The sequence below is a fragment of the Lissotriton vulgaris genome, chromosome 1_1 (genome assembly GCF_964263255.1).
Source record: "Lissotriton vulgaris chromosome 1_1, aLisVul1.2, whole genome shotgun sequence".
Taxonomy (NCBI): domain Eukaryota; kingdom Metazoa; phylum Chordata; class Amphibia; order Caudata; family Salamandridae; genus Lissotriton; species Lissotriton vulgaris.
Window position 1 is genome coordinate 166,803,538 of NC_141685.1, and position 72,089 is coordinate 166,875,626.

The 72,089-nt window shown below is 46.7% G+C and overlaps 1 long non-coding RNA gene and 1 pseudogene across 1 annotated transcript; both read left to right on the forward strand.

Moving 5' to 3' along the window:
• The first annotated feature begins 5,231 nt into the window (after positions 1–5,231).
• On the forward strand, positions 5,232–44,108 carry LOC147738006 (uncharacterized). The gene is made up of 3 exons (XR_015306198.1): positions 5,232–5,283; positions 13,149–13,217; positions 44,010–44,108. It is a non-coding gene; the product is annotated as an uncharacterized LOC147738006 (long non-coding RNA).
• Positions 44,109–45,246: 1,138 nt separating this feature from the next.
• On the forward strand, positions 45,247–47,162 carry LOC147738007 (uncharacterized; annotated as a pseudogene).
• Positions 47,163–72,089: the final 24,927 nt, after the last annotated feature.

Here is a 72,089-nt window from a genome sequence, read left to right on the forward strand (position 1 = left end):
TCAAGATTCTCGAGGCAGTGCAAATGGAATAGTTAATGAACCAGAAACCGGAACAGAAACTGAGGAAGCTGGAGAAGGAATAAAAGACTTTGATGCACAAGACAACCCACTGAGAGATGGTCCGTTTGTGCACGCCCGTCCCTTCTTAATGCCCACTTAGCCAACAAAAAGTTGGTTGTCCACCCGGAACTGTTGTGCACGGTTCAGGTAAAAAGAAAGTGCACGCTTTGGGTCCAGACGGTGGAGTCTCTCTTCCTCTTTCGAAGGATGCGGAGGTGGAAAGAAGGTGGGCAAGGTAATGGTCTGTGCGATATGAAAGGCAGTAACCACCTTGGGTAGAAAAGAAGGACGAGTCCTCAGAACAACTTTGTCCAGATGGATGGAGAGGAAAGGAGGCTTAGAGGAAAGAGCCTGGAGCACACTCACTCTTCTGGCAGAGGTGATGCCAACCAGGAAAGCAGTTTTGAGAGTCAGAAGACGAAGAGGACAGTTGTGGAGTGGCTCAAACGGAGCACACATCAGATAGGTTAATACTAGATTCAAGTCCCACTGGGGCATTACGAAAGGAACAGGAGAAAGCATGTTAGTAATGCCTTTCAAAGAACCTACTTACAACGGGGGACTTAAAGAGAGAAGGCTGATCAGGAAGTCTCAAGAAGGCTGAAAAAGCTGAAAGATATCCCTTGATGGTGCCCAGAGTAGAGCCCTGCTGGGTCAGGGAAGAAAAAAAAGGAGAACCTCAGAAAGAAGGGCGGAAAGGGGATCCACAGCCTTTGCTGTTGACCATGCCACAAATTTGTTCCACCTGCAGGCGTATACCGTTTTTGTGGCGAGACGCCTGGCTGCCAGAATGACATCACAGACTTCAGGAGGCAAGTCAAATGGCATCAACTGCCGCTGCTCAATCTCCACGATGGAGGTGGAGGCTGGACAGGTTCGGATAGAGGACCATCCCCTGCTGCTGCGACAGAAGGTCTGTAGCAACCCCCTTCCCTGCCTAGCCTTTCCTCACGACCAACGCATAAACACACAACACACACACAACCACACACACACACAACCACACACACAGCCATACACACACAACCAATCCTACAACCTCACACAACCACAACCACACACACAACCACACACACACAACCACACCCACAACCACACACACAACCACACCCACAACCTTACACAACCACAACCACACACAACCACACCCACAACCTTACACAACCGCAACCACACACACAACCACACACACAACTACACACACAAACACACACCCACAACCCTAAAAATCTTTTTTTCCTCACCAATTAAAAATGTCAGTGTGCTTTTAGGTCTCGCTGAGTCAGCGCGCATGCACTGCTTGGAGAGACTTTAGTAAGTGAGTTTTGAAAATGCTACAGACTGGCTACAGCCTTGCGTTCACGCGGGCATGCACACGCTGCAGCCGCCATCTGTCTCCTCAGTCACGGGTCATTAAGTTGCTTGTTCCTTTCTTTCATGGCTCAGTAAACCTTACAGCACACTCCTCCACCACCTCCCACGCTGCCCTCCTCCTCTGTTCAAACCCCCTTCCCTGCCTAGCCTTTCGTCACAACCAACACATAAACACACAACACACACACCAACATACCCACACACACAGCCACACAAACACACAACCACACACACCCACAACCACACCCACAACCACACACAACCCCACACACACACTCACACACCCAACCACACTCACACACATAACCACACTCACACACAAACAACCATACCCATAACCACACCCACACACACAACCATACCCACACACAACCACACCCATAACCACACACACAACCATACCCACACACAAGCACACCCACAACCTTACACAACGACAACCACACACACACAACCACACATACACACACACACAACCACACAACCACACCCACAACCACACCCACAGCCTTACACAACCACATATAACCACACACACACAACCACACTCACACACACACAACCACACCCCCAACCACACAACCACACACACAACCACACAAACAACCACACACACAACCACATCCACACACAACCGCACACACAACCTTACACAATCACAACCACATACAACCACACCCACAACCACACACCCACAACCACACACACACACAAACACACACACAACCACACACAATCACACACACACACAACCACACCCACACACAACCACACACACAACCACACACACAACTACACCCACAACCACACCCACACAACAAATACACACACACCACACACAACCACACACAACCACATCCACACACAACCACACTCAACCACACACACCCACACATAACCACACATACAACCACACACAACCACACCCACACACACAACCACAAATACACACACAACCACACACACACACAACCACAAACAACACACAACCACAACCACACCCAACCACAGGGGTGCTGTAGAGTGGTGCTGTAGTGTGGTGCTGTAGATTGGTGCTGTAGAATTGCTGTAGAGTGGTGCTGCACAGTGGTGTTGTACAGTGGTACTGTACAGTGGTGCTGCAGAGGGGTGCTACAGAGTGGTGGTTTATATTGGAGTTGTTTAGGGGTACTGTTGAGTGGTGCTGCAGAGTGGTGCTGCAGTGTGGTGCTGTACAGTGGTGCTGCAGAGTGGTGGTTTAGATTGGTGCTGTAAAGGGGTGCTGCAGAGTGGTGCTGCAGAGTGGTGCTATACAGTGATGCTGCAGAGTGGTTGTCGTGCAGGCCTCATCCAGACCCGCTAGTGCAAGGTGTTCACCCTTCTCTGCACGAAGTCTTCAGACCAAATTGAAAGAAGTTGGCACAGAAACTGGAAATAGAAAACGTAACATTTATTACACCTCATGAGTTGGTGCTACGGTTCAAACAATACCCTTCGGCATTGCAAGAAGTAGCACTACGAGTTAAGAACGTGTTGTTTATTTATACCCACTCAGGGGCTCAAAAGAAGGTGGTACAAAGCACAAGAGCACATTTTATGTACATATAAGGTAATAACGAAAGGCACAATCGATCAGTGGGAGGAGCTAACAGTCTTGAGGGTTCGGCTAACACATTCCAATCTAAAGCTAATCACTACCAGATGTGAACCCTAATGGTCAGCGGCAAAAACAAGGGGATGCTAACACTGATAATTTCAATTATACCTCCCTCCATTAACACGTTTCTTTCCTATCCATAAACGGTCACGGTAACAACTGACCGGCCGTTTTGTTTTGTCTCCTGGGCAAGGAGAACCCAAATGATGTGAAAGAGGGCGGTACAGTGTGGCTTCTGATGGGAATTTTTCCCTATGCCCTTGAGTCTCAACTCGGTCATTACACCTAGTCCGCACTGTCTGTTCCCACTTTTTTGATATCTGTATGGTGTCGGGGTTGGTGCCCACAGTGAATGACATAATTGTTTTGACCTCTAGGTACCCTTTGTGTGTTCAGATATATGGTTTTGGGCATGTACCTAGTGTTAGTCATTAAACTCGCAGTTGGACCCTTCAATAAATGTGTTTGGTCTATGATGCTAATAATAGCCTGTTGCTGGGCAGATTCAAGTGCCATGGACAAGAAGGTAAGACAGAGCACATGGTCGCCACGAGGTAGCATGTGGCAGTCAAAATGGCTGCCATGAATACAAAATGGAGTCCGTTAAATGTCAAGATAACGGCTAGAACTAAGATGTCTTTCGCTAAGGCTGAATCTAATCGCTGTTAAATTACAACAGAGTGGTTTAGATTGGTACTGTAAAGGGGTACTGTAGAGTGGTGATGCAGAGTGGTGCTGTACAGTGGTGCTGCAGAGTGCTGCTGTACAGTGGTGCTGCAGAGTGGTGCTGCAGAGTGGTGCTGCAGTGTGGTGCTGTACAGTGGTGCTGCAGAGTGGTGGTTTAGATTGGTACTGTAAAGGGGTACTGTAGAGTGGTGATGCAGAGTGGTGCTGTACAGTGGTGCTGCAGAGTGCTGCTGTACAGTGGTGCTGCAGAGTGCTGCTGTACAGTGGTGCTGCAGAGTGCTGCTGTACAGTGGTGCTGCAGAGTGCTGCTGTACAGTGGTGCTGCAGAGTGCTGCTGTACAGTGGTGCTGCAGAGTGCTGCTGTACAGCGAGTGAGGAGCGTGAAGGTGATCCTCTTGTTGACCGGGAGCCAGTGCAGGTTTCTCAGGTGGGCGGTGATGTGGCTGTTGCGAGGGAGTCCGATGTTGAGGCGTGCAGAGGCGTTTTGTCGGCATTGGAGTCTCTTCTGGAGTGTGGCCATGGTTCCTGCGTAGTGGGCGTTGCCATAGTCCAGCTTGCTGCTGACTATTGCTTGGGTGACCGTCCTTCTGGTTTTGGTAGGGATCCATCTGTAGATCTTTCAGAGCATACCAAGGGTGTTGAAGCAGGAAGAGGAAACAGCATTAACTTGCTGGGCCATAGAGAGCGCGGAGTCCACAATGAACCCCAGGTTGCATGTGATGTTGGTGGGTATCAGGGCAGCTCCCAGCATAGCCGGCCACCAGGAGTCATCCCATGCGGAGGGGGTGGATATGAGGATGAGGACCTCTGTCTTGTCCAAATTCAGTTTCAGCTGGCTAGTCTTCATCCAGTCTGCAACAGCCTTCATTCCCTTTTGGAGGTCGGATTGGCGGTGGTCAGGTCCTTGGTGAGGGAGAGGATCCGCTGGGTATAGTCGGCGTACGAGATGATGTTGAGGTGGTGTGCTCGGATGATGTTGGCGAGCGGTGCCATGTAGATATTGAAAAGGGTAGGGCTGAGGGATGATCCTTGGGGTACGCCGCAGGTGATCGTGGTGGCTTTGGATCGGAAAGGGGGAGGCGGACTCTCTGGGTTCTTCCGGTGAGGAAAGAGGTGATAAAAGTAAATAGCAGTATAAGCACATTGAACAAAATAAATAGTTCCACCATCTTTCTAAAACAAAGTACATATGCCAGCATATAAAAACTGTATCAGGCGTTTCCCTACGATGCTTTCCTGTGTGTGTGTGTGTGTGTGCGTGCGTGTATGTGTGTGTGTGTCTCTGTCCCCCATTCCCTGGAGGGAGAGTTTGTAGCTCCCCATTGTAGAAGAGTCGGTCAAGAAGGAGCTCACTGCATTGAATAATTTCTTGGTGTGCACTTTTTATTAGTATTACAGGAAATCACAATGTTTGATTGTCTCTGTTATATTCTTCTTTCCCACAGGGTCTTCCACTTCAGTCCCTTAGGTGAGCCTTAAGTAAGCCTCGGCCGCCGTCATCCCTTGGACCGAAGGAAAAGGCTCAGGTAAGTGTTTTTGCTTTATGGTTTAGTCAAGAGAGGATGTGAGGGATAAATAATAGCTATGCATAAGTGTGAAGGGAGAGGGTAGAGGTTGGAGTAACCAAAAGAAAAATAGTAGCGAATGATTTCTGCTTTTGTCTTTCTTTTCCGTCTCACTTATTTCCTTTACCCTGGGTCCCTTTCACCCCTCTGCCTCTCCGCCCGTCCCTCTCTGACTCACCCCTTTTCCAAAAGCCCCGTAGACTCCCAGGCTCCTGGAAGAGCAAAGTCTCTCCGGGGCCATGGCGTGCTGACGAGTCAAATTTCGAGATGGCATTGACTGCTCAGAAGTATATACAAAAACGAATGGAACCATCCGGTTTCAGAACTGTGACAATGGGGAGGACCAGTTACTGCTGGAAGGTTTTATGACTCCTAGTTGTAACATGCTCTCTATTGCGGCAGGAACCGCGTCCCGCCTAACGCCTGGTATTCTGTAGGGGCGTTGTTTTATTACTTTATTTGGTGGGGTAACAATGGCATGCTCGACTATTGTTGATTTTCCCAGGAGGTCGGAAAAGATGGAGGAGAAGGACTCTAAGAGGGCCTGAAGAGACACTTTTTGTTCCTCTGTTAGATGTTCGTTTATGGGCAATTGAGTCACTGTTGAATGAATGGGTTTTGAGTCAGACAACACGTAATGGGTGTCTTTGGGGAGGGGTCCCAACCATTTCTTTAGTAGATTTATGTGGTATATCTAGGTTTTGGTTGAGGAAAGGCGTAATTGGTAAGTAGTGAGGACTATCCTATCAACAACTTCATGGTCCCTTCCATTCTGCCCTTGTTTGGCGAATAGAGGTAGGTTGGAGTAGGAGCACCTAGTCATGGACTTGTAACTGCTGTCACCTCTTTCCTTTATTGCAAGACATCTGCTAGCTTCTTTGAGCTTTTTCTAGGTTGTCGTGAGCCAAATCTCACAGTTTCTGTATGCTGTTTCTTAGGCTTTGGGTGTATTCTAGAAGGTGTTGTGTGTCTTCTTGTTTCTCTTGTTCCCACGCTTCTCTTGTCATTTCTAGCAAGGTTTGTGGCTGTCTCCCGTAAAGATATTCAAAGGGAGAACAACCCAAGATTCTCTAAACCAGGCTTCTAATACCAAAGAGGGCGAGGGGCAACAACATGTCCCATTCTTTCCCTTCGGTGGTTAGCATTTTCTTCATGGTTTGCTCTAAGGTGGCATTATATCGCTCGCACAGACCATCTGTCTGAGGGTGATAGGACGATGTTCTTATTTGGGTAATATTCAAGGTTTTACAAACTTGTTTCATTAAACGAGAAGCAAAGGGGGTTCCCTGGTTTGTCAAAATCTCTGTGGGAAATCCTACCCTCGAAAACAGTTCTAGTAACTTTTCACAAATTTTTTTTCGTGCTTGGTGTTCAGAGGGGAAATGATTCTGGGTATCGAGTTGCGTAATCGAAAATAACCAGTATACAGATACATAATTTTTCCGATTTTGGGAGAGGACCCAGTAAATCCATACTTATCCTCTCAAAGGGGTTATCGATGATTGCTAGAGGTTGTAAGGGAACGGCAGGGGTTTTTTGGGGGCCTTCTTCTGACATATTTCACACACCCTGCAGTATTTATCTACATTGGCGAATATCCCTGGCCAATAAAAATATCTCAACACAGTCTGGATTATTTTTTCAGGCCCACTGTGACCTGCTAGAATGTGTGACTGGGCAAAAAATATTTGATCGCAAAATCTCTGGAGAACCACTAACTGTGGGGGATCATCTTTTTTTCCTATCCTGTATATTAAATTGTTTTTGAGGATGAATGAGGGGAATGAGGACGGCATCACTGGGTTCTGCGCTTGTTGCCAGGCATTCTGGCTGGTGGGATCTTTGAAATGGGCATACTGAAATGACCAGTCCGAAAGCCAAGGGGCTTGTGTGAGCAGAGTACAAGGGGGTGTAGAAGTCTCCCTCAGTGTGCTTTTGAGCAACAAGATGAATTCTGGATAGTCTGTGTCCAAAATTAGTTGTTCGGATAGGTTGTCCAATACACCTACCCAGTAGAGTACTGTCATTGGGTAACTTGATGGGGATTTCGCCTATTGGATAGGTTCTGATGTCTCCATGAACGCAGCAGAGGAGTGTCTTTTTCTCCTGGCCAGTGCTTAATTTGTGCCGGTGCTTTCAGGTGCTAAGCACAAGCACCTATTTCTCAGGGCCGGGTCTATAGAATTGAGAGTCATGGGTATGCTCCAAAGCCTGAGGAGTGTTGCAGGTGCCGACTTTTTTATGGTGAAGCTTTGTTCATTGTTCGAGGCTCGATCTGAGTTGGTCAGCTGCAGAGCAAGTAATGAAGCGGTGAGGGGGGCTGTGGTTGGAGGCAGCTTCAAGGCTCTGCAGGGACAGGGAGGCCTCAGTGCAGATGGATCAGGCAGGGCTCGGCACAAATCGACTTCCGGGCCACTCCTGTCAACGTGAAAGCTGGTTGCTTCTCCCCATCCAATCCCCCGTGTCTGGCCGCGAAAGAATCCTCCGGAAAAGAGGAGGAATAGTTGAGTTCGATGAGAGGACGTGGAGCAAGCAGAGGAAGTGGCAGAGGGAACCGTTGAGAATCCCCTAAAAACTTCTGGCAAGAGAGCACTGGGTAAAAGGTCAGATCAGTTGGAGGTGAGAGATTTAAGACAAGTAATGTTAGTACCAGAAGTGGATACACCCTAAGAACAAACAAATATCTGATGATCAGTCTTCCTTGTAAAATAGGGTCCATGTTAAATACATTTTCAGTTTTCTCCAAGGTGAAACATTGAAACCTCTTTGCTTACAAAAGTGCAGATTGCTGCTGGGTTATTATGGTAGGAATATAAACAACTGTAATTAGCAGAAAGTCAAATGCCATATTTTCTGTACGCATTAGGAAAAATGTTGCAAAGAGTCAGGGATAGAAAGAGTGCTGGGAGCTAGGGGGGTGTGTTTTCTTGAGCAAAAGGTAAAAAAGTCCTCTTGCCAGATCCTAACTAATATAGAAGTAGTCTCTTCCAAGAGCCTGGTGTTCCCCCGAAAGATCTGTTTCTGAATTTTATAAAAAGAAAAAGGCGCACACAGACCAGTCCAAGCCCAGCGTTTCTAACTGCCACCCTCAGCTAGTCATGCCAGTCATTCTCCGAAGAGGCAGTTTGCCCTTAGGCCCAATGTGGTGCGCGCTCTGTCAGAGATGGTGCTTGGCGCTGGCGGAGGCAAACGTGTGTGCCGAGGACTCCAGTCTGCCTTTCACAATCGCTTATACTCTGTGCACACGGGGGCTCTGCAGGACCCGGGCTTCACAGGACAGTGCAATGAGTGCACTGCCAGTCATTCATGCTGCAATGACAAGCATTATTAACACGCCACCATGGCCACCACAGGAATGTGCATCCCACAGAGAGCAGCGTTACACTCTGGAACAAGCTCCACACAGGCACAGCCCACCCTCTCAATCACACTCTCACCTCCTAGGTCCAGTGACTCCTCAGCGAGGAGCTGGTACAGAGTTATGATTCTGTTGTGGTGACACGGAGGGATGTATGTGTCTCAGTTGTATCAAAGGACCTAACAGAGTGTTTATTTAGGATTTTACTTGCAGGGGCTGATCTTAGGACTACTTTCTTGGTTTGGAATTAACCAGGAACGTTGTTTCCATTGATGCAGCAGGTGCAGTAGCACTGAGCCTCATTCAGCTGGCCTACTGCTGTTGTTTACAATCCAAACAGCAGCTAGGAGTGGGTGTGGGTAGGGGCATTTTCTGCTTTGCAATAGGGTCCATGACACACTGGCTACGCTATTGGAACAAAATGTTCTAAAATCACATCTTGGCTTCCCATTCCAAAAAGATAGTACCCTGATCACGCTACTCAACCTCTGTGTCCCACTTCTGTTTGCCATGGCCAGGAGTCATACACTTTGCTCTCCCGCTTTACCTTTTTGCACCGACATTTGCACTTCTGCCTGATATGCAAAAACAGCTATTTACTGAATGATGTGTGAACATTGAAGTTTGCAATGGTTAACAGGTTCAAAAGATATTGATTACACTGTGGGCAATATATAGACATGTTAGAGGAAAACTCTATTGCATCAGTAACAAACTGCGTAATTTGGACACAAGAACAGAAGATTGACCAATCTTGGCAAGAGAAAAAAAGTTAATCTCACAGACGTTGATTTTTTTGAAACCTTACCAGCTATGTTCCTTTAAAAAATTCACAATTCATTGGCAAAAGAAAGTGAAAAGGACGGAGTACAGTTTGTGCGTATTAGGCAAAAACTAAGTTAACATTCTGGCCATTTCAATAAATAAACACTTAAGCTTGACTTCACACCTGGCTTGACACACAAAATCATAATCACTAGCTTTTTGTAATCATTAAGACCGCAACTCGGCACTTAAAAAAAATATATCTTTAAGAAACTGAGTATAGAAGTTAATATTTCATCAATAAAAGCATTGGTACCATATCTTGGCTTTAATATTTGCTAAGTGTTGGCGTGTTTCAAGAAAGATACACAGCAGGTTTTGTGTTTACATCCTGGCAGCCACGCCAGCCTCCATCACCGCTGAAGACTCCTTGGCAATAGGTTGGCGGTCACTTACCCATCAAACAATCTTCCCACACAACTCAACCTTCGGTTATACACAGAACCAGGCACACTGCAGCCTCGTTCCCATATATTAATATTATGTTATGTTTTATTTATTTATTTATTTAAGCTTATATCGCGCACAGCTACCCACAATGGGTTTCCCGGCGCTAGGGATAGACTGTAGAAGAAAGGAGGAAGTTTCACCTAGCTTGAGCCACAGCAGACTATTGGGCACATTGAGTAAAAAGCAAAGTCTTCAAAGCCTTACGGAAGCGAAGCAAATTGGTCTCTAATTTTAGAGCCAGTGGGAGGGAGTTCCAATATTTGGGGCCCAGAGTAGAAAAGGAACGACCTCCCATTTTTGTCAGCTTCCATCTTGGCATGGTGAACTTTCCCATGTCCGATGACCTTAGTGGACGTAGGGGTCTATAGGGTGTTATCAACCCTTGGAGGTAGGCTGGGGCACTGCCCTGCTTAACCTTGAACATGTAGCAAAGTGCCTTAAATTTAATACGTTCAGGGATGCTCAACCAATGAAGGTCACGTAAGGCGGCCTTGGCTGAAGTGCGTCTGGGGATGTTTTTTAACAGGCGCGCAGCCGCATTTTGCACTACCTGCAACACCTGTAAGGTGGCTTTATCTGCGCCCAAGTAAAGAATGTTACCATAGTCCAGGCGTGATGTTACAAGCGCCTGGACTACGGTTCTGCGGGAGGAGAGTGGAAGCATCCACAGGATCTTATGAAGCCACCGCAGCGTTGAAAAGCAGATGGCCGCAACCTTAGTGGCCTGTTGTCTCATGGTTAACCTGTCGTCTATAATGACACCCAGGTTACGAACTGCGGTGGATGGTATTGGCGCATTACCCAGTTCGATGGGCCAATGGTGGGGACCCCAGAGATGTTTATTCCGACCCAGGATGACCACCTCAGTCTTCTCCCCATTCAGTTTGAGACAGTTTCTCCGCATCCAGTCGGCCACAAGAGTGAGGCCTGACTTGAGTGCGGAGATGTTGTTCTTGTCTCTCCCTGATAGGGAGAAGACAATCTGGGTGTCATCTGCGTAGGTAAACAGGGTTAGCCCAGCCTGTTCAACAATAGATGCCAAGGGTTTAACGTAAATATTAAATAATAAAGGACTAAGGATTGAACCTTGGGGAACGCCGCGGGTAGATGGACAGATGGTGGAAGCTGCTTTAGGAGAGAACACTTGAAAACTTCGGTCATTGAGGAAAGACACCAGCCAGGCCAAGGCCTGGCCAGCCACACCTAGAGATTTCAGAGAGTCAATTTGCATGTATTGATTTGCATAGTGCATTAATCACTCAAGAGGGTATCCAGGCGCTTGGACAGGTGTGTAGGTGTGAGGCCCCCCAAGGTGCTTAAGTGAAGAGCCAAGGTTTCAGCTTCTTGCGGAACTCAAGAGGTGAGGAGGCGGCTCAGATGTGTTGAGGCTTATGGGTGTGGGTGGAGCTAATAAATGAAGTGGGTTGGGCCACTGAGGAAAGGGCGGGGATGGGGGGTGAGTGTGGCCTCCTAAAAAAATGTGAGCACCTGCACCTAATATTTCACAAATTAAGCACTGCTCCGGGAAGATCTGAAAGTCTTTCACCAGTGTGCTCTGTACGACGGACTGCCTATAACCCGAATCCAGTAAGACTATCACATTTTTTCCATTGAGTGTAAGACTTACGTTGAAGCCAGAACCCATTTCTTCTGTATATAGGATGGTTTTGGGTATACAACTGACAGCCATCAGTTCTTCCGTTGACTTTTTTTGAGGAAAGGTCCTGGCTATATACCCACACTCCGCACACTGGTAGCATTTGGGTCCCTGGAACGGAGCGTCATCCCCTCTAGAGGGCTTGCCTTTCAGAGGCTCCTGTGGTGGCCTGACGGTTTTCTTCTCATTTTGCATGCATCCTGTGGCATACCGTGAGGACCTATCAGGTTAAAAAGCTAGTGTCTTTGGTTGGGCCCGAGCAAAGGACGTTGCCATCTCCACAGCTTGATCTACAGAGAGAGGTGGCTGTAGTGAAGTAGTGTGGCTCACTGATTAGAGGCGGCAGACCCGAGAGCAGAGGATGGCCCGGGACCAGGGTTCGATTCCCGGCGCGGCAGGTTTCTGGACCAGGGTCAGCGGACTCGATAATTCTCTCGCCTCAGTGCCCACTCTGATCAGCGTTCACACTCGGCAACTCTGGGCATTAGCTTGCCTCATCTTCACTAACGGCCCCACCAGACCGCCGGGGATGCCTGGTCTCACCCTGGAGATACCCATTAAGGGACCATCTCTCAGGGAAGCCAGGAAGGGTTTTGCAGCGGTCGAAGCGCCTTGGGACCCTCCGGGTAAGTAGTGCGCTATATAAATGCCTATACATATACATATATATACATACATACATATACCTCTGGGTGGGTGTTGGTAAGGCCTCAAGAAACTGCTCCAGATAAATGACCACCAATATTTGTTCCTTGCTGGTCTCTTGGAGTCTTACCCATTTATCCGCAGCCGCCTTTAACTTTAAAAATATTGTCTTTGGGGTACCTCCAGGGTTACCTCGTTCCTTTCTGAATCTTGACCGATATGCTTCGGGATCCATTCCCAAATGGTCCAATATGACAGCCTTAATGTCCTCGTAAGGAGTGTTTCCTGTGGGGTTAGCCACTTGGTACACAGCCTGGGCCTCCCCTGTCAATAGCAGTGCTAAAAAGAAAGGCCACTTTCCCTCCACAGCTTGGGCAGCCCTTTTGAAATTCGTAAGGAAGGCATCCGGGTCCTCTCCCGGTTGATATTTCTGGAGGGATATGTTGGGGTGCCCTGCATGTACCCATTGGTGGCTCTGTTGACTTGTGGTTTAGGGTGTTTGACCGTCAGCAACCTTATGTATGCATTCAACCTGCTGGGTGAGTGAAGCCTTGAACATTTCCCTGTCCACTTGGCCGTCGTCATCTGTCTCTCTGGCCCATTACAATTTTTCTTGACCGCAAATTAGTTATGTTATGTTATGTTATGTGGTTTTTATTTGGCGCACAGATGCTCCAGCTAAGGAGCGTCCTGGCGCCCTACAGTTGTAGTATTAGGCTTTCCATTATCTCGGACTAATGGAATTATGCCCACATTCTACAACAAGTATTTAGAAGAGTCGGTCAAGAGGGAGCTCACTGCATTGAATAATTTCTTGGTATGCACTTTTTATTAGTATTACAGGAAATCACAATGATTGATTGTCGCTTTTATATTCTTCTTTCCCACAAGGTCTTTCACTTCAGTCCCTTAGGTGTACCTCGGCCGCCGTAGTCCCTCGGACAGAAGAAAAAGGCTCAGGTAAGTGTTTTTGCTTTATGGTTTAGTCAAGGGAGGATGTGAAGGATAAATAATAGCTATGCATAATGTGAAGGGAGGGGGTAGAGGTTGGAGTAACAAAAAAGAAAAAGAGTAGCCAATGATTTCTGCTCTTGTCTTTCTTTTCCGTCTCACTTATTTCTTTTTCTCTGGGTCCATTTCACCCCTCCGCCTCTCCTCCTGTCCCTCTCTGACTCAGCCCCTTTCCAAAAGCCCCATAGATGCCCACGCACCTGGAAGAGCCATGTCACTCCAGGGCCGTGGCGTAGTGACTAAGCGTCCTTCATTGATGTCTGGTCTCCTTCTTCTTCGGCTTGTCCTCCTCCGCCGGGTTCGGGTGTTCTGTTTGCGGACAAGCTGTAACCTTCCCTAGGCTCCGGTTCTCTCTCTCGGAAGGCTGTTAGGTCTTCTCTGTCTGGTTTCTCCACCTTGCACTCCCTTGCTGCGTGTAGCTGAACCAACTACTGACCAACCTGACACGCTCTCCGCCACGCCTTCTTGAATCGTGAATCGTCTGAAGTCTGTCCTCATCTCTGGCTTAAAGGGGCCTCCTGCCAATTACCCTCTCTCCAGTTCATGCTGGCAGCAAAACAGCCAACTGGTAGCAGGGTACTGTGAATATAGGAGGGGAGAAATATATGAAGGTATGGCATGGCACTCCTTATCCTCTAACCCATCGTCTACTACAGGGCCTTCCTGACACCCGTCTTGCTCACAGGTTGGACATCCCTCCTCGTAGAGTGATTGGCAAGCAGCTGAGTTGAGGTTTTAGCAGGAAGTGACCTTGCAATGACAGCAAGTGCTCCTCTACCCCAACCTAGAAATGTTGTTTATTGATAGCAAAAAGCATTCTTGTTCCCAGGCCAAGACCTTAGTCAGGCCTCCCTTGTTCATGATCTATTGATAGCTGCTTCGCCTCATGGACGAATAACAAACCGTCTCATCTGTACAATGTATGTTCAGACCTTAGTTGGTCAAGGTGTAGTGATAGTGTTCTTACGAAGTGGAATTCGTAAGCAAAGTAGTTTCATGGAAACCAATCCTTCACTTTCACAGATGCAAATGCGTCAAAAGTAATCATGTGAAAGAAAAGGCAACTTTGGTGAACGTGTCCATGTTAAAATGGCAGCGTTTCTCCCTGGGCCTAACTGAGCCATGTGACAAACCGTCACAAGTAAGATTTTGAGAAGGAATAATACAATAGCAGTTTAGAGCCAGTGAATAGATATTAGTTAAGCTGAAGAGATTTAGTAGTGAGGTTCAGCTGAGAAATTTATCCAAAAAGGTGTTTATCATTCATGCCCATGAAGAGGTCAGATGTTGTGCAAGATGGATTGGCTGATTTGAGAATTGCAATGGGTTCTCTAGGTGAAAAAAAAGAATTAAAGTGAGAGTGTTCAGCAAAGAGATAAAAGAGAGATGAGGGGCAGTAAGTGAAGTAGCGGGGTGTTCCCCAAATTGGTGATCTTAGAGGAAAGTATGAAGTAAGGTCAGTGGTAGAGAGTGTGGAGTGAATGATGAGTGGGCTTAGTGGGGAGTTTAAGTTAGATGAAGGATGTGGGTGAGACTGTAGTCATTAGATGATATATTGAAAGTATGTGCACTTGATATTAGCAGCAGCTAGAGACTGTGTGTTTAGTGCATTTATGTTAGTGGCAAGATTTTCTTGTTTAATTTGTTGGGCGGTCAGTAGAATGAATATAGAATTTTATAGTGGTCTGGCGTAGGCCATATTCATTTGCTGCATGTGCAGTAGCCGGCCAACACATGATTCTGTTTTCACTCTGGCATGAGCAGGTTGTCAGCTCATCTGGTTCTGTTTACTGATTATGTCAAATGCAGATCTAAATCACTTTTTGATTGGTCCATCCCATGTGGTAGATCCTATTTTTTAATCCTCTCTTTTCTCCAGTGAGTTTGGTCAGTAACATACCAATCCCGGTACAGGAGAGAATCCATTTAAGGCTCTATGCGCCGGCCATAAATCTCTGAAGGGAAACGGTCCACCCCTCATCAAGGCCCTGGTTAGACCATACAAGGCCTCCAGAAGACTTCGCTCTGACGAGCTCCACCTGGCAGAGGTTCCTAGAATAATGAGGGCCAGATCAGGTGGCTGCCTCTCCTCACTCAAGGCCTCCAGAAGACTTCGCTCTGACGAGCGCCACCTGGCAGAGCTTCCTAGAATAATGAGGGCCAGATCGGGTGGCTGCCTCTCCTCACACAAGGCCTCCAGAAGACTTCGCTCTGACGAGCTCCACCTGGCAGAGGTTCCTAGAATAATGAGGGCCAGATCAGGTGGCTGCCTCTCTTCACTCAAGGCCTCCAGAAGACTTCGCTCTGACGAGCTCCACCTGGCAGAGCTTCCTAGAATAATGAGGGCCAGATCAGATGGCTGCCTCTCCTCACTCAAGGCCTCCAGAAGACTTCGCTCTGACGAGCTCCACCTGGCAGAGCTTCCTATAATAATGAGGGCCAGATCAGGTGGCTGCCTCTCCTCACTCAAGGCCTCCAGAAGACTTCGCTCTGACGAGCTCCACCTGGCAGAGCTTCCTAGAATAATGAGGGCCAGATCAGATGGCTGCCTCTCCTCACTCAAGGCCTCCAGAATACTTTGCTCTGACGAGCTCCACCTGGCAGAGCTTCCTAGAATAATGAGGGCCAGATCAGGTGGCTGCCTCTCCTCACTCAAGGCCTCCAGAAGACTTCGCTCTGACGAGCGCCACCTGGCAGAGCTTCCTAGAATAAAGAGGGCCAGATCGGGTGGCTGCCTCTCCTCACACAAGGCCTCCAGAAGACTTCGCTCTGACGAGCTCCACCTGGCAAAGGTTCCTAGAATAATGAGGGCCAGATCAGGTGGCTGCCTCTCCTCACTCAAGGCCTCCAGAAGACTTCGCTCTGACGAGCTCCACCTGGCAGAGCTTCCTAGAATAATGAGGGCCAGATCAGGTGGCGGCCTCTCCTCACTCAAGGCCTCCAGAAGACTTCGCTCTGACGAGCTCCACCTGGCAGAGCTTCCTAGAATAATGAGGGCCTGATCAGGTGGCTGCCTCTCCTCACTCAAGGCCTCCAGAAGACTTCGCTCTGACGAGCTCCTCCTGGCAGAGCTTCCTAGAATAATGAGGGCCAGATCAGGTGGCTGCCTCTCCTCACTCAAGGCCTCCAGAAGACTTCGCTCTGACGAGCTCCACCTGGCAGAGCTTCCTAGAATAATGAGGGCCAGATCAGGTGGCTGCCTCTCCTCACTCAAGGCCTCCAGAAGACTTCGCTCTGACGAGCCCCACCTGGCAGAGGTTCCTAGAATAATGAGGGCCAGATCAGGTGGTTGCCTCTCCTCATTCAAGGCCTCCAGAAGACTTCTCTCTGACGAGCGCCACCTGGCAGAGGTTCCTAGAATAATGAGGGCAAGCTCAGGTGGCTGCCTCTCCTCACTCAAGGCCTCCAGAAGACTTCGCTCCCACGAGCTCCACCTGGCAGAGGTTCCTAGAATAATGAGGGCCAGATCAGGTGGTTGCCTCTCCTCACTCAAGGCCTCCAGAAGACTTCGCTCTGACGAGCTCCACCTGGCAGTGGTTCCTAGAATAATGAGGGCCAGATCAGGTGGCTGCCTCTCCTCACTCAAGGCCTCCAGAAGACTTCGCTCTGACGAGCTCCACCTGGCAGAGGTTCCTAGAATAATGAGGGCCAGATCAGGTGGTTGCCTCTCCTCATTCAAGGCCTCCAGAAGACTTCTCTCTGACGAGCGCCACCTGGCAGAGGTTCCTAGAATAATGAGGGCCAGCTCAGGTGGTTGCCTCTCCTCACTCAAGGCCTCCAGAAGACTTCGCTCCCACGAGCTCCACCTGGCAGAGGTTCCTAGAATAATGCGGGCCAGATCAGGTGGTTGCCTCTCCTCACTCAAGGCCTCCAGAAGACTTCGCTCTGACGAGCGCCACCTGGCAGAGGTTCCTAGAATAATGAGGGCCAGATCAGGTGGCTGCCTCTCCTCACTCAAGGCCTCCAGAACACTTCGCTTTGACGAGCGCCACCTGGCAGAGGTTCCTAGAATAATGAGGGCCAGATCAGGTGGTTGCCTCTCCTCACTCAAGGCCTCCAGAAGACTTCGCTCTGACGAGCGCCACCTGGCAGAGGTTCCTAGAATAATGAGGGCCAGATCAGGTGGTTGCCTCTTCTCATACAATTCGGCCAAGCTATGGAATTCTCTACCACTCTCTCTCCGGAAAGCATCGAACCTAAGCATGGGCGAATTTTGCGAATCTCGCGTTCGCGAATTTTGCGGATTTGCGAACTCGCAATCCGCAAAATCCGCGAATTCTCGCGAATTTGCGGATTTTTTTTTTTGTGTTCGCGCGGGTTTCTGCCAGTTCGTGAGGGTTTTGTACAATTTCGCAAAACGCGAACTTACCTGTCGGGTCGCAAGTTTCGCGAACTTGTTGTTTCTACGTGTCCAGCCTGTTTGGGACACTCTTCTTCATCACTGCCACTCTCTGTCACCACTGCCACTCTCTGACTACTCATGCCACCCTCTGGCCCACCCATGCCACCCTCTGTTTCATCACAGCACCCTCTGGTTGTCCAGTCAGTGTACATTATTGTGGCAACGCAAGCACACCTTCCCTGCCTCAAGTGACCTGAATTAATTTGGGGCTGATTAATGTGTCACAGAATATTTTTTTAGCTGGCACCTGCTTCCTTAGTGCTTCCTGATTAGTGATCTTTTGCACTTGCTAAGTGCTTTCATTGTTGCAAAATTAGTTACAACACCTGCCCTGCCCCAACTGACAATAATGAATTAGGGGCTGATTAATGGATTTGAACTTCCAGCCTGGCTCCTGCTTGTCTCCCTTAGCTGTAATTCAGGACCTTTGTGGCATATGTGTAACTATTCTGAGGTTCAGAGCAGGGTCACATAATAGTTGCAACTGGCAACTGAACTCTGGAGGGGCCCCTCAGGAAGCACTACAGGAAATGGCTACTAATGATGAGCCTGAACTTTTGAACCTGGTAAGTAGTTTCAGTTTTGCTAAGATCGTATTTCTGCAATTTTGCGCTTATTCGCGGGGCGCGAAGTTGTACTGGGAAGCCGCGAACTTACGCGAACAGTGCGAGCAAGCCATAAAATCCGCTGCTCGCGGATTTTGCGGGAGATTCGCGAATCTCGCGGATTGCGAATTTACAGAAAATCCGCAAAATCCGCGAGCGAAACGGATTTTCCGCCCATGCTTAATCGAACCACCTGACTTTCCGGAAACAGCTGAAGACCTGGCTCTTCCCAGTAAGGGTCCCCCCCCCTTTTTTAGTCCTACCTCTGGGTAGCTATGCGCTATATAAAAGCCTTTTTCATTTGATTTCATTTCAATCCTGCCCCCTGCCCGTACAGTTTCTTTGTTACCTCCACTCGCTGTTCGTACCATGAGTTTCAAACGAGATCTGTGTAACTTTGCAGCTCGTATAACATTTTGCCGACCAGTGGTAACTATCAGCTACTCAGAGCTAGCCTTAAAATAGACGCTTCCAATGCTGAGCAAGGGCCTTATTTAGAGTTTGGAGGACAGGGGACTCCTTCCTAATGTGGTGGGTGTCCCACCTCCCATATTTGAAGGGCAATTAACGTTAATGCATTGGTAATATCGCAGATTGGACATCTGCCGTGTTTATGATGGTGTCTGCCAAACTCTGAATAAGGCCCTAGCGCTCCATATTCGTTTCTATTTGGATTAACCACTTGGCTGCTAAGGCAATATTTTTCTTTTCATTGAATTTCCATTGAAATCAATGAAAAGAGCATGACGAGTTACCCTTGTCATTAGCGGCGAAGAGGTTAAGAATACGTTCTAGTCCTTCATCTCTCTTCATTCCAGATAATATCGGAGTTAATCCTACAACTTTTCCTTGATATAATTGTTTAAAACTGCCGCGTCCAAGGAGACTTGATTAAAGCTTGGCCTCCAGAAGAGCTCTACACAATACAGCTCTACATGTTCATAGGAGACATTTCAAGGTTGCCTGGAGAGGGCTGCAGTGCATTTATTGTCTGTTTGAAAAAAGCTTCTCTTTTTTGGAACTTAAAAAAATACTTTATTTGATTTGGTTTAAATCATACAAAGAGCAGGTTAACCGCTACAAACACATGAGCACTTTAAAATTCATATATAAATACTGGTTAATTAGTAAACTTTCCATTTTAAACTTTTTGATCCATAAAATAAAAGAAGCAAAGGTACAATTAGTGCCTTTTAGTCTTATAAAGTTGTTCTGGCTTAATGAATTGAATTCTATTTCTTTGAAAAAAGTCTATACATTTACTGTGTCCAGTGCTATGTCTTTCTTTTCTAGCGCTTTTGCAGCTAGCGTTAAGAGCTTTAATGATTTGCATGCCAATTGCACTATTGACCCACCTAAACATTTTATTACTGCTAATCTGCATGTCCTTATCTGTTCTTTTATCAATAGCGGCCGCAGCAATCTTTTCCGTTCAGATAACAATGCTGGACAAATGCAGAGTAGATGGAGCACAGATTCGTCGCCTTGTCCGCAAAGGCGACAGTCCATTGAGGTCCATGTGCGTTTCCATTTGGAAGTTAAATCTTTAGTTGGATACACTCTCAGTCTCAGTAGGATTAATTGATGTTTCATTAGGATTACAAAATGTTCCGAAAGGTATGGTTGGGGCTTTAGCTTTTTGTATGTCGGCAAAACCGTCCATGCATTCGTTTTCGTGGCAGCACGGCTTTATCCTGATCTTGGGACATTTGGTTAACTGTTTTGTTTACCAATTGTTTGAACTCCGAGTAGGACGGTATGGTCTGCCATGCTTCCTCTAATTTTAAAGCCTCAATCGATTTTCTTAAGTACAAATAAACCGACTTAGTCAGTTTTGATTGCTTTTCGACCTCCAGCCAGCAGTAGTGTGCCAGGGAGTCATCCTCTGCTGCACGCATTCTCCGGTAGTATTTGACCAGCGCTCCTTGTCTTGTCATGGTCTGATTTTTTAGCCCAAACTCTAGTCTTATCCGGTCTTGTGAGATATGGCACGGGATGTTGAATAGTTTTTTGAAGAGGCTAATTTGGGCGATGTTCAAGGATGTTGCGTCCTTTGCATTTAATAGTTCGGAACCATATGTGATTGCAGGTAGAAATTTTGATGCCACGACTTTTAATAAGTGAGTGGTGGAGCTGACACTGAGTTTTCTTTGCAGGGTTTTAAATGCAAACAGTAGTTGTTTAGCTTTAGTTTTCCGATGTTCTTGGTGTTGCTTGTAGTTAAGATGGTTATCCAAAGTCAGTCCTAAGTACTTGTATGTCTCCTCGCGGTCCAAACTATTGCTGTTAATCGTCCAGATGAATTTTGGTATTTTTTACTGAGGACTAGAAAAACACACAACCTTTGTTTTTTTTAAAAATGTATCTGAAGTTGGTTTAAGTCTGTGTATTCTGCCAGTTTGTTTATTAGTCGTTGTAGGCCTCGAGGCGTTTGGGAGAGCAACACAATGTCGTCTGCATATTGCAAGCTTACTGTTCTCACGTTCCCCAGTTTTGGAGGATCGCCCAGTGTTGTACGTAGGTGGTTTTCTAGGTCGGCTGTGAATATATTAAATAAACAGGGGGCCAAGACACAATCCTGTCCGTCTCCCAATTTAACTTGAACCCATGTGTTCGAGTAAAGGTCTATGATTGCGTTCAATAGGTTTCTTGGTGCTCCCCAGGATTCCATTTTTGCCCACAATGCTTGTCTAGGGACCTTATCGAAGGCCGCCTTGAGGTCAACGAAACAGGTGTAGAGTACTTTGGAGTTTTCGATGGATTGATTAGCCAGCAGTGTTACGGCGGAAATGTTTGCTAAAGTGCCCATTCCGGCACGAAAGCCTGTCTGTGTGTTGGGAATCAGTTTGATGTTATCCACCCAGTCTTCTAGATCCTTGAGCAGGTTTGCAGCGTAGATTTTTGCCTCAATGTCTATGAGGACTATTACCCTATAGTTTGAGGGGTTTGCACGAGCCCCTGATTTGAATATTGGGTGCAATATACTTCCTCGCCAGGAATCAGGGATGGTGTGGGATTCCAATATGTTATCAAACAGTATGGCTAGGTATTTGGACCAGAATTGTGGATCTTTTTTGAATAGGGCGTTTGGCAGCCCGTTTGGTCCTGGCACCCCATCTGATCTCTGCTTTTTTAAGATGTTCATTACTTGTTTATGTGAGGTCTGGATATCGACGACTGGTTGGTCAGACCCTGATATTTCCGATTCAGTTTGCTGCAATTTTCCTTCCTTTTTATTTTGTGAGTTGCTATGGTTTAACCGGTGCGAGTTGCTGGTCGTTTGGTTTTGTGCCTGCGAGGTTCGTTTCAATGTTTCTGGCATCCTCTGCTCTTTTGTTGTAGTATCACTGTTGGTATTATAGTATGTTTGTATCGCCTTCCCTGTTTCGTTTTCAAATATAACTCTGGAAGCTGTCGGTGAATTGTAAGTAGCTTCTATGTGAGTTCGCCATGCGTGCTCTGTTATATCGGTGTTGAAATGCCGATTTTTTCCATTAGATAAAACGTTAATCCGGGCCCAGAATTGCTTGGAGTTTTTTTGTCGACTTACATAGAGCATTTTTGTCCAGAGCTGCTCGTTATATTTACGTTTAGCACCCCGAATCTCTTTTTTTAGGTTGCTTTTCATTTGTTTGATTATTATCAAGGCCTCCCGAGAAGGTTGTTGGCCTTGGGTTCGCAGTTGTCTCAATGCTTTATTTAGTTTTTGTTTTTGTGTCCTTAGTGCTATGGTGTACCATTCTGACACGGTGATCCGGGCCACTTGTTGGTTTTTGGAGTTATGTATGAACTTACTGTGCAGGCTGTTAATTAGAGACTCTCAAGCCTCTATCCCCAATGCTTTTGCTCCTGTAGTAGTCAGAAAGTCTGTGCAGGACTCCATGATTTTATCTACATTGTTTTCATTCCATGATAGCCGTTTTAAATTATACAATTGAGTAAAATGCGTTGGTGCGCTTGATGGAAGAGACTTTTCCCTAAAGTTGGTTAATGTGAATGATTGGGGATAGTGATCACTTTCTGTTCTTTCTATTATATTAAAGTTTGTAATGCTGGGGAATAGATCTGGGTCTGCTAGAGTGTAGTCAATGGTTGCACCTGATTTTCCCGTCACTCTTGTGAATGCTGCCGGGCTATCTTGCAGGCCTCGACCGTTTAAAGTGTATAATGCTTGTTTGTTTAGCAGTGCACACATTTCTTGCCCAATGTGTCGCGTCTTGTTACTCCTGACAGTTATTCCATTCGGTAGATTTTTCTCTTGAGCTTGCATCAAGTTCATGTTGAAGTCACCGGACAATATTATGTTGGTGTGAGGGTGTGTTGTTTTTAGAGTTTTGATGATGGCGGCCAATTGTTGCATGTGTCTTCCCTTGTGCCTATGGGCTGGGTTAATGTAGATGTTCATTATTATCAATGTGCAAGCAATATTAACTTTGAATTTGATGCATTGCATCCAGCTTGAGTCTAAATCTTCCCATCGGATTTCTGTGGCAATATATATTGATAAACCACCCTTTGCTCTTCCGTGTGTTGACTCCTTTTTGGCTGGGTTTAAATGTTCTTTATAGCCTATGATCGGCGTATGTATTGTCTGCCAGGTTTCTTGCAGCAGCAGTATATCGTACTGTAAAATAAATTCGGCAAAATCTATTTCCCCTATTTTAGATGCCAAACCATTCACGTTCCAGGAACAAATGTTGATGTGTTTGATTTAGTTTGGGATTTTGTTCATGCAGCTCCTTGTTGTGAACTTAATGATCTCCGATGTTGATTGACCTCTTGTTGAATTTTGTCTGGGTGTGAGATTGTAATTGTGATTTGTCTTTTGAATTTGACATCATCCTTTATTTGTTCGTATGTCTCAGGGCCTTTTGCTCCTTTTAGGATACCCTCTATGCGGTGGGGGGGTTGTAGGGGGCTTGGGTAACGGAGAGGTTCCACCTCTTTTAGTTCTATGCCCCCTTTGTGCAAATACCTCCTTGTGCCTCAGGATCTGTTCAACGACAGAGTAATTTTCCCAGGTGGCTATTGTTTTTTCAACTCCTGTTTGTCTAGTTATAGATTTGAATTCTATTCTTAATAAATCGCTGGATGTTATGTGGCTTAGAGCTGGCAAGGTTTTGAGTAGCTTTATAATTGTACTTCGGTTTAGAATGTCGTGGGGTCCTCTCGATTTATAATGTGGAATCATTTCTATCTGACTTTGGGGCGTGGGCAATTGTTTTTTGTTATAATCGGTCAGTCCCTAATGTTAATTCTATTGAGTCTTGTCGATGTATTTTGCTGGGCTCGAGTAATTTAATTTGGTCTTGTTGTATCTTTCCAATATGCTCTATTGTGCTTTGCGATTTTGCTTTGTTTTGCGTTTCATTATTATAATTTCTTATCTGCCTTTCAGGTTCCCCGCTTGTTGCTGTATCCTGCTCCATTATTACTTTTTCCTTTGTAATTTGGTTCTTAGATGTTTGCGTTAGGACTGGCTTTACCAGTTCTTCGTTTTTTTCTTTGTCATTTTTCTCTTCGGCCGACGACCTAAATATGTCATAGATTTTGTTAGTTGACAATTTTCAGTTTTTTGTTTTGTTTTTGCCGTCATGGTTTATTGTGACTACGGATTCTTTTAATGCCGAATTTTTATCGTTCATCATGCTGGGTGGCTTGCTGCAGTTTTCGTTATTTTCCTCTGGCCTTTTCTGGGTTGGTGTGGGCGAGGTCTGTGGTGTGACTTTGTTTATTTTGCTTTTCCTTGCTTTCCTCAGGCGTTTGCGTTCCCGTTTTGAAAGGGGTTTTGCCAAAATTCCTTGCTCCTTGCTTTGTGACTGTTCGTTGGGTGGTAATTTTTGATTCTTGTATGGTTTTGAGCTTTCTAATTGGGGGTGTTCCTCTGTTCGTTCCCAATCTTTCTCTGTGATTGGCAAATTGTTTCCCTCATTTGGTGGTTTGATGTTGATGGTATGGGTGTCCTTTTTAGTTACTTCTAACTCCTTAAGCTCTCCTTCCGTTGAGGTTGTGTGATTTAATTGTGTGTCCCTTACTACCTCCAGCAGCTCCGACATTATCGTCGGGACGGTTGCAAGCTTGTCGATTATCTGGTGGCAATTGCACGTATAATAAGTAAAGTCCCTTGCTTGTTGAACCTTGGTTATCATGGCATTTAAGTCATGTAGTTTTTGATCTATTCCGTGCACATATAGTGCTAGTGCGTTTAATAGCTCAACTTGGGTGTCCAGCTTATCGGCATGATAAGTTGCTGCTGATCCTATCGTCTTCATGGTTCCGAGTAGCTGGTCCCAGAAAGGTTCTGTTGATGAACTTTCTTGATATTTCTTGAAGTGTTGTCCTTCTTGTGTCTTGATACTTTGTCCTGATGCGGGTGATTTTTGGGGTTCTGGGGTATTAGCTGGGGTGGCTGGTTCAGTTTCATGAGGTGGTCTGAACTGTGTGAGTGGTACATGAGGTTGTGAATCTACAGGTTTGTTTGGTCTTGCGTGCAGGCTGTCGAGGCTGTCATAACTGTCCCGCTCAAGCTCCAGGTTACCGTCCTGGCTCCGGTCTTCACTAGCCTGCCAAGCGGTTTGTTGAGCTGTTTGAGTTGTTTGAGGCCATTGGTTTTGCTGCTGCTTTAGTTGATTTATTTGTGCTTGGCTTGTCCGGTGTTTGGGTGTGGATGCCGAAAAAAGCTTCTCAATTATTTTCAAAACTGCTGGCCTGTCCAGAAGTGAATTGATGTATAACAGACTTACAGGAGTTTAGCAACTTCCCGGTGTGTTCATTTTGCATCAAGGTTCTGTAAATTCATCCTTTGATTCCCACGCTTTTGTTTGACTAAAGCATAATTTTGGATGATGAGGTCTGATGTTTGGGTGAAGGAGTTTGCCAACTGATGTTTTACTGCAAGAAAATCCTTTTTGATAACTCATTTTATTGATTTTGGAAAACAGGAATTACGACACAGCACTGATATGCATTTTTTAGTTTGATACATTGATGAACTATTATCACCAGTTATGCACAGGCATACGTTGTTACCCATACCCATCCACATTTCCGCTTACGAGCTCAGTTCAGCAGATGCCCATGCGCACTATGGTCCAAAGGAGGAGTCACCTATCTCGTGACTTCCCAAGACTTTTCCAGGACAACAACATCCGGGCCCAACACCAGATGGCGATCTATGCACAGTGTGTGACTCTGCAGCTCTACATGCCAAGAACAGATGCATTCTGCTAAGTAGCATTTTCCATTCCACCTGGCCCAACCACTTGCCCCAGATCCTTCGGTGCTTTTCCGGACATCCCATGGCCTCGTATGGTGGTCTTTCCTGTGCTGTGCACCAGTCTACGACTTTGACTAAACTCTGTGGAGTGGGATTTTTCCAGGCTGCTGCCATATCCCGTTTGGCCACCATGATGGCAGTACCCAGGAGAAGCTTGCCTGCCCTGGGTCCGTCTAGCGCGCTCATAACCCTCAGGAGTAGATTCAGGGGCTTTTGTGGCACCTCCCAGCCCAGGATGCCCGTAAGCTCAGATTCCAATGCTTCCCAGTACGGGGTAAGATGCGGACATGTCCACACATATGGTAAAAATCAGCCAGTTCCAACCCACAAAGTGTAATGCAGGGGTGGTTGTTAGGCCTGCCCGATGCAGACAACCGGGGTGAGATATGCGCCATGAAGGTAGTACCGTTGGATCAGGTGATGCTTGGCCGAAGTAGTAATGGTTTTAGGAGCCATCAAGGCATCCCGCCAGTCCTCGTCTACCAGCGAACCTAACCAGGCCTCCCACTGGTGTCTGAGCAAGTCAAGTGTTGTTGGACTGTTATTGGTTAGGGAGCAATATATGCTTGATACCCCCCTTTCCCTAGATTCCCATCATAATCTGCGCTTCCATTGGGCTGAATTCGGGAAGTGATGTGCCTAGCAAGAAAGGATATCGGATGTTTGAATCCTCGTGCAAAGACTGGACCATGGTACCTACTTATCCTTATTTTGACCTGTGGTTTGTTACATTTTCTTATTCACTTTATCTGAAACATCCACATCTAGTAGCCATTTAATTCAAAAGTGAGTGAAGCCCCATAATGCATCCGTTTTACTTCCGTCACAACCATCCGTTCCTGGTGTAATACTGAACCGTCTTGGGGCAGGCAGAAATAAACGGTCCCACATAAGCAGAGGTGGGTCATGTAGGTAGACTAGAGCGTTCAAACGCGTTGGGCTTCATAGAAAGACTGCTGAGATGTTTTATTTCAAGGTCAAGGTTGGAAATCGAATTCAGGAGCCATAAAGCGCCTCTCACTTGTTGCCACAGCCTTACACAGCAACAGTAGTTGCCCATGTTGTAAGAAATGTTGGATACTATTACATCTCAGGTAGACTGAAAACTCTTATGAGTAGCAACCTTCAAAAAAACTTTGAAGGAGCTCCTGGCACATGTTGTCTTGAATTGTAAAACTCACTAGGTCGTACAGGAGAAATCCGGAGCAGCGTGGCCCAGGGTACTGCTTAAGGGACGTCTGCCCAGTTAATCTTGTGACCTCTAAGTCACTCAAAGGTTCAGCACTGTAGATGTTAAAGAGAATGTGTACTATCAACTTTCCGGTAAGTGACCTATTGAGCATGCTTCATTCCTATGAACAATGTACATGTGCTCTCTGATAGTGTACCCTGGGTGGAGCCTGGGGTCTGTATGATGGCGAGGATGAGGTGTTTCAGGTTTTCTCCGATAGTGTGCCCTGGGTGGAGTCTGGGGTCTGTATGATGGCGAGGATGAGGTGTTTTTGGTGCTCTCCGATAGTGTACCCTGGGTGGAGCCTGGGGTCTGTATGATGGCTAGGTTGAGGTTTTTTTCTTGGGGTCCGTGGACAGTCGGAGGTTACAAGACAGCATCCAAGGGCCACTATACTCCGGCACTCTGATTCAGATAGCCATGGCACTCCCGTTTTCGGACTTGCTTCTGAGGGTACAATGCAGTAGAAGCACTCATTAGCTGCAATGTGCAATCAGTGGTTAAGTTTATAAAAAGAAAACCGTGCATTTCAAAATAAGATGAACATTGTAAATCAAAGGTGCCTGCGGGGCAAAAATTACAGACCAGACACATTTATTGCGCTCTTTTTTTAGGTGCTAGATTGTTGGCTACTGTGAGGCATTTCACCAATTGTTCCTTAACGCTGAGTCCTATAACTAATGTCAATGTCAATCGACTGGGAGATGCGTCTGGTTAACTGAATAAAGTCCAGAAGGCCTTGGGTCCTTGTTGTTAAAAGGTAAGGATGTTCAATGGGATATAGCCATGGATTGTGGTATGCAGGCTGTATTCTATGTACTGCCTTGGTATGCAGAGTATAAAGCTAACAATGCTAAAACTAGTCCCCATCCTGGAATAAAAGAAGACACACCTAAAAATAGCTTATCCTAAAAACCCACCTTCCAAAGACAAGATACCAAACAAAAGGAACAGCTGAGCTGCTGCAGGCGATGTCCCTAGTGTCTGATTACCGGTGTTTGTTAAGGTTTACAGGAGTCCAGAGGTTACATAGCAAACCTTGTCTATGCATGCCGTGTATTTTTCATTCATTATTGTCGTATTTATGTAATCCACTCATCGCGTGCCAGAAGGGAGATGTGTGTGGCTGCAGTTGTTTATATAGCCCAGACTAGATCTGGTCTGTGTCTCCTGCTCCACAGCTTGTACCCGTAAAAGTGCATCAATGTCTCCTTCCCTTGGAAGCAAATCCACTTGTGTTCCAGTTTAAGCATATTTATTCTCATAGAATCACTTTCAAAACCCACTGTTCCGCAAGTAAATTCAAATTCAGCCCGCCCCAATTCATTTTGGGGGTTCTCCCTTCATCAGGGTATGCACGTGAGGAATCTATGTTGTATGTTGTTTGCGGAAAATAGTGACATAAGAATTAACTTGCAATGCAATCTAATCCTACATATACATAAATGAATAGTTTACTACATGTCCTGGTAGAGCCGAACCGCTTGTCTGCATTTGTGTTATACCAGGGTCTTCACCTTTTCAATAGTGAGAGCTACTTCTGATCGAAGAGAATCATCCTGATCGACTGGCTTAGCTAAGGGTAGATAAATGCCAAGCAACTTCATTTCGCCCCTAAGACGCCCAGTCCTGCTGCAGTGAGCACATAGCATTTGTAGAATTGGGTTAGGAAAGGTTTACCTGTAGGGCCCTAAGCCTTTGTAGCACGGTCAGGTTTACCTGCGGGACCCCAAGTATTTATAGTACTGGTAGGAACGGTGTATCTGTGGGTTCCCCAGGGACCCGTTTTGTTCATTTTATTCTTATTAACGAATCCCATGTGAGAGGTGAGTGTTTCACTGAGGGTTGTGGCCTCTTTGTCATGCAATACATGGGGTGGCATTGTTCTCTCTGAGTGAGTGTGAAGACAGAAGACTTCTATTATCTGGTGAGTTGCCCTCCTTTTCATTGGCTCCTGTCCAGATCTTGGCCCTGCTTTAACAATTCAAGATTAATGTTCAGTAGTGGCAGTCACAGTATAAGGACTGTGAGCAAGACCTGCTGTAGAGTTTCCGCTGTCCTAGGAAATATGTCTCAATGTAGGAAAGTGCCTGTTTTGGACATGGTTAGCCTTCACTTTTTACCTGGAAAATGATATAGTATTTACTGGAAGTGCACAGGGTCCCTGCCAACCAGGTCCCCTGAGCCCGATCTCCTTCCCTTAAGTGTACCAGTCGTTTCCACGGTTGACTCCGCATTAGCTCACATATAAGTCCCTAGTAAAAGTTACCTCTGGTACCAAGGGCCTTGTTGTTAAAGAGGGTTTCTAAAGGCTGCAGCACAAATTATGCCACCCTAAGGGACCCCCCACCAAGCACATACATACATACATACATACATACATACATACATACATACATACATACATACATACACACTGCCACTGCAGCTGTGTGTCTTGGTGCAGACAAAACTGAAGAGTCGACATGCCACACATCCCTGTATGCGATGCCCATAGGGAATGTCTGAGATGTAGGTAAGACACCCCTCTAGCATGCTGCTTTAGGGATATCTCCTGCAATGTCCTTGTCGATTCCTGGATATTGCAAGTGACCAGGCAAGCTCTATAGTAAGCACATTGGCTGGACACTTGTCATTACGAGTTCCCCAGCCTCATGAAGGTTTCCCTGAAATATGGGATATTTGATACCAAACATCTCAGCATAGTTAACCTGCATTGATTGCAGTATCCGATTTATTAAAAATTGCACACAGGGTGCCCCTTAGAGGGGTCCCCTAAGATCTACCAATCCTTAGTGTGGTCACCGACTGGCCTGAGCCAGCCTGCTACCACCAGACAGTGTTCTGTCCTCATGGAGAGAGTGCCTGTGCACTTTGAGGTTGATTACAATGCCTTTCCTGGGTGGAGGTATTCACACCCCCCCTGGTCAGGCAGAGCCATCTGTGGCAGGGATTTTCAAAGGCCTTGCCGCCTTGGTAATGCGACCGCAGCCTCTTCTGTTAGAGGAAGCAAGCAATCATCCTGGCCTCACCCCCTTTTAGGCGCAAGGACAGGTGGGAAACCTTAGATATAGCAGGAGGTGCACAACCGCTACCCTCTGTCAACTCCACCCCTCAGGTGCTGAAGATGGGAAGATGATGGGACTTATCCATTCAGGGCTAGGACTGTGTCCACTTCCCACAGGAGGTGGGCATGATAGAGGGTATAGACACCCCAGGAAAGGGGCCCATTAGCCTCTACCTGTCACTCCCTTGTAACACCTTTAAATCAAGATTTTAGGTGGCATCCCCAGACCCTGAATTTCAGTTCTTGACGACCTAAGAAGAGCAGGGCACTGCAGCCTTCTCTGCTGGTGAGGGTCTGTAGAGAACTATTGTGTTGGTCCCAGTCCTACTGGCCTGTCTGCATCCCTGGATGATCCTGAACTAAAAGGCAAGTCATCTTGCAGCCCAGCGACCTCCAGAACCTTGGGAGGACTACCTGCCTTCGATAAAGGGCAATCTAGTTTTATATAGTGGGATTTGGCCAGGGAGTGTCAGGACAAGCCGAGCTATGTTACTCACTCTATATTTGCAGACTTTGTGTTTTTGGTCTAATCACTCTCACTAATGTGCACCGTATTTTCGGTGTCAACACTATTGATTGAGCACTAGTTGAATAAAAAGAGATTTACAAAGTACCTGTGTCTTGGCAAGATAAGCAGTGTGCTGGTCATTTATTCAATCGAGTCTGTTGTGGAGCTCTGAGTTCAAGCTGCCCTCTAATGTAAACAAATCAAAACAAATATTTCTTTATTCAGCACTTAAAAAGATACCATAAAAGTACATAAAAACAGTTAAAAATACATTAAAAAATAGTTCATCCAATACATTTCATTTCATTTAGTCCAAAGTCTCAATTTGCAGGGCATCATATTCAGCTCATCTCTCTTGAGTTCCTTAGCCTCACTGCCATCTTAATAAAACTCATAATACAGGAAAGGGTATATGCATCATTAGCCTTCTGTAAAAACATTAATGCTACCTTAGCATGTTTAAACTTGGCTTGTTTCAGTAATCCCACCAGGAACTTTAGCCTAGGTAATGAATAAAGACGGCACAACAAAACAAAATGAAGGGTATCCTGCGGAGACCTATTGTCACAGCCGCAAGTACCCTTCTACTCGACCATTAAGGTAAAACCGGGGGGATCAGCCAACAGGTGGTGCAACAGGTTAAATCTAAAACGGGTAATATAAAATCTGTCCTGTGCATTATGGATCAGTGAGAGATAGGGTTCCCTTCCACTCTCTGTTTTCAATAATCTATAAGCCACAACTGTAGATTTAAGCTCTTCAGTAGCCGCCTTCCTTGCAATTGTTCATTCCCCAAACATTTTCTTGACCGTCGTTTTATTCTGGGCAATAAGGGCTTCAGGTTCCGTGAAGAGGTTCTTACAGCCAATGGCCTCTAGGGTGCACTTTACATAATTTAGCCAGGGGATAGAGCTCCATTTGTCTCGTTTCAAACAGTCTGTGATAATTTGTCTACTGAGGCCTGCCTCGGGGTTGTACCAGATTTTCACCCAGGCCAAAAGTGGTCTGATCTTGATCTGGTCTTCAATGTAGGGTTCTCCCAGTTCCTCGTGTAAAATGTAAGCAGATGTACTAGATGGGACTTTCAATATCCTTCTGAAGAATTTGTTTCTTCTGCCTGGACCGGGTATATGTTCACAAAACCCCAAACTTCTGCCCCGTAAGCTGCCTTAGCACAGCATATCGATCTATACAAATTCATCACTTGCTCGGGAGACCATCTTCCCAGCCTTCTCCCATACCCCATTATAGCCCCAGATGAGGCCACCAATTTTGCACAGTGTTTGTCCACTAAAGATCTAAACTTTAGAAGCCCGTCAAATAGTACACCTAAATAGGGAAAGGACTGCACCAGACTAATTTTCTGAGTTCCTATCTTATAAGAACATTTCTTGTCTGGTCTGGCCCCCGCGAGCATAACATATGATTTGTCCAGATTTGCTGACAAATCAAGTGAGGCCATAAAACTCACAAATCCATCGATGAGCCTCTGTAACCCCCGCGGTGTCCGGGCTAATGACACTGCGTCGTCCGCATATAGCAGGACGGGGACTGGACGAGTGCCTACTTGCGGGGGGTCCACTCCAAGTTTGCATAAATCCCAATCTAAATTATTAATATAAAGTGAAAACAAAAAAGGAGCTAAAATGCAGCCCTGCCGCACTACACTAGTGCATGGAAATGGTGAGGTCTTGCTTCCGTCTTGGTTAAATCGGATGGACGCTGTTGTGTTCCAGTACAAAGCCTTTGTGATGTTAACTAAATCCTGATCCACCCCTAGACCTTTCATCGAGGCCCATAGCTTCTCCCTATTCACATGATCGAATGCCGCGGAGAGGTCCATGAACCCCAGGTAGACTGCCTCCTTGCTGGCTATGCTGTACTTAGCTACCAACAAGTAGAGATTCAGGCATTGGTCCGTGGTCGACCTCCCCTCCCTGAACCCATATTGCGTGTCCGTTATTACCCGGTGGGTATCTGCCCATTCAGTCAGGCGATTTAAAACCACCCTACCCAGGACCTTCGCCGTGACATCAATCAAAGATATCGGGCGATAGCAATTGGGGTCATCTCGATTTCCTTTTTTGAAAATTGGAACTATGGTTGCCGAGGACCAAGAACGCGGCAGACCCGCCTCCACTGCCGCGTTCAGGACCCTCGTGAGAATGGGCGCCCACAGCTCTATTTTACTGAGGTATAGGTCAGGAGGTATTCCATCGGGCCAGGCGCCTTATTTTCCTAAGCTAATCAATCCCCATTTGGGAGAAGCCTTGCAATCCTCCCACTGCACTTAAGAAATCACCATCATACAGTGGAGTAATTTCAGTCAGCTTACCTTCCCAGCCTAAATAGTTGGTCGCCTCTTTCCACACCGTTTACCAATGTTTGGGTATGAGTAGGTAGGGTGCACTCATACTTTTTTCGATACAGCCCCGGGGTGGGGTAACCTCTCTTGCCCATGGCCAATCTATCTACCCGGTAAGCAGGATCTTCACAGTCCGCAAAAACCCAGTTGTTGACTGCCACCAGCTGCGTGGCCCGGTAATACTTGTGAGTGCTCCGGAACGCAAGTCCACCTTAATAAACTCCCCTCTGCAACTTACTCAGCGTGACGTACCACCATCCCACAACAGGAGCCGAAGTTCTCAAACTACCTTTTGAAAAAAAATGTCTGGTGTGATCTTAAAGGACATTTTTTGCCCAATGAACAGGAGACCCTGGAGGGTCATCCCTTTAAATAGGGCCACCCGGCCCAGTGAGGAGAGCGGGAGCGCCCGCAAGTGTGGGGCATCACAGCGAAGACGGTCTCATTTCGGGAGTATGTTCCTGCCTGTGCTCTCTTGTAATGAACACAACCAAATATTTAAAGCCATGTAGTGCCACTCGAACTGTGCACCTAGACTGCAGCCGTAGGGTCCCTTCAACCATCAGGAATATTAAGGACTTCTTCCAGTTGATCTTATATCCTGAATAATCTCCAAGTATGTGAAAAATGTGTAGGATTCGTTCACTCGAGAAGGCTGGTTACGTGTCATATAACAAAACGTCAGAGTAGACGGAGAGTCTCACATCCCACTCCTGATCAACTGGAATACCCCATATGAGAGGTCCTGGTGAACCCAAACATGTGTGAAGAGCATAGGAGACAAGGAACATCCCTGTCGGACAGCAAAGACTCGGTAGACTGTATTATTGACGCACATGCTCGCTAGAGGGGATTCATACAAGAGCTTAACAGCAGCGCCACTGGTTCAGCAAAGGAATCCCATATTGCATATGGTACTCCATTAAGGTGTCAGAGATTTAAGCGTGTTCCCTGTTGTGGCATAAAGCCCGATTGATCAGGATGAACCACTGTTGCAATTACTGTCCGCAGGCAGATCGCCAGAGTGTTCGCAAGGACCTTAGTCTCAATATTAAGCTGGGAGATAGATCTATAAGACCCACACTCAGTTGCTGGTTCGTCCTTTTTGGGATGACCACCACCTCAGACGTTCCTTGGTCCTCCGGGAGAAACCCTTATTTTCAGGCAGTCTGAAACATACTCTGGAGGTACTCCCTGATGTTATCCATCATGCTTTTAAATAATTATAACGGGAGCTCATCAGGCCTGTCGCTTGCCCTGTTTGCAAGGTTCCTATTGTCTTATTTATTTAGTCTACTATCAGGTCTTCGTCTAGTGCGTCTAGGTCCTTATTTGTTAGCAATGGCAGGGTCAGGTCTTTCAGGAAGTCTCTCCCAGTATTTCCGCCCCCTTGTTGTCAGTGTCCTCAAGGATCACTGGCTTGAATTCATCCTATAGCACGCAAGCTGATTCAACAGGCCGCCCGTTCTCCTTAAAATAGAATTCTGCTCTATCTCTCATGCGAGCTTTGAACGTCTTGTCTTTTAAATATCATGGATCAACCCTTGGGGGTAGGATGAAGTTCACAACCGGACCATCGAGTTGCACCTCCACCAGCGAATGGTCTGATATTCCCCCTGCTATGTGCGTAGCAGCTCTAAAATCAACTTTATGGACAGTCTGGATGAAAGGATGGTGCAGGCATGCCAGACTACCATGTGCTGTAGACAGGTGCGTCCGGTTCTGATACCCTCTTACCCTCTAGGGGCATTTAGGAGTATCATGAATATAGTATAGGTGCAGTTCTGTCACTTCAGTTACCCCAATGCGTGTATGCTCTGTCGTAAGCGTCTTATCCTTCCACAGGATGAGTCAGTCTTGTCTAGGTCTCTTTCCTGTTTCCCGGCACTTGAATGGCATGCCCGAACACTCGAGAGAGCAGTGACCCACCAGCAGGCTTTTGTGGAGCGCTTTTGTCCTGGATGTAGGGCTGCATTCAGTAGGGCACCCACTCTGTCTTTTCTTTGCCTTTGCCTGAAGATCAGCAGTCCCAAGGTAGCAGTCACAGCTGGCCTGACGGTAAGTGCAGCCCCTCTGGAGGCCCGACCGTCAGCAATTGAACCCACACTATGGCCGGCTGGACCACAGGCATAAGCTCAGACAGGGTGTTCGACACTGGAGTAGTTGTAGTCCCTCATGCGCCTCTGACACAGAGTAGTCAGAAATTCAGCAGCTAAAAGCCCAACACATGCTCTCCAGGAAGCCAGTAGATTTAGACCCTGTTTTGTTAGGAATTTGGCAAATGCAACCTTGAAGGGGCCGTTGGCAGCACACAATCGTCCAACTGGGCTTCGACAATTACGTTGTCGTAGAGTTTTATTTTCTGCCTTAAACTGTTGGGAGAGTCTTGGCGGGGTGGGGGGGGGGGAAGTCCCTCAGACTAGCTGGTCCTGCTGGATGGCTTTCCGGCCCGCCCTACAGATAACGGGGATGTGTCGGACCTTGCTTCTTCCAGGACAGCCTTGTCCTCCTGCTGGATAGTCAAACTCCCTTCCCTTTCTTACCAGACAGGCAGGCTTCTAGGGAGACTTCTAGGCTCTTCAGGACAGGTACACAGCTTCTCCATTAAGTAATTCAGCCTGCAGGTGATGTCCCCTAAACTTAGATAGGCTGACACCGTCCCTGGTGGCACAGCAGGTACCTGAGTACTTTGTAGAGCACTTTATTCCTTGGTAACAGAGGACTTTGAACTAGGGTATGAAAAAGGGATAGATGGTCCCACTTGCATACACAACTGGCAGGCAGGAGATGCTGTTTACTCTGTTGCACTCTCACATTGCATTTATGCTACGCACACCAACACCCTAAACACGCACTTGATGTTAGCGCAAAGTCTGGGCACAGGCATAGAAATGGAGCATTACATGGGTGTGTCAGTAGGAAGCCACTCCACTGACCATGATGCAAAGATCTCATCAGGCTATTGATCCTTACAACAGGGTGTATTGCCACCACCGCTCTAGCTGTTAAACCCATGACAGTCCTCTGCCTTAAATAAGGGCACACTTGGTGTGACCCTCCAGGTCACAGGACCGGTCCAAGACCTCTCATAGTCCCTTGTTAGAAGTTGCACAGTACTGGGGTGGCAGAAAAATCTCATGTAATTGTTTTGTTGTGGATTTATCCCAGTAATGTGCAATTACCAGTTTGACGCCATTGACTGGGGAGTTGCCACAAGGAACAGATTCTTCTGCCTGTTAAACAGCATGCCATTCATTATTTCATAATGTTTTTGGGATTTTTTTTACCACTAGATTTAAGCAGGTGGTAGATATATGCATGTGGTTGGTTGGGGGGCGATGGGTGAAGCAGGGGAGGGAAGGGTAAAGAAATGTCCAACAAAGGGAAGAATTGTGTGTTTCTCCCATTTTGTAAAAAAACAGCATAAGTCTTGGCTGCTTCTGCTGCACCCAGAGTCTTGTGCGTCTTTTCAGTCTAATTTTCCTGTCTGGATAAAAATGGTGTCTTGTTTTTCTGCACCCGGTACATCCAGGTGCAGAAAAACCTAACAAAGGTTAATCAAGTGGAATAAAATGAACACATGAAAGTACACCTTAATTTCATTGCCCTTGATCACACTCCGGACCATAGTTGAGGGATATGTCTAGGCATAGTCCTCGCAATACATAATAGATTTGTGTGCGGCAGAGGCCAGAGCTCAAACGTCAGGATACCAGATACAAGTAGGTGGTAACTCAGGGCAGGGGAAAATGCCTGTTGTCCATGCAGGGGAAATTCCCGTCCTAGAAATCTACATTAAAAATTAATTAATTGGGCGTGGCCAAGATGGCGACGGAGTAAGACGTGCCTGCGAGCTCCTCCGGCACCCCGAGCCTTTAATAGCTTTGTTTAGCTGCACTGGGGCGATTTCAACCCCGGCTTTGACTCTCCTGGGGTCACTAAGGTGTCCTGCATTCGTTTGATCCTTCTCCCGTCGAGCTACGACCTAGGACGGCGGACTTAGCCGAGGTGTTGGAGTGGTGACGCACGAGCGCTGGAGCGGCCTACGGAGCTTCGCCTGGGTTGCATCGGCTCTTAGCACGAGGGGACCCTGAACTCTAGCAAGTTGACTAGTGAAGCGCTTGCTTTGCGGGTTCCCCCCACTGGGATTGTAGCTAGGCATGGGCGTAAAATCCGTTCCGCTCGCGGATTTTGCGGATTTTCGGTAAATCCGCAATCCGCGAGATTCGCGGATTTCCCGCAAAATCCGCAAATCCGCGCGCTGCGGATTTTTTGCATGTGTTCGCACTGCTCGCGGCCCGCGGCGCGGGCAGCAACAATCTCGCACTCGCGAAATTACAAAAAAAAATAAAAATGGCGGAGGAGTGAAGGAAGGAAGTGGCCCAGTCTCCAACTTCCTGTTCCTGTCCAGCAAGTTCCTCCCATTGGGGAGGGGTGAAGGAAGTGCCCCAGTCTCCAACTTCCTGTTCCTGTTTCCTTTCCTGGCCATTTTGGATTCGATCTTGACTGGGAAGGATTACTTTTTGTGGATGCTGCTGGATATTTGGATTTGAGGCCTTTTGGATTCAAAATTTGATTTCACAAGTAAGTTGATAAGTTGATTTTCTTTGTGGTGATTTTTGTGTGTTTTCAGATTTTTGCGGTTGTTTTGGTGATTTTGCGGGTGTTTTCCCGCGTTCGCGTCGTGAAGCAACAATCTCGCACTCGCGAAATTGCAAAAAGTGCAAACAGGCTGGGCACGTAGAAACAACAAGTTCGCAAAACTGGCGACCTGACAAGTAAGTTCGCAATTTGCGAAATTGCACAAAACCCTCGCGAACTTGCAGAAACCCGTGCGAACACCCAAAAAAAAGAAATCCGCAAAATCCGCGAGGATTCGCGGATTTTGCGGATTTTCGCAATCCGCAAATCCGCAAATCCGCAAATTCGCGGATTGCGAATCCGCAAAATCCGCTCATGCCTAATTGTAGCGAGCCTGCCTGGGGCCCCGGCGACCCATCTGGCTATTGACGCCTGAGCGGAGGTGACGAAGAGGCGCCGACTTGTCTGGCGGCTGCTGGACAGCGCAGAAGGCTGAGGGAAGAAGAGGTGGTGCCATCTTGCCTCTAACCCTCTATGCCCTGGGGGCGATCCAAAGGGCGTTGAGCGACACGGCGAGTGCTGCCTTTTGATCGCGTCGGCCCCCCGGTGTCTACGGAGTGGAGATTGCGGAAGGTGTGGAGGAGCGTGGCTTGCTACCCGAGACGCTCTGGGAGGTCGCGAGGAGCCTAGAACTAGGCTGTGGCGCCACACCATGACGACGAGGAATCGCACGAATAAGACGGGGAAGGATGGTCCTGGTAAAGGGCCGTCCGGATCGCCCCTCGGCCCTAGCAAGTCACCGGCCAAGGATAACGGTGAGGGCCCGGTCACGAAGGCCTTCCTGATTGAGCTTTTTGCATCTATCAAAGACGATATCACAGAACTGAAATCACAACTGGCTTCCGATCTCCGTGAGGTCCACCGAGACGTGGACGGCATCGGTGAACGGGTGGCGACCCTGGAGGACCACGATCTGGGCCTCAATGGTGATATCCATCAGCTACAGCAGGACTTGCTCCAGCTATGCGAGCAAAATTTGGATCTTCAGGCCCACTGCGAGGATTTGGAAAACCGGTCCCGCCGTAATAACATTCAGATTCGAGCGGTGCCCTGGGAAGGAGAAGGTGAGAACCTGCGGGAGTACGTGGAGGCCCTGTTTCTGCAAATTCTGTCAGAGGACGACCGCACTGAGGTCCGGATGGACAAAGTACATCGGGTTGGCCTGCCACGTGGCGCGCGCTCGCCGCCTCCCGACATTCTGGTTTGTGTCCATGATTTTCAACTGAAGGAGACAATCCTGCGGAAGGCGAGGGACACCAACAACTTGCTTTTTCGTGGGCACAGCCCTCAGCTTTTTCAAGACCTGGCGGCTTCCACCCTGCAAAAACGACAGGACTTCCGCCCGATCACAGCCTTCCTGAGGGAGCGCGGGGTGTCCTACTCCTGGGGTCACCCCTTTCGGCTTATTTTCAGGTGGCAAAATAGACTGGTGCAAGTGAGATCTCTAGCAGCCGCCAGGGAACTGCTGGGCATGGAGGAAGCAGCCACGTCGGCGGGCGCCAGCGCCTCCCCAAGAAGACGTCGCCGTTCCCGCTCCCCAGCGTGGCAGAGAGTGGGTCGACACGGTGTGGCAGAGGGTCCGACTCCATCGGCGTGCCAAAGTGAAAGGGGAGAGGTTTTGGCTTCGCTAGCCCTGGTGACTGAGTCGAGCCGGGTGGACAGCTCATCGGCGGCCTAGGCTCCCCCGACGGTGGCCCTTGGAGACCGGGGGGGCTCTACCACCTCAGGTACTCTGTGGGACAGTACTCCACTGGAGGGTTACCCCGGCCCTGAACTTGAGGGGGGCATTACCAGGGTCTTCTACCCCGACCCTTAAGGTCATGTCCGACTTTCATTGTTCTTTTTCTAGTTCTGACTCTTTCTCTTTTGTATTTTGTTTTTGAGGCTCCTTTGGATTGTAGGATGGTTGTTTGGGAAGGGCCCCAGTGGTGGTGGCTGGGGATTTGGTGTGACTGCAGTATGTTTGGTTTGATTCTGGCGTTATGGGGGGCACTGATTGGAGCGGTGGGGGGAGGACGTTGACTAAATGTTACCTGTCACGATAGGCTCCTGGAATGTTAAAGGCCTTAACTCTCCTCAAAAGCGTTAGAAAGTATGGAAGTATATTCTTGATCATCATTTAGATGTGGTGGGTCTGCAGGAGACTCATTTGGCCCGTAAAGATGAATCTAGACTTAAGCACAGGCAATACCCCCTGATTTACAAATCCTCTGCCACTACTAAGCACCGGGGGGTGGCACTTTTGTTCCGCTCTACACTTCAATTTCAGCCCGTGGGGATGCGGAGTGACAAGGAGGGGCGGTGGCTGATGGTGAAGGGGATGCTCCTGGGTAAGCTTTGCACGTGGGTGGTTGTCTATGCACCGAATGCGGGCCAAAATGGGTTCCTTGAGGCCTTTCTGAGGGTGGTGGGGGACTTTGGGGAGGGAGCGTTGATAGTGATGGGGGATTTTATTTTGGTTTGGGACAAAAGTCTTGATTGTTTACATCAGCAGAGGACGGAGGCGGGTCTCTTCTCCACTGAACTGCGCGACACTTTGATCAGTCTGGGCCTTATTGATAGCTGGCGCTCCCTCCACCCCCGCACTAGGGATTACACATTCTATTCCCATGTCCACCACACTTATTCACGTCTTGACCACATTTTTCTACATCAATCTTTGCAGGGCGACTTGCGGGACAGCAAAATATTTCCACTCTCGGTGTCCGATCATAGCCTTTTGGCGACGTGCTTGATCTGGGCCCCGGAGTCGTCCCCTCACCACAAATTGTACTTCACTGCCTCTCTTACGCGGTATGAGGAATCCTGCAAAAAACTTAGGGCAGCCATTGGTGAGTTTTTTGAGCTTAACAAAGCTGGAGACACCTCGGTCTTCACCCAATGGGACGCCTTTAAGGCGACGACACAGGGCACGTGCATTGCGCTGAACTCCGCCCTGAACAAGCTTAGGCGCGAGGAGAGGGAGGCGCTGGAGGCGGAACTGGCGACACTGGAAACTGCGCATAAGCAGTATCCTTCTCGAAAGACCCTTCGCCCTTTTGCTGCGGTGCGGGGGAAACTCAGGGCCCACTATAATAATCGGGCCGAATATACCCTCTTGCGCTTACGGCGCCTCTCTTACGCTCAAGGCAACAAAGTGGGGAAACATCTGGCACGGCAGCTCCGTGATAAGCGTGAGAGGGAATATGTGGGTGGCATTCAGACGCCTTCCGGCTCTGTGGAACATAGGGATGCGGTCAAAGCCGAGCTTTTCGGCGACTTTTATGCCGCCCTCTACTCGGCAGACCACCTGGCGCTGGCCGATCAGCGGGAATACTTAGAAGCTCTGCCGCTTCCGCAGGTCTCCAAGGAATGGAACGAACTTTTGGAGGCCCCCTTCACTAGGGAGGAGGTGTTGACCGCCATTCGGTCCCTTGAACCGCAGAAGGCTCCGGGCCCGGACGGCTTCACGGCCTCCTTCTATCAGACGTTTGCGTCTGAGCTGGGGGATTATTTGGTGACTCTTTTCAACAGCATGAGGGAGGCGAGCCAAACTACGGGCACTATGGCGGAAGCAATGATCTTGATTATTCCCAAAGCCGGGAAGGACCTCTCTAAATGTGAATCGTACCGGCCCATAGCCCTGTTAAACGTAGATGCTAAACTGTACTCTTCTATCTTAGCTGCCCGGCTCCAGGACCTCATGCCTGCCCTCATTCACCCCGATCAATCGGGCTTCATAAAGGGTCGCCAGATCCATGACAACACTAGACGGCTGATCCATCTGATCGAGAAAGCTAATCGCTTTAAGATCCCAGCGGTCTTGGTAGGCCTCGACGCTGAAAAGGCGTTCGATCGGGTGGATTGGAACTTCCTCTTTAGTACCTTGTAGGCCTTTGGTTTTTCCCCTAAATTTATAGATATGCTTCGGGCCAATTACCATGGTCCGTGCTCGAGGGTTATGGTGAATGGTCATGTTTCACCCTTCTTTGCACATTCCCGGGGTACGAGGCAGGGCTGCCCCCTATCTCCTCTACTATTTGCGCTCAGCATCGAGCCTCTTGCCCTTAGGGTGCGGGAGGACCCGGATATTGTTGGTCTCCCCTTTTCGGGGGAACAGCACAAAATATCTCTTTTTGCTGACGACGTCCTATTGTCACTAGCTGACCCGGGGACTTCCCTCCCGCGTGTGCAGGACGTGCTTTCCCAGTTCGAAACGGTGGCGGGTTTTCAGGTCAATCCTGGCAAATCCTACATCCTCAATCTCACGCTGCCGCCCGCTAAGGTAGTTTGCATCCGACCGCTCATACCCCTATCATGGTCTAGCTCCTCCATACAGTATCTTGGGGTCCGGCTGACCTCGTCCGTCGCTACACTATATGCGGCCAACTTCCCTCCTCTGCTGACCCAGATACAGGCCGAGCTTAATCGTTGAAAGCCCATGTTTATCTCCTGGTTGGGACACGTGCATGCCATTAAGATGACGATGCTTCCCAAGCTCCTTTACCTGTTCCAAGCTCTCCCTATTACCTTGGAGGTTTTTTTTTTAGGCATCTTAAATCTATGATTCTGCGCTATATCTGGCAGGGAGGTCGCGCTAGACTTTCTTTTCTTACGCTACGCCGGCCATTGAGGAAGGGCGGGGCTGGCCTCCCAGATATGCATCTTTATTATAAAGCGGCGCAACTCCGGGTGCCTGCCGAGTGAACCCAAATGGAGTCTGAGAAGCACTGGTTACATATGGACAGGAGTGTGGCGGGACGATCCATATGGGACCTGGTTTGGAAGGCGAAGGGGGATCGGCCACGCAACGCCTACATTAGCACCCCTACGAGTACTACTCTGAAGGTCTGGGACTCGGTCTCTGGTGATGAGAGGTGGACCTCCTTCCCCTCCCCCTTCACGCCTGTTCACTTTAACCCAGCCTTTCCGCCGGCTCTTGTTGAGGGGCCCTTTGATGGTTGGAGGGCGGGGGGTTGCCACGCACTCACACACCTGTTCCATGGGTATGAGCCGCTCACCTTCCATAATAGCATGCGTGACTACGCGGTGCCACCTACTGAGCGTTACCGACACGCCCAACTGCTTCACTGGGCATTGTCACCTGAGGTACGGGATGCTGCGACGAGGCCTCCCACGGATTTTGAATCTTATATCACTCGCACATAATCTATGAAGGGGGTGATTTCATTCCACTATGATTCGCTATTGACCACTGCTATCTCGCCTCGCCCTAGATACATGGGTTTGTGGGAGGAGCACTTGGGGCGAGATATCTCCGACGAGGAGTGGTCCCGCCTCTGGCGTGATCTACACAAATTCAATCATTCTATTGATCTTCGGGAGGCCCATATGAAGACTATGCTAGATTGGTATCTGTACCCGACCCGATTGAAAAAGATTTTTCCCTCTGCATCAGATAGGTGTTGGCGGGGCTGTGGTTTCCTTGGGGACTTTCACCATATCTGGTGGGACTGCCCCATCATACGCCCCTACTGGGAGGAGATACTGTCTTATATCAGGGAAATCCTGGGCTACCCGATTCCGGATTCCATAGGCTTCGTGCTCCTGGGCCTTCGGGACCCACTTTTGGAGCACCAGACCAGTGCAGACAAACAAATCCTTTGGCTCTGCATAGGTGCGGCCAAGTTAACCTTGGCTGCGGCTTGGAAGAAGAAGGAGGCCCCTGCTCTTTCCCTCTGGTTTGCTAAGTTGTGGAGGTTGTTGAGTGTGGAGCGTATGGCGGACATTTTCAGAAATGATTTTAAGAACTTTGCTTTCAGGTGGGGCCCGTTAGTCCGCTTTCTTTCTCGAGGGTTGCCGTCGGCGGTCTGCCCACCCACCATACGCGCCTTACATCTGTTTCAGGTGTGAAGACTGCTTGAGCGAACGCCTGCTGCTAGGCTGCCACCACTGGGGGGAGGGGGGTTGTTGAAAGGTTGGAACCTCTGGGGGGGGGGGATTTGGTTAGTTTCTCTTTTTCAGAGGGGGATGGGGGTTTTTGTTTTTTCCATGTTCGACCTCGCCGCAATGTCTTCCTCATGGCCAAGACACAAGGAGGCGCTATTGGACCTGGTCGACTAAGCCTCTGACTTGGACAGCTTTGCCCGGTGCCAGTGAGGGTTTGTGTCCCTCCGGGACTTCCCGGGGGGTTCGATGCTGTTACGGGCGGCCTTTTGAGCCTTATCTTGCCTTGAGCGGTCACGCTGTATGACCCTTCATCACTATTACTGCTGCTTGGTCATGTTGAGTTAGCCCCTGCGAGGGCTCTTCTTTGCATTTCATGTGTTTCCATCCTTTCTCTCTTCTGTTATTTCTGTCTTCCTGTTTTCTCAATAAAAATATCTTTAACAAAAAAAATTTAATTAATAGTATCCATTTTGAAATATATGTTTGGTGCCAGTGCATATGACTTTAATTTCTGCCTTTGGGATTCTATGTTGCAAGTTCATAGGGTGCATGTATCCTTTGTGAGCTTAATAAAATGTTGACATTTCTATAAATCCTCACTCCTACATCCAAGTACTCTCAGGCTACCATTCTACACTCTGCTCTGTCTGAAAAACAGCTCAACATTTTCAAAATTATGCAACTCTGCATTGATTTGGCTTGTAAATTATATTTTTGGAATTTTTCATGTGTTAACTATTTAATTTTAATACGATAGGTGATTGAAATTACTGACGAAGAAAGCAAGATTTTGCACCAGGCAACTGAAGTCAGTGCCATAAGAAGGATTATTTTGAAAAACTGAAGGACATCCAGGATTCTACGTTTAAACAATTTCCAAAATCTAGGTGTGGCGAGGAAGTGGGAGCTGAGGAAAGTACTATACCTGTAAGTGAAGTCTCTAATTTAGTATTTCATTAAACAAGAGCAAAGCCATATCTGTGCACAGAATAACGTTCATCTAAAACATCATGTAATTCCAGAGAGGAAGCACACACTGCATAAAAGAAAGATATAACAAATGGTTTCCTCTGCAGACCATCAAGGAAAAGACGCTGAGAGAAGACTCTGAAGCTGACACGTTAACAACCGAAAGATTGGAAAATCACCTTTGTTCAACAACCGTTTTAACCAGTTACACAACTTTGAGACTATCTGCCTCTGGGAAGAAAACCATGACCCACTCTGCTCACTCTTGCGAAAACCTTAAAAATTCACCACTTTATTGTGTTCATAACCATCTCAGATTGTTTCCTTTTTATTGTGTACTGTTCTGTAATTCTATCTAAATCGCCTCAACATTATCTGCTGTGCGTGAGTGATATGTAAAACTGTTAAAGGTAAAAATTGATTAAATGAGCACAGTTGCGCTATAGCTAATGTAAATAAATCCTCGTCAGAACTACAAATCTTAACCTTACACCAAACAAAGAAAGGGTAAAATAAACTGATGTTCTGAGACTTGTGATCCACAATAGTACTGTGCACGTTCTAACACCCTCAGTTACTGCAATTACGTCAGTGCAAAAAGGTACTTATCAGTTTAATGATTAAATATCAGACTAACACCGTATCACTGCATTGTTAAGAACCTATAAAAATAGATTTGAGAAAATCTTCAGTCACAAAATAAGTTGCTATAACCTAAAGACTATTATCTGCTTGAAACATTTTGACAGATGTTACAGGGCTGCTTCCAGACATATTTTGCTCAATTCAAGTGTTAAGAAGATTACACACAATTTCTTTTAGAGATAAATGCTGAACATTATCTAAACAAGCCTGACTCTAAAATCGGGTTCACTCTTACCGTGGCATATAAGCAAGAGAAAACTAAAAGTAGAGATATTAAGTCTAGGTATACACCTTATAAAAACACAGACTGTGAGAACATATTCAGTGTTCAAAACCGCCTCAATCAAGGCAAAATAACCTAAGTTAGGGAAAAAAGTTACATGTGCCAAAAAAGATACAGCCATAAATCTCATCTCACAATTTTGACAGAATGCACACTGGGGGAAACCACTATGAGTGCGAAGTATGTCAAAAAAGTTTCAGGCGTAAATCTTATCTCACTGAGCATATGAGAATCCACACTGGGGAAAACCACTCTCCGTGCAAAGTATGCCAAAAAAGTTTCAGGCGTAAATCTTATCTCACTGAGCATATGAGAATCCACACTGGGGAAAAACCTTTTCAGTGCTCTGAGTGCCAGAAAAGCTTTAGAGTCAAACCGAGTCTATATGAACATGCATTAACCCACTCTGTGGAAAAACCTTACCAGTGCTCTGAATGCTAGAAAAGTTTCTGCCGTAAATCTAAACTCACTGAACATATGAGAATCCACTCTGGGGAAAAACCTTATCAGTGCGCTGAATGCCAGAAATATTTCAGTGACAAAAGAGGACTCACTCTACATACAAGGACCCACACTGGGGAAAAACCTTACCAGTGCTCTGAATGCCAGGAATGTTTCAGTGACCAAAGCAGTCTCACTCGGCATATCAGAACCCACACTGGGGAAAAATCTTTTCAGTGCTCTGAATGCCAGGAATGTTTCAGTTTCCAAAGCAGTCTCACTCGGCATATCAGAACCCACACTGGAGAAAAATCTTTTCAGTGCTCTGAATGCCAGAAATGTTTCAGTGACCAAAGCAGTCTATCTCGGCATATAAGAACCCACACTGGGAATAAACCTTTTCAGTGCTCTGAATGCCAGAAATGTTTCAGTTACAAAATCAGACTCACTGAACATACAAGAATCCACACTGGGGAAAACCTTTATCAGTGCTCTGAATGCCCAAAACATTTCAAACTTAAATCACTTCTAACTGCACATTTGAGATTCCACACTGGGGAAAAACCTTATCAGTGCTCTGATTGCCAGGAAAGGTTTTGTAACAAACAAAGTCTTTCTCGACATGCAATAACCCATTCTGTGGAACAACCTTATCAGTGCTCTGAATGCCAGAAATGTTTCAGTATAAAAAGTAATCTCACACGGCATAGAAAGATCCACGCTGGGGAAAAACGTTATCAGTGCACTGAATGTCACAAATGTTTCAGTGAAAAAAGCTGTCTCAATTGGCACACAAGAACCCACACTGGGGAAAAACCTTATCAGTGCTCTGAATGCCAGAAATGTTTCAGTGAAAAACGCTTTCTCACGGTGCATATAAAAACCCACACTGGCGAAAAACCTTTTCAGTGCTCTGAATGCCCGAAAAAATTCCGAGACAGAAGACGTCTTTCTCAACATACAATAACCCACACAGGGGAACAACCTTATCAGTGCTCTGAATGTCAGAAATGTTTCACAAACAAATTTAGTCTCACTCAGCATATAAGAACCCACACTGGGGAAAAACCTTATCAGTGCTCTGAATGCCCAAAAGATTTCAGGCTTAAATCACTTCTAACTGGACATGTGAGATTCCACACTGGGGAAAAACCTTATCAGTGCTCTGAATGCCAGAAACGTTTCAGTGACAAAAAGAGACTCACTAAACATACAAGGACCCACTCTTGGGTAAAACCTTATCAGTGCACTGAATGCCAGAAATGTTTCAGTGAAAAAAGATATCTCACGCTGCATATAAGAACCCACACTGGGAAAAAACCTTATCAGTGCTCTGAATGCCACAAATGTTTCATTCAAAAAAACAATCTCACTGAGCATATAAGAATCCACACTGGGGAAAAACCTTATCAGTGCTCTGAATGCCAGATATGCTTCATTCGAAAGAGCAGTCTCACTCAGCATATAAGAATCCACACTGGGGAAAAACCTTATCAGTGCTCCGAATGCCAAAAATGTTTCAGCCAAAAATCTCATCTCACTGAACATGTGAGAATCCACACTGGTGAATAAAATTATCAGTGCTCTAAATGTCAGAAAAGATTCAGAGGTAGAGATGGTTACAAGCGCCATAAGAAAACACACCATAAAAATAATTCAGTTCTCCGAATGCCAGAAAATCATCAATTTTAAACTCAATCTCACTGTACATGAGCAGACGCACACAGGGGAAAAAAATTACCAATTTCTGTGAATGCCATAAATTCCTATTTGATAGGCACAGCCCCACTAACTATAAGCGACTCCATACTGATGAAACACCTTATGAGTGTTCTGAATGCCAGAAAAGCTGCAGAGAAAAACGCTATCTCACCATGAGAAACTCCACACTGGAGAAAATCCTTATGTCATAAAAGCTTGTATCAGAAAGACAGTGTTATGCTTCATGAGAGATCCCACTCTGGGGAAAAACCTTATGAGTGCTCGAAATGCAAGCAAAGTTTTGGTAACAAATTACTTCTCACTTGACATGAGCGAACTCACAAGGGGGAAAAAAGCCTTGTGTGTTCTAAATGTCGGATAAGGTTTAGTCTTGAATACAATGTCACTTCACAAGAGAGAATTCCCACTGGACTTAAGCCTAATACAGGAGGGGAAAGCCAGAAATGTTTTACTCAGAAAGGAGATCTCTCAAAACATGAGAAATGCATCCACACAACGTAAAAAAGTAAGGCGTATCTTGAGATGCAGAAAAGCTTCTAACAACCTGACTTTACATGAGAGAGCCCATATTGTAGTTGCAATAGGATTCATCAAGAAACTCTTGCAGGATAACTTAGGTTGCCCGCATGCAACCTGCAAAGAAATTTCAGGCCTTGAATTTTTTTTAATTGGAACAGAATCCACAATTTGAGTATCTGAAAGCTACAAAACTCTTAAGGTCTTTACTTGACACAGAGAAGTGTTGGTGCTTGAAAAAATCAACTAATTGCCCAAAAAATCACAATATTAATGTCTTAAATTTTACTCCACCCAAAATGTTTCTAGTCACCCTTGTTTCTTAACATATGACTGATATCTATATTTTCATGGTAAGATTAAGCCTAGGCGAAGTTCCTCAATGAAGAACTTCGCAAAGTGACAAAAAAACTCTGGCGGTCTACGCAGAGTTCCGTAAGCAGCGGAGTGCGTAAGCGTCATGCTGTTCGTGGTGATTTTGATCTCCTGGTGTTCGTCCCGCCCTATAAAAGTAATCGTGAAAGGCACCATGTGCAGCACAAGAGGGTGCAGCTGCTTCTACTCAAGCGGCCGCTTTGTCAATGCGAAGGAAGGTTTCTCAATGCGAGTGGTTGTGACCTGCCACGACCACTTGCATTGAGAAATCCAATGACCCGCTTTGAGAAATCTCGCCAGGAGGTTGATTTTGCTCGCCAACTAGACCATGGCGAGCAAGGAAAAATCTCATCAGGAGGTGGATTTTCCTCGCTCCAGCACATAACGTTGAAGAGTGTGAGCGTTGAAAAAAACCTGGCTACGCTCCACGGAGCAAAGTTTTTAGGAACTACGTGAGCTCCGCGGAGTACGGAAAACTCCCCCTATGGAGTTCACCGCCCAAAATGAGATAATATACAACAGCAGGAAAACATAACACACCAGTTACTTGCCTTTGGTAACTCTCTTTCTGGTAGCTACTCCTTCACCTGCAGATTCCTCACCTTGTGAATATTCCACACACACCAGACTGGGTCCTCTAACTTTAAAGCAGAGTAAGAGACAACATGCAGCTCAGTGTCGACGTCATTCTGCTACAGAAGTGTCAAGCGGAGACTCAAAGAATCACTTCCCAGGCGCACTGTGAACAACTACAGAGGCCTATGAGTTCATTATCTCACAGGTCTGTATCACATATGCAGGCCCTGGGCAGATATTAATTCACAATTTTTATCATGATTAGAATTCAGATGAGGCCTTTTCATTTCCCAAAATTCTAATTGTGTTCTCAGCAGCAAGTGTATATATAAATCGTTGAGTGATGACTGCGCAGTGCTCAAGATGAAAGTGATATGATGATAAAACCGTCCAATCCACATTTTGCACACAGAAACAGGGGTGTAAATACTTTTGTACAATACAAATTAAGCAAAGGCGATTCTTAGAAGACATATTTATATGAAATAGTCCCTGTATAGTTAATGTTTCGACCGTTTCAGTTAATTACCATGGTCTCATCAGGATGGTAGATCCCCGCCTCTCCATTATGCTTCTCAACTATATTCAATACAACATAGCAAGGATTCTTCTGTATCTCTGGGCAGCGTACCTGGGAGGAACTCAATTTCAACTAAGCAGTTCCAGCGCCCCGTTTGTTGGACCAAACAACTGCAGCCAGTGAATCCTCGGCTCGCTGTCAAGCAAGTTCAAGTGTGACTCTTCCTGATGAGACCATCATCATTGACTGTCTTGTCTGTGATGGTGGGCCGGAAGACCTTCACCGCTGATGGTGATGAAGTAGCAGCTTAATTTCCAGAAAGGCATGTTGGCCATCAGTTGTTGGATGGCCAACAATTGCCTTAAACTTAACTCTGAAAAAACAAAGGTTATGATATTCAGCAAATTACTGCCAAATTGGTCTTCTTCATGGTGGCCATCTTCTTTGGTGCCCCATCCACTGCCAGTCACCAAAGTCAGAAATGTGGGCGTCATATTTGACGACAGACTGTCCTTTGTCCCTCATGCCAACGCTGTGGTTTCATCATCATTCCATAAATTGCGAATGATAAAAAAGCTCTTACCTTTCCTACCTCTTGGGGCTTGAAAGACACCAGTAGGCACCTTAGTTATGTCTACCATTGACTATTGCAATGGGCTCCTTATTAATGCTCAGAGCAAAGTCCTCCATAAACTCCAAGTGGTTCAAAACTCAGCAGCCAGAATGCTATCCGGTACCCCCAAATACAAATCCATCTCACATATACTTCACCAGTATCATTGGCTCCCCGTAAAAAATCTAATTAAGTTTAAAGCGCTCTGTATTGCATACAAAGCTTCACGTAACTCTGGACCTCAGTTTCTGAATGAGGCCCTTGATGCTTACATTCCAAATTGGGCCTTACGCTCTTCCACAGCAATCCTACTAAAGGTCCCTCGTACTAAGACAGCATCATGGGGTGACAAGCGATTCACTGTTGCTACAGCGAAACGTTGCAACTTCCTCCCAATTCATACCAAAGCCAGCCAGTCCTTACTTGATTTCAGAAAAATGACAAAAACATGGCTGTTTACTCAGTCAGTCAGTCAGTCAAAAATACTTTATTCGGTTCATAACAAAAACCATAAAAGTATACTACAAAATTCATCAGAGTCAAGACATTAAGTTAAAAAAGATGTGATACATTGATTAATAGTCCATACATGGCAATTTCATATGTGTTTTTAAAAAAAAAGAAATATACATTATAAATGCTAATAAAAACAGTAAAACCAGTACAAAAAGCACGTTAAAAAAGATACGACGCTGACTCCTTGGTCCTAAATACATAGCTATGTGCAGTGTATCCAGTTAATTTTCCTCTTCAATCTCAATGCTATTGTCAAAAAATTTGCTATATTAAAAATCTCCCATACATTTGACAACAGCTGTAAATATAAAAGGGCAGGTTTAATTTGTCTAAAGCCCTATTCTTTAATAAGGGGAATGATATACTTTTTACGAATAGGGTATAAATGCTTACAAAAAAAGATAAAATGCATAGTGTCTTTAATAGAGAAACCGTCACAAGAACAAATCTCCAGTTCCAAGTCCTTAGTCCAACCTGGTCGTTCTGTAAGAGAAGGTGAAATTTGTCCAATCTAAACCTAGTCAATAAAAATCAATGGTTCATGTTGTTGACGATTCTCAAATAAGGTTCTATGCCTTTAGTGGTTGTTAACAGTTGATGAGCCCTTACTGTTGGTTTGCATAGTTCATTTTCTTCTCTAGCCAAATATGCCAGTTGTTTATATGTGTCTTTGGCCCATTTTAAATCCCCTTTCAGCAACTTGTTTGGGCAGTTAAACAATTCTGGTCGGCCCAATCTGGTTGCTAATTTTTTGATGTAATTCAACCAGGGGATAGACTGGCCATACTCCAATGCTAAACAGTCCTTCAGGATCTCGTGATTCAGTTCTAGATCCTGATTCAGCCAAATGGAGATCCATTTCAGTAAAGGTGCTAAGGCTATGCGGTCTTCCAGGTATTCGACCCCACACTCTTGGTGAACAATATATCCAGGTGTAGACTGGGGGACACATAACATAGATTTCAAAAATTTGTCCTCAGCCACCTGCAGAGCCTTTACACTTTTTAACCCTCACAGGTCCGCTCCATACATGGCTATCGATTTACACTTCGCCTCATAGGTTTTCAACACTGCCTCTATAGGCTTCACGCCCAGTTTGCGAGCGAAATCCAAGACAGCCAAAATAGACCTAGCAAAGGCATTACGTTTGGCAGCCAACTGGGGCAACCAGTTAGAGTTCTCATCAAAGATTACCCCCAGGTAGGGAAATCTTGTAACCCTAGATAAAACATTCCCTTCACAGTTCATAGTCCTAATTTTTTTTCGGTTTACTACCCACAATCATTACATGATATTTAGGAAAATGTACTCTAAGATCCAGCGCCTTCATAAAAGAAGCAAATACATTTAAAAGACATTGCAACCCCACTGCTGTGCGTGCTATTAAGGCGGCATCATCGGCATAAAGGTATGCCGGAATAGAAATTTTGCCCGCCTTTGGAATGTCTTTACACGCTTCGTTTAGAACAACGCCTAAGTCAATAATGTAAAGGGTGAAGAGTAAGGGAGCCAAAATACAACCCTGCCTAAGTCCTCCATTAAAGATCCCAATGTTGCCCGTGCTGTTACCCAGACGATCATACCTAACTTTAAAGCGCTCTGTATTGCATGCAAAGCTTCACGTAACTCTGGACCTCAGTTTCTGAATGAGGCCCTTGATGCTTACATTCCAAATTGGGCCTTACTCTCTTCCACAGCAATCCTGCTAAAGGTCCCTCGTACTAAGACAGCATCATGGGGTGACAAGCGATTCACTGTTACAGCGAAACTTTGCAACTCCCTCCCAAGTCATACCAAAGCCAGCCAGTCCTTACTTGATTTCAGAAAAATGACAAAAACATGGCTGTTTACTCAATAAGCTACTCTGTAGTTTGGTTCATGCTCGTTGTCCCCAGCGCTGAGACACCTTCAGGTATTTGCACGCTTTACAAATCAAATAAATACATAAATAAGATAAGTAACTTGTTCGTTTTGTGCCAGCCAAGGATGGTGCATCAATTGAGAAAGAGGGCAGATAATGAACAACATTAAGAAATAAAGAAAACTGGGTGGGTGCCAGTGCACAGCTTGGCGAATACCTTAATTGATAGGAAATTGTTCAGTCACCTGGCCCTGGGTTCTCCAGCGAACCTGGGCATAATTACCCTCATGTAGACGGATCAATAGGCTCAAGAGCCTCCTGGTATGGCCCATATCACCCAACACCTTCCATAGCCTGCTTTGTGGAACCAGGTCAAAAGCAGATTTAAGGTTGATGAAGGCAACATACAAGTTGCCCTGCCAACCACAACGATCTTTCAATAGAATAAAAGGAAGCGGTAAACCTGTTAAAATGTGGAAATCTTCTTCCGAAAGCCTGTCTGAAAGGGGGATACGATATGATGGCTTTAGCAGCAGTCCATACCTCAATCCTGCTCAAGACCAATTGGGCAGAAATTTTCTCCGCACAGTTGATCAAGCTGATCAGCCTGTAATTGGCTGGATATAATCTATCTCCGTTCTTATATATCGGGACGACGTATGCTCCCTTCCAAGAGTCAGGTACTGGGGCACCACTGATAATGGCATTAGTTAAGGAAAGGTTATACCAAGACAATTTATCTCTTTCTAGCAGAAGTGTATAAGCTGGAAAGCTGTCTAATACTGGAGTTTTACCTCTCATTATTACATCCAGAGCTGAAGGTGTCGGCCAGGTCAAGGAAAGGGCCAGGTACAGCTACAGAGTTGTCTGTTTACACAGTCCCCAGCACAGTGTCCGCCTCATTAAAAGGAGTTACTGAATAAAGATTGGAGAAATGATCAACTCAGGTCTGGGGAGAAATGTTATTTTGCAGAGGTGAAGCAGAGACCTCTCTCCCCTCCACTTTACAAGTGCACAAAACCTGGGGAAGTTCTTAAGAGAGAAAACCAATTTGAGTTCTTGCCATCTTTCTTCCTCCCATTCTTTCTTAGCCCGAGCCTGGGCCCTTTTGTACCTCTCTCCACCCAGACTGATTTATGAGATGTCCTTTGTGCAAAGTGCCTTACCCTGATATCTACGTGATAGTCTGATTTCCTTATTAAACCAATTGTTTCTTAAGGAGAATTCCATTTGTGGCTGTTAATAGGGCCTATAAGGTAGGACAGTATTTTCTTTAAGTTGTTGTGGAAGCACTCATTGGCTTGCCACACTCTTAGTACTTGCAAATTGATTTAGTGAAGGTAGTGATAGATTGATCTTCACCTCGCCAGATGACCAAAATATCGTTGATACACACATATAACTGGCACAGGCAAACCATGGGAGCAAAAGCAGTGATTGTGATCGAATGGGGCCTGAACACCATTTTCCCTTGTCCATGTAGGATAGGCCCAAATCTCCATTGGTTGCTATAGGAACAAGGGAGTTGTCCCTTCTCTGACGGAGAGGGGGCGCCATTAGACTTGACCTTTTCCACGTGAGCGATTTTTCAGGGTGTGTGGTGAAGTGCCACCAGTCACCTACCATACAAGAGAATACATATGGCTAACCATTTAGAATGATGGCTTCTGATAACCAGGTGCCTTTGAATATGTGCGAGGGACACTGCCTGTTCTTCTCTATATTTTCAAATATATCTCTTTTTTATTGTCCTCTCATAAGCTCAGAAGAAGATTAGCACCACCAGATACCTGTAACAGACGTAGTCCAACCATCCTACACTTATCCATACAAGATTGGGCACTCTGATTCGGGTGCACTGACATCTCTATACCCTTAGACGTATGGGGCCGACCGCTTGCAACAGGATACATGTGTAGTGCAAGGGACATGGTTTACACACCCATCACTCATTTCTACTATAGGCAATCTAGTTTTCGGGGGTGTGCTTATTTTCCTAATGGGTCTTCTGCCCTTGGGTATACGCCTCTGACCCTTTTAAAACACATGCCAGTACATTGTGGTGTTTGCATTTAACTTCGATGGAGGCCCGGCTTTAGTGATTCTATTCCACGTGAAGAAGCGGCTGTGCGTGACAGAAGCACGAAAGCCTTCCGCATTTAGTGCACGTTCATTCAGATTCATGCTGCCGGCATGGGACTACATTTCTCAAGTACTCGTGGTCATGAGACTGCATCAGAGTGATGCGATTATACAACCTGAGTGAGTAGACACACACCAAATTTGGCTTTAGCGAGCCCCGGATCCTCTATACAAACAACAGCAATTACTCTGGTCACCGTCCTCCATCTGCTGTGGTATAACAGATTGCTGGCTCCCCGTATACAGGTATGGGTCTCGGACCCTACGTTTGTTACATCTGTAATGGTTTCAAGGCAGCGTGTTCCTTGTATACAGGAATGGGTCCCTGAACCTACCTTTTTGTTTGACTTGAATCTTTTGTGCACTAAGCCCGTCTTTTCTTTTGTTATGAAAACGGAAAGAATGTTGCATTCGTGTTAAAGATATGGTAGTTTCAAAGCACACTCTCTCATGTCGTAGGAAAGTTCTCAGTGCAATGTGTCAGGTGTTGTGTTTTGAAAACAAAGCACGCTGCACCCATGCTGAGGTCAACTATTTTAAGCGCATTTCCTCCATTGCATCGCAGCCTTGTTATTGCAGTGCACATCAAACACGTCCACTGTTTTCCATTTGAAGACTGCTGCATGTATGTTAAAACTAGGCAGTGTTATCATGTGCCTTACCGCTGCATAGTTTAATGGGGCAGTTGCTTCTGAAATCTAAGCACGCTGTACTTATGTGTTAGGCCAACTAGCTCTAAGAGTCTTTTTTCCCCCATAACACCACATGTTTCCTTTGGAAGTTACTGCACTAGGTTCTGCCTTTGTTCACCCTGTGCTGCCGCAACACACACCTGTTATGAGGCATGAGCCATCAAAAGCATTGATACACAAACTTCAAGGCAGACACACAACTGCCTCCGGGGTCTTGGCTTGTCTCCCCCTAGTGTTAAACACCATTACGCTGCCCGCTTGTCTCGATAAATCTTAGTGACATCTGAATACATGATTGGGGAAACTATTAGGCACCTCACAGCCAGACGAAAATACCTCAGTCACTATTGCAGACACCGCCTATGAGTATATGGACAGTTTTTAATCTACATGGGCACATTTTATCTTTACACTTGTTCTGAAATGCCTAGAACTGTTACAGCTTTCCAGAAGACTTATTTTCTTACCATGCTCACCTTCCTATAATTCTTTATTAGGGCGGAGCGTCACCCTGAGCCGCATGCCACGGTGAGTTGAGGCACATTTCCCGACGTCAACGGATTAACCTTTCTACAGTATATTTTTTATTAAGGTGAATCTTGTTGTCTATAAATTATTTTATGTTTCCCCTATACTAAGAATAACAGACATTGAATATACAGTATATGGTTGTGCCCAGTTTGGACGGGTTTGTATGTCCTGGACTGAATAGCTTTGAAATGTAACGCTAGCAAAGTTGTTCAAATGTCTGACCTAGATTTTTTCAAACCATTCTTATACTTCCTATGTATGTATTCTTTTAGGTACCACCAGTGAATTCACCACTCTATGAAGATTAATATGATCACTAGATAGTTTTGTATATTAAAACCCTTCTTTATACTTATATTTGTTCATACACCATTTTTAGGTCTCGCCTGAGCTAGCACGCATGCGCTGCTCTGCGAGGCTTTTAGTAAGGGCTTTAAACTCTGAACACACGCTTCTGTGTGTGCTTATTTATCCTTGCTCTCTTTATCTGTAAACCATAACATCCTACTGCACCGACTCAGGGGGAAGGGAATTTCAGGAATGGCAATCACCTGGTTTAGGTCCTTTCTCTCCAACCGCTCATTCCAGGTATTCAAGAGTGAAAGTACCTCCCCCAGCAAACCCCTGAATTGTGGGGTACTGCAGGGCTCCTCTCTAAGCCCTACCCTTTTTAATGTTTACATTAGCCCACTAGCCGAGATCGTCTGCCCCTTCGGAGTAAAAATCGTCACTTATGCGGACGATACTCATCTAGTGGTGGCTCTAAATCCCTCCCCTAACTCACCCCATGGCCTGAAAAACTGTCTGGAAGCAGTCACCAAATGGATGACATCCTCCTGCCTCAAATTCAATGGGGACAAAACAGAGCTCATGCTCCTTGGGAACTCCATTAACCCCTTCCATGCTGCCGGGATTCTGCTCCTGTGCTGAAGATTTCAGCGCGGGTGCGGTCATGACGGCCCCCAGCCGTCATCAGCACACGAGCACTGTAGTGCATGACGGCTGGGGGCCGTCATCAGCATGCAAGGGGTTAATAGGACCATTTATCCACTCTGGCCCCCGTGTCTGGGACCACCCCCTGCACCCAAAGATTCGATCAAAAGCTTAGACATCTGGCTAGACAAGTCACTCGACTTTACCAGGCAACCAAACTATCAGCCACTTGCTTCGGCCTTCTAAGACTTTTGTGCAAAATCCTCCCTCTCCTACCTTTTCACGCCAGACGGATAATGGTCCAAGGTCTAATTCTGTCCCGCTTAGACTTAGGGAATGCCCTATACCTTGGGGCTCCCCAAGCCACCCTAAACAAGCTACAGATAATCCAGAACTGTGCCGCTAGAACCCTCCTTCAAATCCCCTGGCGAGTCTCGGTCAAATCCAGACTGAAGGACCTTCACTGGCTCCCAGTAAGGGCAAGGATAGAATTCAAGGCTTTGTGCATTGCACATCGATCCTACTGGGGAACAGGCCCCATTATCAATCGCCCCCTGATAACCGCCTACCATCCCACCAGACATCTCAGGTCAGGGTCCTCCTTCCTTGCCGTAATACCCAGGTTCAAGAGAGCTAGGTGTGGAGGCCGCTCATTCTCCCATAATCTCGCTAAGCTCTGGAATGCCCTCCCTCTCTCACTTAGATCAGAGCCCAAACTGCTCCCCTTTCACAAGCTCCTAAAAACCCTGCTCTTTAACAAACCAGAGTAACTCTTATCGGCTCTGTCACAGGCGTGACCTCTGCAGCGCTGGGACGCCTAAGGGTAGCCACCGCGCTTTACAAATTGTCTTTTCATTTCATTCATTTATCACGTTCTCCTTTTCTGCCTTTCCCTCTCTTGCTTTGGGACCGTTTCAATGTTTAACAAAAAGCTGTAAAACCTGCTGACCGATCTTTGTTCTTTTAATAAGGCGTTTTTTTTATCACCCTGTGCCTGGAAGCTGTGGCAGATTGGAGTACGACAAACCCATGAAAAATGGACCTTGTCAGCCGGTTTCTGAGCTTTAACCAAGGAGAAATGTATTGCGTGATAGCTTGGAGAGATGAACTGACCAGTCAGAGATCCCATGGCAGCTCTGTGGAGACTCAAATTCATGAGCTCCTTCTTGCAAGGAGTTATGGGAACCAAATCATGCACGCAATGCCCTCTGACCTTTTGCAGGCGACATAGTTCATTTTAAATCCCTCCTTGCACAAAAAAATTCAGAATGCCTAAAAACAACATTCTTTTGAGGTCTAGAGCGTGGGGTCTGTCTTCTATATCTATGTGTTTTAATACAAAATAATGAAAGCGCCTAGATTTTTGCACCATATAAGTCAAGGTAGTTAACGAGAACGCTGCGTACCCCATTGCATCTGTTCCCTGCGGCACGTGCATCATTTCAGAAATCCGACCCAGAGCTGAAGGCTCCCACCGCATTCCTGTGCTTTGGTAGCCTGGTTCATCAACTTGTTGCCTTCTGAAACATTTAACCCCGGTTTGTCCAAAATGCCTTCAGCATTGATACAGTGCCTATTTATTCCTTTGCATTTACTTTCCAGTTGGCCCAGTAACATTTTCTTTTTGGGAGGAGGTATGTTTTTGATAATTCAAATGTAACTCCTGTAGAGGCACACATTTCCACAAAGGATGTCGCATTCACAGTGTATCCTTCCTGCTACATGGGATATGGGTGTGGACCGGAGCATTTTTCAAAATCATCCTATTTTGTTTTGTATTTTTAGAAAGCTTTTTTCCTATCCTTTTCCTTGCGAACATGAAATGTATTAAAAATACAAGCCTTGACTGAGCCAATAGACTCTTCGATAGATATTGTTTGCTGTGTTTTTCTCTGCCAGGCACACAACATATAGACTGTTCACACACTTTCTGTAGTATGCTTCATTCTGGGTAGATCAACTCTAAGCCCCACTCTACTTCTATCCTTGTGTCAGTGCAGCCTGATGTAAACAGTAACTGTAATATATTTGCATTTATATAACGCTTACTACCCCTGAGGAACATTGAAGCGATTTTTCGGCGAGTATCATGCTTCTCCAGGACCCAAAAATGGTTAGTGATGAATTAGTATAGGGAAATATAAACTTAATTTGAGAGCTGACATGTTGGTCTGTTAGTTCGGTTGAAAAAGATAGCGGAGGGATAGAAGAGGGAAGGATTTGAATTTATATAGCTCTTGCTACCCCTGATGAAGTGTTGAAGCGCTTTTTGGCGAGTAGCATGCTACTCCAGAACCCAAAAAGATGAATAGATAGATCAATTATGGTGGGTAGGTTGTTTTATTATATACACACAACTGTACGAAAATTTATAAAATTCTGTTTTAAAGTTGTATCCAAGAGACAAGTATAGTCTCTTATAATAATGTATACAATACTGATAAGTTTTAAGTTGGTTTGCCATCAAGACTGATGCTCCGTAATGTTGATGCAAAGTCATCTGTGCTGGAGTATCTTAGACTCTTGTTGAATTGTAACATCCACCTTGTAGGTACTTCTATTTGTATCAGGTCCACGTCGTAGGAAGACACAAGCGCCTAAATTGTGCACTATTTATATTAAGCAAAATAATAAGCTTTATTCGATAAAATTCATATCATAAAAGCAATTCATACATTATTTTTAAAACATTCGAAAATACAATCAACAGCATAAGACATTTCATAGCAGCATGTTAAGTGTGAAGGTTCAGTCACTGGATTAACAGTTTCCTTGCAGTCCTAAGTCGCCATGCCCAGCCCAAAAATTTTGCCATGCAGGTAGAAAAGAAAGGACTAGCGTCCGTACGTAAAATTCGCAGTGCTTCTAGATGAGAACGGGTTCCCAAACACATGCAGAGGGGCTTCAACCACCTACGTCTCGGGGCAGCATAAACATTGCACTCAAACAGCATGTGGGACACAGACTCTATCCTTAGAGCACAAAAAGGACAATAAGGTACAGTTTGGGCCGGCGGTTTCCAAGTGGACGTGAACTCACATAATGGGAGCACCCCCACCCTGAACTTGATGTACAGTGATCTGTCCCATGAGTTCTGGATGATATCCAAATAAGGTTCCCTAGACGGTGACTCTTTAGTCAACAGGAACAGTGATACAGATTTGCAATGGGTTGTACTGCAAACTCTCTCACTATCTACCCATGCCCAATAGATCTTTTTGAGCTGTTGTTTCGGAGGTGCAGATTTATTAGCCCAAGCCTCTCCTAATCCTAGTTTGTACAACAACTTCTTGACTTCTCTGAGCCAGATGATTTTATTCGAGCCCGGCAATGACATAATGTCGTTCAGAGCTTCTGCATAGCTACGAAGCTCATGAACATTCCAGATTCTGGACCATAACAGAAGTGGACGTAGTTTAGCTTGATCGCAGATAGCCCGGGTACCTGCATCTAGCAGCAATGGGATGGTTGGTGTGCTGTGGGGCAACCCCATAAGGTCTTTGTGAAAGTTGTTCTCAAGGCGAGCCAGAGTATCAACTTTATGAGTGCCCCACAGTTCGGCACCATAAAGTGCCGCGCTCACAACCCTTGCCCTATAGATATCCAGGGGCGCCTGATGACAGTAACCACTGTACAAGCTGTATTAGGTGCTTAGAAGTAGAGTGACATGTTTTTAAAGATTCCAATATATTGTTTAGGAGAAATGTATTTGATGATATGCACTGATTTACAATTTGTCTTTTTCTTTATTATTGTAGTAATTTGATTTTTAATAATGTATTTTTATAACACAAAATAAAACATATAGTATCCTAGACACTGATTTTATTTTATTTGTTTTTGTCGAGTCCTCCACACAGTACTGTTATTATTATCCTACAATTGCCTAGGAAGTATTTTCTCACACTTATGTTTTCCCTGTCCTAGGAATTGACCGACTTAGAAATCAGGGGGCCTTTGATATTACCTAACAATCATCTGGGGATTACACATCCGAGAAACACAAGTGTCTTTCATGAATACAAATTGACTCCTCCTCCAAGGACTGCACTGTATTATTGACACAGGCGAAAAGGCAAACAAGCAGTCAGGAGGCACACTGATTGTATACCCCCCACCTGACAGGATAGTGACAGACCCCAGCCACCTGCAGGGGAAACTTGCCACCTCATTTAATAGCTGCCAGACGCTTTACTATGTAAGCAGACTGGTGGTTTACAACTGCGCCTACGTTGGAGCACCACATGTTTTTCCAGCATAATCTGGTGTGCTCCCCCCTGTGTGGGATGATAGCACCCACCGAAGACTGCACCGTTGTGTAGTCTGGGACTGTACACCTTCCCTGTAATTCTGAACTGGGCCTTTAAATACGGTACTATTTTGTGTGCCTATTTAATTCAGGTATACAAAGAATGTGGTACTACTTGTATACTAGGGAAGGACAAGGAAGATTGAATTTCTAAGATGGCGGAAATGTTTTTGTCAAAGTGCTTTATCCCCTAAACACTCTCCCGTACCCTGAACATAATGAGATTACGTAGAATATACCTCTGCGTGCCTAATGCTGCCATTTGCATTTCAAGACCAGTGATTAATGTGGCTTTATCAAGTTCAAAGCCATTGGGCGTTCCCGACCTGTCTGATACTGGCATATGGAAAAGATGGGTCATTTGTAACCTAAAGATAGATAAACATATTCCTAGGTCACGATTTAAGTCTGCATCTAAAATAAAACTGTAAATTAGGAGAGGTGATAAGTGAGAAGTTAAAAGGCAGCCGCCAATAGAGCTGCATTTGTACATAGGCCTTCCTATATTAAGAGATCTATTCCTGCTTCAGTCTTTAATTGCAATGAATACTTTAATACCCAGGCATGAAGTCATCGTCGAGCTGTTTAGATAATCCACCTGTCTCGCCACCTCTTCCCTGCTGCATCCTTAACCAGTAGCCTAGCCAGTGTGCCCTGGGCCCCAAGGCAAGAAAGGAAATGTGACCCCTGCCCTCTGTTTGGACTGTGGAAAACAGCAATAATCATTGTTCTGTGGGCCCGTCAGGCCTCTGTTTGAACTGTGACAAACAGCAGTTATCAGGGTTCAGTGGGCCTTTAAGGCATCTGAGACCTGGTGCCACTGCACTTGCTGCACCAATGGGAAGCTAAGCCCCTGCCCTTAACAGCTTCTATTCTAGACCCACTGTAGAACCAAAACAGCCAAGTACTGATCTGGCCAGATCTGCAGGCATGCAGCCGCCTCTTCCTCTGAAGGGATTTAAGTTGCATGAAAGCAGCATGAGGGAAACAACCATTTTCTGAGGCAAAGTCAACTAACACCTCGTCTGTTTCAACCTGAATCCATTTAAAACCAGGGACAAAAAAAACAGTTCATCTGCATCCCTTGCTTATCAAAAGGGTAAAACAGATTCATCTAACATTACAGTGTACCACATACAAAATTGTGATTGTGTTTACAAATTAAATCTCGCATGCATATAGAAAGGGCAGCCTTTGGCCAAAATAGCCATTTTCCTACCCATACTTTTAACACATCTTATACAAAAAATGATAATTACATTGTCATCCGGAAATAGTCATTATCGCCTACTCATAAGCAAATGCCACTTAGAATTGTCTTTCACTTCAAGCTTTCAAAAGTAAATTGATAAAAAAAGCAGTATGAATTTTTTGACATTGTGTACTCTCACCAAAATTTAGAGCATCAATTTTATTACACACCATAGAAAAAAGGAGCTGTTTATATATACTAAACCTCTAGAAACGTTCGATTAACCAGTTATAAAGTCATGTCTAGCTTAGTTTATAGTGTATTTTTAATAGAAATTATTTCACATTGTTAATTGGATCTGCATGGCTAAACACTTCTAAGGTCCCAAAGGCGAGACCTATTGGCTATGACAATGCTTGTTATTGATTGAGTAGATTGAGCAGCAGAACTTTTGATTAAGTCCTAAAGAATGCCGCAAACACCTCTTTGGAGGGTTAATAGGCTGAAACATGTTGACCTCTTATTGACTCTAACAGTGCATATATATTTCTACCACAGTGCCCTGTTTTTAATCCTGGCCCAGGGGCGGAAAAATAATGGAAACCACATACCCTTTAGCAACTTTTAACTTTCACTCTGCTGCCCACATTACCCTGAGCTCATTATTGTGGTATTTAGTATAGCTTTCTCTATAGCAAAATATGCCTGAGCTCCCCCTTTCAGTAAGGGGGTTGTTTCATGGTGCAAGGAGATTCCCAATAAGGAAGCATGCCAAGTATGGTGGGTGAGTGAAATCGTCCTTTTAAAGGGATAGTTCATCTCAGCTAGGTCTTCATTTGCAACAGTAATCCTCAGAGACCCAAGGGTTTCTTGATTATGGTAGAAATACATTCCTACCCCTTCATTGTTTGTTCAAGCACAGACCATTGCATGAAATGTTGTGATCTATGTAGGGAAAATACTCTGTGCACTGAGAAAATGTGTTAAAATAACAGAAAGTTGATAATAGCATTTAACACCTTCTCAAACCTGGATTTATCTAGAAGAGAATTCTGTTAATTCTAGCAGATTTGTGATGCCACAAGGTATAAGAAATTAAGGGATCTTTATCTGATATATTTATCAATAAATTATCTGAAATTATTGAACATAAACTTTTGCAAGTATTATTTCTAAAAATTAAGGAAGCTCTATGTTGGTCTTTCCTAAACTAACCCCAGTGCGTATGACTACAATAACCACCGCTCTCAAATCAATATTGTGCTTGTTTTAGTGAGAAAGCTATATGATCTAGGAGAAACCAGGAACTGGCATCAGTATTTTTCTTAAGAAGCTTCAAGTTAGAGAGTGAAAACACTTTTTAGAATGCCATAAAAATTGTGATAATGGAAAGGGGCGACCACTCGGTCCCCCTGAACGTATGGTTGGGTGCCCTGATCCCCCGGGAAACCATTTTGGGCGGGAGGCGTGGCTCGGCTGGTATGCCCGAAGTGGCGTAGCCGGGGCGCGCCCTTTCCCGCCCAGGAGGGGTTGTCCTAGACACCCGCACGGAAGACCACGCCCAGTAGGCGCACCAGAGGAGGGTCCCCGCCCTCCCGCAGATGAATAAATAGAGCGGGAATCCGAAGAAGCGTCCTCTTGTTCCTGTGCTCTGAAGGCTGCACCAACTCGTTGCTCGTGAGCCCTCGACGGAACAAGCAGCAATTTTGAGAACTTGTAATCTTGTTGTTTCTCTTTCAGTTCCTTGGAGTACGGAAGATCCAGTCCTCGTTGATCAACCAGCGCAGAATACACGAAGCTATGGCCGGCAAGAAAGCGGGAAAGAGCTCCGAGTTGGAGAAGGTACTGCGGACCTTGTCGAATCGAATGGCGATTATGGACCGAAAAATCGGAAAAGTTGATTCGATCAGTCGAGGTTCGGCCGATGTTAAAAAACAGTTGGCGGCCCAGAACAGCTCAGGCCGTCCTAAGAAGGTAACAGGCCCGGCCTTGCCGGGAGTCGTCCCTGAGGGTAGGGGGAAGCGTGTTAAGAGGAGGGCGGTTTCTGGGGAGGTTCCGGTTCCTGTGGTACCCCCAATTGCCCCCATTACACCGGCGGACAGCCCGGTACCAAACCCAGATATAGGTTTACCGATCCCGGTTGTAATTACGCCTGTTACCGATGAGGAGATGCCCCCCGAATTGGCCATCCAGTTAGCGGCAGTGTTGCCATGGCTCAAGAAGAAAGCGGGGGGGCAGTGGCCGCGGGGGACCCGGCCGAGGAGGCTAGACTAATAATCGAGCAGTTACGGCAGTCGAGAGAGGCCGCGGTGGCGAATGTTCCTCTTGTTCCCCCACAGGTGGCGCCGGGAGGACCTGCGGTTAGCCGGGAAAAGGCAGCAGACACGACGGCCGAACCTGGTAAGCACACATTGCCAATGGCAGGGGAGGGTTCATTACCTTCAAGGCGCGAAAGGGTGGCACAGCACATCCCTGCGGCCACAAAAGAACTGATATGGGGGTAGAAATATGTGAATATGTTTTCATTGTTGACTGACCATCGCGAGATGGAATATGCAAAATCCCAGAAAGATTTATGGCACCCCAGTGTATGGCGGGCCAAGATGGTGGAATTTAGGGTCGATGAGACGGTAGCAAATTGGGTAAAGGCCTTTTCGATATTTACGGCAGTCATGGGGGAACGAAAGCCTGAAATCATGACTGAGTTGACCTGTTATCAGAATAGAATTATGGATTTTTATACCATGTACGAGGGGGACGAGTGGAAAGGTTACGATATGAAATTCCGAAAAGCGAAAGAGTTTGATGCTACTTTGACCTGGGATTGCCTCGACTCGGTGTCATGGCACAAGGAGCTCTTGCCTGGGGCGGCAGGTACGTCCTCGCCGGGCGGGAGCGGATCGGGATCAGCTCGCCAAAAGCCCGCGGTGCCCTTTCGAGCGGGCGCCGGTGGGGACTATCAGCCCAAGACCGGCGGGAATGGCGGCAAGCGGGTGGTTTGTTGGGGCTTCAATAGAGGCAACTGTAGCAGGCCCCAGGGAACATGTAGGTTCAAGCATGCGTGTGCGGGCTGTGGGAACTCCTCACACCCGGAGAGTAGCTGTAGATCTAAAAACAGCGGAACGGGAGGAAAAGGGGGGTCTAAGCAAGACTGAGGTGATACTTTGTAACCGATTGCCCACACCTGTCGATATCATGGCTCTGACTCCTTGGTTTAACAAATACCTGGATCATGTATCCGCAGGGGTGTTGAGGAATGGATTCTTATATGGCTTCAACATCCCGGCGGGGGATTTTCGGGGGGACTCCTTTTGTAAAAACCAGTTATCTGTCCAGCACAACCCAAGCATAGCTGCAAAAAAATTTTCCAAAGAAGTCAGCTTGGGGCGGGTGGCAGGGCCTTTTCATCACCCGCCAGTGGCGGATTTCGTGTGTTCCCCGTTAGGGGTGGTCCCGAAGAAAGACTCTGGGGAGTTTAGACTCATTCACAACCTGTCTGCCCCAAGGGGTTTTTCGGTGAACGAAGCCATTGACCCAGATATTTGTTCGGTGCGGTACGCATCGTTCGATGATGCCGTGGCCATGTTAAATCACCTGGGCCCCGGAGCGCTGATGGCGAAATCGGACATCGAATCGGCATTCCGGTTGCTCCCGGTACACCCGCAAGATCAGCACTTGTTAGGTTTTGCATTTCAGGGGAGTTATTACATGGATAAATGCATGCCTATGGGTTGCTCCATTTCTTGTGCCTACATTGAAATGTTCAGCTGTTTTTTAGAATGGGCATTTACCGAGGCCACAGGGCATAGGCATGTTTTGCACTATCTGGATGACTTCTTGTTTTTGGGAGCAGCCGGCGATACGAAATCTGCGCAGGCGCTACGGGACTTCTGCATCCTCATGCGGGAGTTCGGAGTCCCACTGGCACCAGGTAAGACGGTCGGACCATCTACTTCACTGGAGTTTCTGGGAATTGAGCTCGATTCTGTGGAAGGATGTTTCCGTTTACCGATGGAAAAGGTGGCCAAGTTTAGGGCTTCCTTGACACAGTGCCTGGGCAAGGAGAAAGTGACCCTGCACCAGTTACAGCAAACAGTGGGTCAGCTTAACTTTACCTTGAGGGTGATACCAATGGCCCGCCCCTTCTCACGCTCTATTGCACAAGCTATGGTTGGTCTCAAGGAGGGACACCACCGTACGAGACTGTCGGCAGAGGTTCGCCAGTATATGCACATTTGGTTGGCATTTCTGGCGGACTTCAACGGTCGAGTTGTGTGGAACAAGCCACCAGCTTCTTCGGATGAACTAGGTCTGTGGACTGACTCAGCTGGGAGCATGGGATTTGGCGCCATTTTTGGTAACCGATGGTCGGCGCAAGTATGGCCGACGTGGTGGCACTCCAGCGGTCTGACAGGTAACATTGGGGTCTTGGAGCTATTCCCCATTTGGGTTGCTCTGATGGCATGGCCAGACAACTTCAGGGACCGCTCGGTGGTGTTTTGGTCGGATAATATGACTGTGGTTGAGTGCATTAACCAGCAGGCAGCCCGCTGCAAGTGGATCTTGAGATTATTGAAAGAAATCGTATTACGTTGCATGAGATTGAATGTACAGTTCAGGGCAAAACATGTGCCAGGAGTACTGAATTATGCAGCTGATGCACTCTCTCGTTCACACATGCAGGCTTTCAGGGGCTATTTACCCACAGCGGACCTAGTGGCGGCACCGTTCCCCGAAGCACTATGGCTAATCGGTGCCCCGGATTACAAGACCTCGTGGCAGCCAGCTTAGCGCCCAGAACAAGGAAGGCATACGAAGGAGCGTTTCGTTCCTACTGCACATTTTTGGGTCCATCGGGGAAACAGAGCTGGGGTCAGGAGGACTCCTTCCTGGGGTTCCTGGTTGCGCTGCACAGAGGAGGCCGATCAGCGGCAACGGCCAATAGACATAGGGCGGCCATTTCGTTCATGGCACAGGTGCAGGGCATAAGAGACCCGACGGATTCCTTTTTGGTTAGGAAGGCACTCCGCGGCTGGCAACGCCTTGAGGGTCGCAAGCATGATACGAGGCGCCCGATTGGTTTAGACAGATTGTCTCTACTTTTAGCAAAGCTAGATGAGACGTGCTCCTCCCTTTACGAAGCAGTTCTGTTCCGGGCAGCTTTCGCCTTGGCATTCCATGGGGCTATACGGGTGAGCGAACTGGCCGCAAGGAACAAGAAGGATATAGAGGGAGGCCTGGGCAGGGATCACATCCAAATAAGGGGTGATTCGATGGTGATCTCGATAGCCAGGTCCAAGACTGACCAGGGAGCTATGGGTGATAGTGTTATCGTGCAGCGCGCACGAGGGTCCCCCACTTGTCCGATAAAATGCGTAGAGGAATACTTGGCATTGAGGACGGCTACATGGGGGGGGGAGCTTGCTGAGGCACAAGGATGGCACCCCACTGACGAGATTTCAGTTTCAGAGGGTGCTAGCACTGTCAATCGCTGCCGCGGGCCTGGACCCGTGCGATTTTGGGACCCACTCATTTAGGATTGGGGCTGCTACTGAGGCTACAGCCCGGGGTCAGAGTGAGGAGGAAGTAAAGCAGCTGGGCCGTTGGTCCTCGAATTGCTTCAAAAGGTATGTGCGATTGCACATGTTGTAAAGATCAATTGACATGCACCCGCGCTTCTTGTCTTTTGTTTGAATTACAGTTTCGCGAGCCTGTCACGCGGGCGGAATTGGAAGTCGACCCAGCATCAGGAGACCAGCGGTCGAGGATCACCGACTGGAGAGAGAGTGGTATGGGTCGTGGGCCACTCATATGTGAGGTGCGCCGGGGACGTATTCAAGGCAGGTGATGCGACTCACGCATCTGGAGAATACGGGTACAGAGTGACCTTCCATTGGAAGGGCGGGCTCTGTTTTGACCAATTTCAATCGTTTTTTGAGGGTCTTTTAGGGCGGCAAAGGTCACCGCCATCTGTAGTCATAGTACACCTGGGGGGCAATGATTTAGTGAAGCTGGGAAGACGAGTGTTATTAGAACACATCCTGTTGGCAATTAGCTGGTTGGCTAAGAAACTCCCGGGGTGCACGATTGCCTGGTCCCACATGATCCCCAGGAAGATTTGGCGGGGGGGGCCTTTCAGTGTCAGCGTTGAACCACTCAGTGAAAAGGGTCAACAATAAAATTGGGAAATTGTTTCGCTCCGCGCAGTTGCATAGCATTCCTCACGGGTGTATTCGGGGTGATCACATGTATCTGAATGATGGGGTTCACCTGTCCAGGGAGGGGAATGATTTACTCATAGGAGACTTCATAGCATGGCTAAGGGGTTTGAGGAAGCATGACCTTTAGGAGGAGTGGGGGGGGCCGGATAGTCGGTCAACTATCCGGCCTGTGGCGGTAAGGTCATGATCGGTGAGCAGTAATTTGAAGGTCCCTAGAGGGGGGCGCCACCCAGAATGGATGGGAGCGCCCGGGGGAAGGCGGCCATTGGCCCCTTCCACGGGGAGGCGGCACCCACTAAGGATGGGTCGCCTAGGGGGAGACGGCCATAGGCCCCTCCCAGGGGGCAGGCGGCTAGATGCCCCTCCTACGAATTTCCCGGGGGCCGGATATCCGCGACGGCGGATAGAGAGTGTGGGGATGGGGGGGAGTCCACGCTGTCCTTCCTACAGATACCTCACACGGGAACTCGGACGACCTTTAAGATGGCGTTGAGTGAAAAGGGGGCCCCCACGACAAGGGAAGTTACAGTTGGCAATGAGGGTAAAGTACTCTGCGCATGCGTCACTCACACCGTGAGGGCGGGATTTTGGTAGTAGGGATCTGACACCGGTTAAGACCTTGCCGTTGGCCCTTAATGCTAGGATGTACAATTTTAATTTAGAATGTATGCATTTTCAGGATGCTAGACTCGGCTAGGAAACCTTTGTATTAGAGATCTGTTAAGGTTAGCCAAAGAACATGTCTTCATCGAAATGTAATAAATGTAAAATTATACATAATTCATGAAACTTTTATTTAATGTTTTTAAATTTTGTTTCATATTTTAATAAATACGGCCGGGGGGGTAACTCCCCCCCCGCCTTCCAAAAGTTCAAACCTGTGTCTGTCTACTCCCATTGGGAATTGGTGTTGGGAGGGGGTGGCGGGCATTCCGGCCATATGGAAAGGGGTGACCACTCGGTCCCCCCGAACGTATGGTTGGGTGCCCCGATCCCCCCGGGAAACCATTTTGGGCGGGAGGCGTAGCTCGGCTGGTATGCCCGAAGTGGCGTAGCCGGGGCGCGCCCTTTCCCGCCCAGGAGGGGTTGTCCTAGACACCCGCACGGAAGACCACGGCCAGTAGGCGCACCGGAGGAGGGTCCCCGCCCTCCCGCAGATGAATCAATAGAGCGGGAATCCGAAGAAGCGTCCTCTTGTTCCTGTGCTCTGAAGGCTGCACCAACTCGTTGCTCGTGAGCCCTCGACGGAACAAGCGGCAATTTTGACCCACCCACCAGCCCCTTATGGCAATGTTTGTTTGAATAAAGTTTGATTAGATAGCAATGTATAGGCCTTTTTCCCTTTGTAGAGAAGTAAGGGAATGTTTCATATAATGTTGTGGCTTTTGTTTTTAGGATAATGTTTCCCTGTGTAGGAAAATGAAGTTGATGACTCATCAAGGCTATATCAGTATTTTTCTTCCCTTAGTAGGTAAAACAACTGTCGTATTTATTTTTGGTCGGGAGGTAAGGTCATGATCGGTGAGCAGTAATTTCAAGGGCCCTAGAGGGGGGCGCCACCCAGAATGGATGGGAGCGCCCGGGGGGAGGCGGCCATTGGCCCCTTCCACGGGGAGGCGGCACCCACTAAGGATGGGTCGCCTAGGGGAGACGGCCATAGGCCCCTTCCAGGGGGGAGGCGGCTAGATGCCCCTCCTACGAATTTCCCGGGGGCCGGATATCCGCGACGGCGGATAGAGAGTGTGGGGATGGGGGGGGAGTCCACGCTGTCCTTCCTACAGATACCTCAAACGGGAACTCGGACGACCTTTAAGATGGCGTTGAGTGAAAAGGGGGCCCCCACGACAAGGGAAGTTACAGTTGGCAATGAGGGTAAAGTCCTCTTCGCATGCGCCACTCACACCGTGAGGGCGGGATTTTGGTAGTAGGGATCTGACACCGGTTAAGACCTTGCCGTTGGCCCTTAATGCTAGGATGTACAATTTTAATTTAGGATGTATGCATTTTCAGGATGCTAGACTCGGCTAGGAAACCTTTGTATTAGAGATCTGTTAAGGTTAGCCAAAGAACATGTCTTCATCGAAATGTAATAAATGTAAAATTGTACATAATTCATGAAACTTTTATTTAATGTTTTTAAATTTTGTTTCATATTTTAATAAATACGGCCGGGGGGGGTAACTCCCCCCCGCCTTCCAAAAGTTCAAACCTGTGTCTGTCTACTCCCATTGGGAATTGGTGTTGGGAGGGGGTGGCAGGCATTCCGGCCATATGGAAAGGGGTGACCACTCGGTCCCCCCGAACGTATGGTAGGGTGCCCCTATCCCCCCGGGAAACCATTTTGGGCGGGAGGCGTAGCTCGGCTGGTATGCCCGAAGTGGCGTAGCCGGGGCGCGCCCTTTCCCGCCCAGGAGGGGTTGTCCTAGACACCCGCACGGAAGACCACGCCCAGTAGGCGCACCGGAGGAGGGTCCCCGCCCTCCCGCAGATGAATAAATAGAGCGGGAATCCGAAGAAGCGTCCTCTTGTTCCTGTGCTCTGAAGGCTGCACCAACTCGTTGCTCGTGAGCCCTCGACGGAACAAGCGGCAATTTTGACCCACCCACCAGCCCCTTATGGCAATGTTTGTTTGAATAAAGTTTGATTAGATAGCAATGTATAGGCCTTTTTCCCTTTGTAGAGAAGTAAGGGAATGTTTCATATAATGTTGTGGCTTTTGTTTTTAGGATAATGTTTCCCTGTGTAGGAAAATGAAGTTGATGACTCATCAAGGCTATGTCAGTATTTTTCTTCCCTTAGTAGGTAAAACAACTGTCGTATTTATTTTTGGTCGGGAGGTAAGGTCATGATCGGTGAGCAGTAATTTCAAGGGCCCTAGAGGGGGGCGCCACCCAGAATGGATGGGAGCGCCCGGGGGGAGGCGGCCATTGGCCCCTTCCACGGGGAGGCGGCACCCACTAAGGATGGGTCGCCTAGGGAGAGACGGCCATAGGCCCCTTCCAGGGGGGAGGCGGCTAGATGCCCCTCCTACGAATTTCCCGGGGCCGGATATCCGCGACGGCGGATAGAGAGTGTGGGGATGGGGGGGAGTCCACGCTGTCCTTCCTACAGATACCTCAAACGGGAACTCGGACGACCTTTAAGATGGCGTTGAGTGAAAAGGGGGCCCCCACGACAAGGGAAGTTACAGTTGGCAATGAGGGTAAAGTCCTCTGCGCATGCGCCACTCACACCGTGAGGGCGGGATTTTGGTAGTAGGGATCTGACACCGGTTAAGACCTTGCCGTTGGCCCTTAATGCTAGGATGTACAATTTTAATTTAGAATGTATGCATTTTCAGGATGCTAGACTCGGCTAGGAAACCTTTGTATTAGAGATCTGTTAAGGTTAGCCAAAGAACATGTCTTCATCGAAATGTAATAAATGTAAAATTGTACATAATTCATGAAACTTTTATTTAATGTTTTTAAATTTTGTTTCATATTTTAATAAATACGGCCGGGGGGGTAACTCCCCCCCCCCGCCTTCCAAAAGTTCAAACCTGTGTCTGTCTACTCCCATTGGGAATTGGTGTTGGGAGGGGGTGGCGGGCATCCCGGCCATAAGATATTTCAATATGTTTGACAAGAAGAATAGGTCCATTTCTTGACAATATTGAAATGGGAAATAAAAGGAACACAAATTTACACAACATTACAAAAATATTAGAGACTACATTTCAGCAATATAGGAAATACTGAGGTTCATGTACTAAAAATCAATTTGGTAAAAAGTGGTTGC